The sequence below is a fragment of the Piliocolobus tephrosceles genome, chromosome 14 (assembly GCF_002776525.5).
Source record: "Piliocolobus tephrosceles isolate RC106 chromosome 14, ASM277652v3, whole genome shotgun sequence".
NCBI lineage: Eukaryota > Metazoa > Chordata > Mammalia > Primates > Cercopithecidae > Piliocolobus > Piliocolobus tephrosceles.
This window is the reverse complement of record NC_045447.1, coordinates 1,346,426-1,414,810: the sequence shown is the minus strand read 5'-3', so window position 1 is coordinate 1,414,810 and position 68,385 is coordinate 1,346,426. Positions and strand designations below refer to the sequence as shown.

The 68,385-nt window shown below is 53.7% G+C and overlaps 3 protein-coding genes across 12 annotated transcripts in view; 2 read left to right on the top strand and 1 right to left on the bottom strand.

The window, feature by feature from the left end:
• The window catches only part of MAMDC4 (MAM domain containing 4), an 8,373-nt gene extending 7,995 nt beyond the window's left edge, over positions 1-378 (top strand). The window contains exon 29 of the mRNA XM_023227664.2: positions 140-378. Coding sequence (XP_023083432.1) covers positions 140-181 — 42 coding nt within the window. The 3' untranslated portion in view covers positions 182-378. The remainder of the gene's footprint in view (positions 1-139) is intronic.
• A 1,575-nt stretch (positions 379-1,953) lies between these two features.
• On the bottom strand, positions 1,954-6,996 carry EDF1 (endothelial differentiation related factor 1). Its single transcript, XM_023227576.2, has 5 exons — positions 6,830-6,996; positions 3,671-3,722; positions 3,115-3,275; positions 2,736-2,829; positions 1,954-2,185 (listed from the first exon to the last, which is right to left on the bottom strand). Exons 1-5 carry the CDS (start codon positions 6,905-6,907, stop codon positions 2,124-2,126), a joined length of 447 nt encoding a protein of 148 aa, XP_023083344.1. The 5' UTR covers positions 6,908-6,996; the 3' UTR covers positions 1,954-2,123.
• Positions 6,997-19,739: 12,743 nt separating this feature from the next.
• On the top strand, positions 19,740-66,069 carry TRAF2 (TNF receptor associated factor 2). Of its 10 annotated transcripts, XM_023227567.3 has the most exons (12): positions 19,740-19,879; positions 20,539-20,613; positions 37,297-37,515; positions 38,201-38,279; positions 39,321-39,419; positions 47,142-47,303; positions 49,152-49,226; positions 55,764-55,838; positions 59,380-59,661; positions 60,185-60,362; positions 62,923-63,071; positions 65,141-66,069. In XM_023227567.3, the coding sequence occupies exons 2-12, from the start codon at positions 20,609-20,611 to the stop codon at positions 65,357-65,359; spliced, it is 1,542 nt and encodes a 513-aa protein (XP_023083335.1). In that variant the 5' UTR covers positions 19,740-19,879; positions 20,539-20,608; the 3' UTR covers positions 65,360-66,069. The 10 variants fall into 10 exon arrangements, with proteins under 10 accessions (XP_023083335.1, XP_023083339.1, XP_031789853.1 ...); XM_023227571.3 differs by lacking the exon at positions 39,321-39,419; XM_031933993.1 differs by lacking the exon at positions 19,740-19,879 and having other exon boundaries at positions 20,527-20,613.
• The last annotated feature ends 2,316 nt before the right edge of the window (positions 66,070-68,385 follow it).

The following is a 68,385-nucleotide window of genomic DNA, read 5'->3' as shown; positions in this document are numbered from 1 at the left end:
TCCCAGCTACTCGGGAGGCAGAGGTTACAGTCAGTGAGCCGAGATCATGCCACTGCACTCCATCCTGGGTGACAAGAGCGAAACTCCGTCTCGGGAAAGAAAAACAAAAAAACAAAAAAACTCCTCTTCCTCCTCCTAGGATGGTGTCACCCTCCCAGCATCTGCCACCAGCGATCCGTAGACCACCTCAGACAAGGCCTCGCTTCCTCACGTAACATCCAGCACTTGGTCAGACCCTAGCTGGGGACCGGACACCTGCCCCACCCAGGCTGGGACAGGCTGCAGGTCTCAGGACATGCCGAGGCCTGGGCGTTCCCTGCCCTGTGCTGACTCTGTTGCTCTGTGAATAAACACCCTGGCCCATGAGGGCGGCCCAAGCTCCCAGGCTGAAGTCAGTGCGTCCACACTTCACCAGCCAGTGAGGGTGGGGGCTGCAGTTTGTTAAGTGACATGATAGGAGAACATGCTAGGGGCACCTGCTTGCTTCTGGATGCAGCTCAGGAACCAGAGACAAGGGGACCCTCTCCCACGAGGACACAGACCCACCAGGACAAGGGCCAGGGCAGGGGCTCTGTGTCTATTGAGAACAACAGTGAAACTGACCCACAGCATCAGGAGCATGCAAAGGAGATGACCCTTAGGGGACAGGGTACATGGAGCAGGCCCGGAAGGAAGAAGTGACTCAGCTGGGCCCATTGTCTGTGGTCCAGGCCTGAGCTGCCCCAGGGACTGTGGGTCACAGTGCCCAGGTCACCAGGTGCCCCAGGGCTGCAGCTGAGCCCTTCCCTTTGGCCCCCGCGCCTGAGCAGGAGGGTGACCCTGTGAAGCTGTGACCTGGCCTGGGGCACAAGCAGAGAACTCCCATCCTAACGCAGGGTCAACGTCACTAACCTCAGCTCCCAGAGCTCTGGTCCTCCACGTGGGTGACTCGGGCACAACCCCGTGGTGAAGGCCCAGTCTTGTGGCCTCTGAGGCCTGGCTGTGGGTGGCTATCCCCTGGGAGGGTGGCAATACCCAGACCTGTGCAGCCAAGCCCCCTCCTGCCCACAGGAAAGCCCTACCCTGCCTCATGAACTCACAACTGCCCCCAGGAGCCGTGCGGTGCTGGAGGGCACAGCATGGCACCCTCGCCAGCCACCGGGCTCCTGTCCGCCCTGGGGACTAAGTCCCAGCAGAGGGTGGTGGTGAGGCATGGCTAGTGCCATCCCTTGTCTTCAGGTGCCGTGGGGCTGACCAGTGCCCGCTGTCCACACAGATGGGCGAAAGGAAATGGCCCTGCAGACACCTTCAGAGCCCCCTGGCAGCCCACTCCCGGGCATCAGTCATGAAAATTCACCGGCCTTCCCCACAACTAGGGGCCTGGGAGCTGAGAGCAGGACCGAATACTCCGGCCCCGGCACCAAGGGCAGGAAATTCTCCCAGCTTCTCTTTTTTTTTTTTGAGACGGAGTCTCGCTGTGTCGCCCACGCTGGAGTGCAGTGGCGCGATCTCGGCTCACTGCAGGCTCTGCCTCCCGGGTTCATGCCATTCTCCCACGTCAGCCTCTGAGTAGCTGGGACTACAGGCGCCCGCCACCACGCCCGGCTAGTTTTTTGTATTTTTAGTAGAGACGGGGTTTCACCATGTTAGCCAGAATGGTCTCGATCTCCTGACCTCATGATCCACCCGCCTCGGCCTCCCAAAGTGCTGGGATTACAGGGTTGAGCCACCGCGCCCGGCCCCAGCTTCTCTTTAGAGCTACATCAGAGAAAGCAGCTCCCACTGACACCGCTCCTCCTCCTTCCGCGCCTCTGGCCCCCACCCCTCACCCTTATATAAGGTAGTGCTCAGAACTCCCTGAGGCCTCTGAGCTACAACTGCTACCGGGCAGACACCCCTAGAACAGGAAGGCGGAGTTCTGCATCCTGATCTGAGGAACGCGACGGAGGGAGAAAAACAGTCAGCAGAACCCAACGCTTTGCAAGGTTTTGTTTGTTTGACAGCAGGAATGGGCTGGGGAGGGTTCCCCACGAGCTGGACCCCTTGTTCCGTGTGGCCGTGAGGAGACCCACGGCGGTGCTGGCGGCCAAGGGGAGCCGGCAGAACGAGACCAGCTGGAGCACACTGACTTCGAGGCTTTGTGTTCATTTCGCCCTAGGCCCCTTCTCGATGGGCTTTCCAATGTCCTTTCCCCGGAGCTTGAGGCCTGAAATGAGCCACAGCCACTGGCCACTGCAGCGCCAGCTCCCTCCTGCCCCCCACGCTGCTCCGCTTCACCATCTTCCCAGGGAAGGGGGCCACGCCGCTCCCATTCCTCACTGGGGTCTCAACACACAAGCACTCCTGGACCTCACATCTAATTTTGAAAAGGATGAGTCTGATCATCTTAGACAGCAGAGCACGAATACCCCTCTGGAAGAACTGGAGCTAGGGTCCTCTGCGGAACTGGCTTCCAGCCCCATGCGGATAGGGCCTGGACTGCTGTGCTCAGGCTCAGACCCTGGCCAATAGCACGGGCTGACGGGAACCGGCAAGGGGAAGGGAGTGGGATTCCACTGCTCTTGGGGGTTTCCCGAGGCCTGCAGAGCCCCCACCATCCCTCAGTCTGTACTGCCTGGAGAAGCGAAGCTCCAGAATTCAGAGAACAGGGGACCCTCAGGGCCATCTTCGTCTCCCGAGTCCCACTCTCACCAACCCCAGCCAGGAGTGGTGGCCTCCCTGTCCAGCGGACCCAGCGAAGGTGGAGGGACACTCACCGATGGCCCGCTCGATCTTGCCCAGCACCTGGTTATTGGGTATGGCCCGTCCGCTCTCATAGTCCGCGATCACCTGTGGCTTCTCATTGATTTTCTAAAGAGAACATGTGCTTTATACACATCAGCTCCACCAGCATGGCTGCGAAACCAGGCACGGAGCATTGCCTGAGAACACCAGCTTCTGGGGACCCTGGGGTACGCACCCACACGCAGCTGCGTTTTGTGCAAGAGTGAGAGCTGGGCTGACCTGACTTCCCAAGGCATTCCCTGCAGGGGCACCAGGGGGGTGGAGCCTGCCCTCCCTGTGCTATCTGAACACCGGCCACCCCCCTCCCCAAGCCCACAACCCCAGGAGGAGTGAGAGCCGGCGCAGCCTCACCGTGGCCAGGTCCTTCTGCGTAAGCCCCTTGCTCTGCCGACCCTGCTGGATCACCTTGCCCACCTCCAGGGTCACCCTGTCATGGTGCAGCTCCTCCGTCTCCCGGTCCAGCTTGGCTGTGTTCTTGGTGATAGAATGTTGTTTGTTCTGGCCAGCAGCCCCTGGAATCGGTGTGAGGCAAAAGCAGAGGAGAGGGTTTGGAATTAACCTGACGGAAAACCATTTCAGAGTGGTAACCAGACCCCAGAGGCTGCCTGAGCCCAAGGGGACATGGGAACCCAGGCTGTCCCAGGTTCATACACACACATGTCCCAGGTTCACACACCTCCCAGGACATGGACTTCCAGAGTTTTCTCTCAGTTATGGGGACAGACAGCTGCAGCCATGCCAACCAGAGCTGCTCTGGGAAGATGGCTGCCTCCCAGGGCTCCGGCCAGCACCGGTTCAGGCAGGCACACAGCTGACAACGTCCCTGTGGACACCATCCACACCACACCCACCAGCACATGGACCCACAGCACAGCCTCATTTTGCAAGTGGAAACACAAGTACCTACATTTCTTGGAAGTCTCCACATCTTCTCCTCGTCTCTGTGCCGCTAAGATAGCCTAGAAAATTAGAAAACATCAGATCAAAAGTAGCTTTGGCAATGTCCAGCACACACCAATTCAGGCCTGCTGTTAGCCAGTTAGCACACTGCTAAGGACTAGTGGTGCCCAACAACTGATATGCAGTGCTGGGTTCAATTACCCAAGCTCAACTAGGTACTGCAGCTCATGTCTGTAATCCCAGCACTTTGGGAAACCAAAGTAGCAGAATCACTTGAGGCCACGAGTTTGAGACCAGCCTGGGCAACACAGTGAGATCCTGTCTCTACAAAAAATAAAATAAAATAAAAAATTGTCAGGCATTGTAGTACATGCCTATACAGGGAGGCTAGGGCAGGAGGATCACTTGAGCCCAGGAGTTTGAGGGTGTGGTGGGCTATGATAATGCCACTGCACTCCAGCCTGGGCAACAGAATGAGACACTGTCTAAAAAAACAAAACACAACAAAACCCCAAACTTGTTATACAAAAGCCTCTACGATCAGATGTCTAGGAAATTCATAGTAAACTGCTAAGAGAACACCACTTCCTTTGCTGTTGAGAAAGACACACTAGGGTTTTTTTTTTTTTTGAGTTGGGGTCTTTTTTTTTTTTTTGAGACGGAGTCTGGCTGTGTCGCCCAGGCTGGAGTGCAGTGGCGCAATCTCGGCTCACTGCAAGCTCCGCCTCCCGGGTTCATGCCATTCTCCCGCCTCAGCCTCTGAGTAGCTGGGACTACAGGCACCCGCCACCACGCCCGGCTAATTTTTTTTGTATTTTTAGTAGAGACGGGGTTTCACCGTGTTAGCCAAGATGGTCTCGATCTCCTGACCCCGTGATCCACCCGCCTCGGCCTCCCAAAGCGCTGGGATTACAGGCTTGAGCCACTGCGCCCGGCCTGAGTTGGGGTCTTGCTATGTTGCCCAGGCTGGTCTGGAACTCCTGGGCTCAGCCTCCCTCCTGAATAGCTAGTATGCACTAGTGGATTCTTTTTGAGAAATCATATTTAGCATAGATTTACTTCTCTGCTGGATTCTACTGCAAAAGTAGGAAGGAACACCAAATGCTGGCCTGATGCGGCCTTCCTCCCTGAATCTGGCTCCTAGTAACACAAAGATGACACATCTCACGGAAGCCTGCAGGCTCCCCAGAAACATCACCAATTACAGTGATGCTATCTCATCTACAGTCACTGAATATTAATATAATGTATTTCTTGACTTTTTTTTTTTTTGAAACAATCTCACTCTGTCGCCCAGGCTGAAATGCAGTGGCACGATCTCAGCTCACTGCAACCTTCGCACTCCGAGTTGAAGCGATTCTCCTGCCTCAGCCTCCCCAGTAGCTAGGATTACAGGCACCTGCCACCATGCTTGGCTAATTTTGTATATATATTTAATTTTTTTTTTTTTTTTTTTTTCTTTTTTTTGAGACGGAGTCTTGCTCTGTCGCCCGGGCTGGAGCGCAGTGGCCGGATCTCAGCTCACTGCAAGCTCCGCCTCCCGGGTTTACGCCATTCTCCTGCCTCAGCCTCCAAAGTAGCTGGGACTACAAGCGCCCGCCACCTCGCCCGGCTAGTTTTTTTTGTATTTTTAGTAGAGACGGGGTTTCACCGTGTTAGCCAGGATGGTCTCGATCTCCTGACCTCGTGATCCGCCTGTCTCAGCCTCCCAAAGTGCTGGGATTACAGGCTTGAGCCACCGCGCCCGGTAATTTTGTATATTTTTAGTAGAGACGGGGTTTCACCATCTTGGCCAGGCTGGTCTTGAACTCCTGACCTCATGATCCACCCGCCTTGGCCTCCCAGAGTGCTGGGATGACAGGCTTCAGCCACTGTGCCTGGCTAACATTTCTGCCACTTCAGAGAAGTGACTTGTGGAGCATCCTAAGTGTGATGTACTCAAAGATGCCGCCACACAATTAATTATTCCCGGGACTCCTAGCTTGTGGCCATTAAGATTCCTTTAACAGAAAAGGAAACTTTTCTGTTAAAGGAAAGTTCTGGCCCGGTACAACCATCAAGGGCAGGGCAGACCAATGAATCCCTGTCACCAGAGCCCCAGCACATCCTGGCCCAACTGGCCTCAAAGGCTTCAGCCCTAGGCCACCTGAGAGTACGAATGAGGCAGAGGTGGTGACTAAACTGTCCTCCCTATTACATCAGACTCACAACTGACCCTCAGATCCATCAGCCACACTGGTAATCTCCTTCCACAAGTACTGCTCAGGGCACGCCCATCTTCTACCGGTGCAACAGGGGGAGGCAGGGTCCACCTGCTCATGGGGTTCCCTGATGCAGGCACTCCCTACAGCCTGTGATGGACCCAGGTAGGCTCCTTGGGCAGTATCTGATCAGCGGAGACCAGTAGAACCAAGCAGGCCCCAAGCAAAGAGAAAAGTCTCAGGGAGGAGCCTACCCGCTGTCCCCAACTCCCACTCAGGTCACTAACCTCTGTCCCAGTCACCCGGTCTCCCGCCCCAGGCCCTCAACTGCTGTCCACTGGCCCCCAGCCCTATCCCAACCCCAATTACCCACCCTCATCGCTGGTTCCTGCTGCTTGCCCCAGTCCCCACCCCTGTCCTAAGCCCTGTCCCCGACTCTAGTCCCTGTCCTCCCAAGCCCTGTCCCCAACTCCATCCTTGCCCCCGTTCCCAGTGCCCACCCTGGTCCTCTGTTCCCTATCCTCACACAAGCCCCAGCCTTGTCCCCGCCCCCGTCCCCACCTCCTGCTTCTGTCCTCACACCTGTCCCCACCAACAGTCCCTGCCCCTATCCCCTTCCCGCCCCATCCTGGCACTGATTCCCGGCCCTATCGCCTGCCCCTTGCTCCGTCCCGTTCCCTGCCCCTCCCTTCCCGCAGTCGCCCGCCCCCTGCCTCCTGGGTCCGTCCATCCCCACCTGGGTCCGCCCCTCACCTTCCCACCCGTTCTGGCCCTGACCTCCTACCACTGCGATGCTCCCCGCCTCTCGAACCCCATCCTCCCCCCGGCACCCCAGTCTTGTCCCCGTCCCCCGCGCCCCGTCCCGGGCCCCGCCTGGCCTTCCCCGAGCCCCCTGCCCCATGGCCCGTGGCCCCGGCCCAGCGTCCGCCCCGCCCGGCCCTGCCGCTCCTCCGTCAGCAAAGCACCTGCTTGGACTTGGCCTGGGCGGCCGTGGGGCCCTTCTTGCGCAGCACCGTCACCGTGTCCCAGTCGCTCTCGGCCATGGCGGGCGAAGGCGGGCGTCCGTCCGGCGGCTCAGCGGCAGCTGCTAGAGACCCGGTGCGGCGACGCGACGTCTCTTCGGCACCTCCCCGCTTCCGGCGTCCCATTGGCTGGCGGCACGCGGGGGGCGGGCACTTCCCGTGCTCGGGGCCATTCGGCATTCGGCTCCTCTGAGGGACGCCGCGGCCGCGCGCGGCTGACGTGGGGAGGGCAACGTCGGGGCCTGGCCTGGCGAGGCGCGGCGGCCACTGGGGGCGCAGGTCCGGAGGACCCCTGAACCCGGGCCCCGTGGCCTCCCACCACACGCGGGCGGCGGCTGCGCCTCCCCGGGCCCCGCACTCCGGCCGGGCCACGCGGGCGGAGGGGGCGCGGGGTATCCGCTCTCGCCGCGCGGCCGCCCCCCTTTGTTTTGCCGCCTGGGCGGCTGGGACCTGCGCTCGAGGACCTGAGCTGTGGGGCCTGAAACGCAGCGTGGGGTGGGACTCTTTTTAAGAAAAAGAATGCAGGCCGGGCGCGGTGGTTCACGCCTGCAGTCCCAGCACTTTGGGAGGCCGAGGCGGGAGGATCACCTAAGGTCGGGAGTTCGAGAGCAGCCTGACCAACATGGAGAAACCCCGTTTCTACTAAAAATACAAAATTAGCTGGGCGTGGTGGCGCGCACCTGTAATCCCAGCTACTCGGGAGGCTGAGGCAGGAGAATCGGTTGACCCCGGGAAGCGGAGGTTGCGGTGAGGCGAGATAGCTCTGTTGCACTCCAACTTGGGCAAGAAGAACGAAACTGCATTTCAAAAAAAATAATGGAAAACTATGAAAACATGGGTGGCAAAAATGAATGGTTTTGCATATGTTTATTTTCTGTAATGTATAAAGTGTATATATTGTACGACAATAATTATGTAATACTCTATTTTAGAGTTGTTTTGTATAATGAAAAAGGTCATTATACATTATTACTGAATAAGTTTTTTAGGATTTTTTTTTTTTTAAGACAAGAGTCTCGCTCTGTTGCCCAGGCTGGAGTGCAGTGGCACCATCTCGGCTTCCTGCAAGATCCGCCTCCCGGGTTCACGCCATTCTCCTGCCTCAACCTCCCGAGTAGCTGGGACTACAGGTGCCCGCCACCACGCCCAGATAATTTTTTATATATATATATATTTTAGTAGAGATGGGGTTTCACCGTGTTAGCAAGGATGGTCTCGATCTCCTAACCTCGTGATCCGCCCGCCTCTGCCTCCTAAAGTGCTGGGATTATAGGCGTGAGCCACCACGCCTGGCCAAGATTTTTATTTTTATAGACGGGGTCTCTGTGGCCCACGCTGGAGCACAGCAGCGCCCACTGAAGCCTTGACTTCCTGGGCTCAAGTGATGGGACTATAGGCGCAGCCCCCGCACCTGGGTAATTTTTGTATTTTGTAGGGTAGAGGTGGGGTCCCCATACTGCCCTGGCTCGTTGGTCTGGAACTCCTGAGTTCGTGTGATCCTCCTGCCTCCGCCTCCCAAAGTCTGGGATTACAGGCTTGAGCCACCGCTGGCCCTAATCATAGTATTGACTTCCGGGCTTTGACTGGATGAGTTTCCTGTAGCACTGCTGCAGGTTTTGCTCCACAAACAAGGATCCTGATAAATGCAGTCTCCATCCAAAAAGAAAACATACATAAATGCTGTATTAAATTGGAAATGCTGCATTACCAAATGCATTCCACAGAGGAGACAACTGTAATTCTAACCGGGCAGTGGGAAGTTGAGTCTTCTGCTTACCATTTTTCACACTGGATGACTGGAAGAGTCTTGCGGACCCACTGATGGCTCCATGCATACAAACCTTGCTTCTCTGCTTCCCGCCAACTTCCAGCACCAAGCTCCGTTCAGCTAAGGACTCAACAGCCTCAGACACCCAGCAAGGATGTGACTCAACTGAATTAAAATATCCCTTGTGGCCAGGTGTGGTGGCTCACGCCTGTAATCCCAGCACTTTGGGAGGCCGAGGCAGATGGATCACGAGGTCGAGAGATCAAGATCATCCTGGCCAACACAGTGAAACTTTGTCTCTATTAAAAATACAAAAATTAAGGCCGGGCGCGGTGGCTCAAGCCTGTAATCCCAGCACTTTGGGAGGCCGAGACGGGCGGATCACGAGGTCAGGAGATCGAGACCATCCTGGCTAACACGGTGAAACCCCATCTCTACTAAAAATACAAAAAAAAAACTAGCCGGGCGAGGTGGCGGGCGCCTGTAGTCCCAGCTACACCGGAGGCTGAGGCAGGAGAATGGCGTGGACCCGGGAGGCGGAGCTTGCAGTGAGCTGAGATCCGGCCACTGCGCTCCAGCCCGGGCAACAGAGCAAGACTCCGTCTCAAAAAAAAAAAAAAAAAAAAAATACAAAAATTAGCTGGGTATAGTGGTGTGTGCCTGTAATCCCAGCTACTCGGGAGGCCAAGGCAGGAGAATTGCTTGAACCTGGAGGTGAGGTTGCAGTGAGCCGAGACTGTGCCACTGCACTCCAGCCTAGGGACAGAGCAAGACTCTGCTGTCTCTAAAAAAAGAAAGAAAAAGAAAATATCCCATAAACCCTGACTGGGTGTATCTCCGCTCAAGTCCTCCTTCATTGTGTGCGAAAAATGCTTATAGTCACCCCAGTGCCACCAGCCCCGAGGAAGAGTGTGGTGAAGGTGGAGTTGGCCTGGAAAGAGGCAGCCTTGTTAACACTGCAGGTCAGTCCTCCTATGTGACAAACTTAGCCAACACCTGACCTCGTGAATGCGTTGGGAGGCCCTTCTCAGAGCCTCGGAGACCCATGCAGGTGGGGCTGAGCTAGCTCCATAGTGAGCCTGGGCTGAGAGATAGGGGACAGCTACATCTAGCTGTCCTCTGCAGGTGTCCACCAGGACAGCCGTTGTCCCATCGGGCCCTCCATCAGGAGTCCAGGCCTGACACCACAAGTCACTTGTGCCCTGTCCTTGGCACTCCCTGCACCATGGCACGATAGATACAGATGTCTGTGTGAGGCTGTCCTCACTGCCCACTCCGTCGCACCCTGGGGTCATTTGTACGCACTCCCTCCTATTCTGGGATTCTTCCAACTTAGGGCCCAGAGGCAAGCGGCTGGTATGGAGAAGCAACTTTGGGAGGTTTGGCGAGCCTCTCATACCTCACTGGAGATGTCACACCACTGTGTGTCTACCAGTTATCCATTTAGCTTCGTGCATGGAGAAAAGACAATTCCAAAGCTTTCTGGAGAAAAAAAGTCTCTTCATTTCCATCTGTAGATCTTAGTGTCTCTCTGGCATAATTTTCCTCCAGCCTTTCTTAGGTTCTTTTAGTACCATCTGCTGTAGTTTCATCTTTCATTTAACTGCAGATGTCTCTATTTTGCCCTTGTGTTTGAAGGATACGCTATTGTATAAGCATCATCCCATTGTCTTCCATCATTGCCAATGAGAATCAGTGATCAGTCATTTGTGTCCTGGTTCCCCAGCAGGTTATGTGACAATGTGACATGTCCTCTGGCTCTTTCAAGACTATCCCTTTGTCTTCAGTTTTCTTTTTCTTTTCTTTCTTTTTTTTTTTTTTTTTTTTTGGAGACAAGGCCTCACTCTGTTGCCCAGGCTGGAGTACAAGGCACAATCATGGTTCACTGCAGCCTCAACCTCCTGGGCTCAAGTGATCCTCCCACCTCAGCCTCCCAAAATACTGGCATTACAGGCACGTTCCGACACCCGCAGCCTGATCTTCAGTTTTCTTAGCATGTGCCCAAGCATATTTTCCTTTGTATTTACCTTGCTTGGGTTCACTGAGCTGCTTTTTCATTTTTATTTTTTGAGATAGAATCTTGCTCTGGCACCCAGGCTGAAGTGCAGTGGCACGATCTCGGCTCACTGCAACCTCCGCCTTGTGGGTTCATGCCCAGCTATTTTTTTTTTTGAGACAGAGTCTCACTCTGTCACCCAGGCTGGAGTGCAGTGGCCGGATCTCAGTTCACTGCAAGCTCCACCTCCCGGGTTTACGCCATTCTCCTGCCTCAGGCTCCCGAGTAGCGGTGACTATAGGCGTCTGCCACCTTGCCCGGCTAGTTTTTTGTATTTTTTAGTACAGACGGGGTTTCACCATGTTAGCCAGGATGGTCTCGATCTCCTGATCTCGTGATCCGCCCATCTCGGCCTCCCAAAGTGCTGGGATTACAGGCTTGAGCCACCGTGCCCAGCCTATTTTTTATTATTTTTGCGATGGAGTCTCACTCCGTCTGTTGCCCAAGCTGGAGTGCAGTGGCACAATCTCAGCTCACTGCAACCTCCACCTCCTGGGTTCAAGCGATTCTTCTGCCTCAGCCTCCCGAATAGCTGGGACTACAGGCACCCGCCACCACACCTGGCTAAATTTTGTATTTTTAGTAGAGATGGGGTTTCACCGTGTCGGCCAGGCTGGTCTCGAACTCCTGACCTCAGGTGATCCACCACCTCAGCCTCCCAAAGTGCTGGGATTACAGGTGTGAGCCACTGAGCCCAGCCAATTACTTCTTATACATGAACTTTTCATGTACTTTAAATCTTAATGTTGTTATGTTAAATTAAATAACAGATGTTCTTTAAGTGTGTGGATCATTTCCAAATAACATGTGCTTCTGATGAGAAAAAATATAAGAAAGGCATAAAATGTGATCTTTTTTTGAAGAATGATTTTGTCTAATTTGGAGGTTATTTAAAGGTTATTTCCAGATATGGAATAAGATAGGAATCAGTAAGCAAGAAAGAGAAATGTGAAGTTATAGATATTAAGATACATTTTGGTAAGTCTATAAAAAAGAGAGAGACGGCCAGGCACGGTGGCTTATCCCTGTAATCCCAGCACTTTGGGAGGCCAAGGCGGGTGGATCACAAGGTCAGGAGTTTGAGGCCAGCCTGGCCAATATGGTGAAACCCCATCTCTACTAAAAATACAAAACTTAGCCAGCTGTGGTGGTGGGCGCCTGTAATCCCAGCTACTCAGGAAGCTGAGACAGGAGAATCGCTTGGACCCGGGAGGCAGAGGTTGCAGCAAGCCAAGATCGTGCCACTGCCCTCCAGCATGGGCAACGGAACGCGACTCCATCTCAAACAAAAAGAGAGAGAGATAATAATTTTAAATGAGAAAGAATCACATATGGTAAATGTTTGTCCTAAAGTGACTGGTTATTTAAGAAAAAGAAACTGGCCAGGCGTGGTGGCTCATGCCTGTAATTCCAGTGCATTGTGCTTTGGAAGGCTGAGGCAAGGCGGATCAAGACCAGCCTGGACAACAGGGTGATACCCCATCTCTACAAAAAATACAAAAATTAGCTGCCCATGGTGGTGCACACTTGTAGTTCCAGCTAATTGGGAGGCTGAATTGGGGAGATCACCTGAGCCTGGGAGCTGGAGACTACAGTGAGCCAAGATCGAGCCACTGCACTCCAGCCTGGGCAAGAGAGTCAGGCCTTGTCCGAAAAAAAAAAAAAAAAAAAAAAAAAAGAAAGAAAAAGATATGGAAAGAACACAGAACCATAGCACAAAACAGAAAGTCCAAGCATGTAATCAATAGTCTAAGTTTTTGTTTTTTTGAGACGGAGTCTTGCTCTGTTGCCCAGGTTAGAGTGCAGTGGCACAATCTCGGCTCACTGCAACCTCTGCCTCCCAGATTCAAGCAATTCTCCTGCCTCAGCCTCCTGAGTGGCTTGGATTACAGGTACACGCCACTATTCCTAGCTAGTTTTTGTATTTTTAGTAGGGAGGGGTTTTGCCATGTTGGCCAGGCTGGTCTTGAACTCCTGACCTCAAGTGAGCCTCAGCCTCTCAACGTGCTAGGATTATAGGCGTGAGCCACCATGCCTGGTCTTGTCTGAGTAAGTTTTGATAAGACTTGTGAAAAGGGAATTTATGAAAGGTATTTTGTGTGTAATTAAGTTAGCTATGATTAGAACAAAATTATTTGTCTTTCTAAATATTGATCTTTTCTATTAAAAATACACTAACACAAAACTAAAAAAATTGGTCACCTATGTCATACATTACTTTTGAAGTCTTTTCTTTTTTTTCTTGTTTTTGAGACAGAGTCTGTCTCTGTTGTCCAGGCTGGAGTGCAGTGGCATGACCTTGGCTCACTGCAACCTCCGCCTCCTGGGTTCAAGTGATTCTCCTGCCTCAGCCTCCTGAGTAGCTTGGACTACAGGTGCGCACCACCATGCCCAGATAATTTTTGTATTTTTAGTAGTGACAGGGTTTCACCATGTTGGCAGGGCCAGGCTCGAACTCCTGACCTTGTGATCCACCCACCTCAGCTTCTGAAAGTATTGGGATTACAGGCTTGAGTCCCCACACCCAGCCCGAAGTTTTTTGATTATCACTCTGGTTAGTATGATTCTACTTTTATTAAGTGTTTGGAATCTTTTGACATCTTTGGCTGGCTTCCCAGGATCAATATCCTAAGTTAAGTCTTTTTGACCTAAATTTAACTTTGCGATTTTCCACTTTGGTTCATGAAGAGCCTCAAAATGTAAGTCTCATCTTGTAGAGATATTAAATAAGCCTTATTTGATAAGTCATCAAATGATAACGCTAAATGTTTCAGTTATATTTATTAGTATTTATTGGTATAAATGTTCCACAAATTATAAAAATTCATCAAAATTTAATGTTAGTCATAATTTTGGTTATGTTGAACTTTTCCTAAAGTTGTATTTGTATAGATATGTTTTTGTTTATTACAGACAGGATCTCTGTTGCCCAGGCTGGATGGAGTGTACTGGCATGATTATGGCTCACTGCCACCTGAAAATCTTAGACTCAAGAGATCCTCCCACCTCAGCTTCCCAAGCAGGTAGGACTACAGGCATGTGCCACCACCCAGGTAATTTATTTTATTTTTATTATAGGTGGGGTCTTGCTATGTTACCCAGCCTGGTCTCAAACTCTTGGCCAAAACTGATCCTGTCACCTCAGCCTCCCAGGTCACTGGGATTACAGACATGATCCACCACACCTGGCTCTGGATATGTTATTCATGTATTCTAAAAATTATATGAAATGTATAAAAGTCTGATGGCCCTGATGTGACACCGTTAGTCATCATTCTGGTTGCTATCTTAACATGCTGCATGTAACAGAAGTAATTAAGTTTCCTTGTCACTTGGGAACTTTCATCTTTTTTTTTTTTTTTTTTTTGAAATGGAGTCTCGCTCTGTTGCCCAGGCTGGAGTGCAGTGGTGCGATCTTTGCTCACTGCAAGCTCCGCCTCCTGGGCTCACGCCATTCTCCTGACTCAGCCTCGCAAGTAGCCGGGACTACAGGCACCCGCCACCACGCCTGGCTAATTTTTTGTATTTTTAGTGGAGATGGGGTTTCACCGTGTTAGCCAAGATCGTCTTGATCTCCTGACCTCGTGATCCGCCTGCCTTGGCCTCCCAAAGTACTAGGATTATAGGCTTGAGCCACCGCGCCCCGCCTTCATCTGATTTTTAACTGTGGCTATTTTAAGTTTTTATCATTCACAATGGTTTTCTAGAAGTATTTGGAATAAGGTACAGTCCAAAATTGCTTTTCATGGAAAAGACTCTAACAAGTACTCTTGAACACAGATTTCTGGTAACTTTAAGGTTAATGAACTAAATTAAAACTTCCAGAACTGTAATAAAGAAACTGATGGGGCTGGGCGCAGTGGCTCAAGCCTGTAATCCAAACTGCCTGATGCCAGAGACATTCAAACTACAAATCAGAAGACGTTGACGTTTAAATACTGTAGATGGCTTTCCCAAGACAAAAGGAATGAGACTCCACATCATAACGAAACCTTTATCCCTAATACTACCTTTCCACTTAGCAGGGTAACGCCGTGAAATTTCACCATCAGTGTCTTCTGCTGGTAGCTTAATTGAACCTAAACTAAGCAATCCTTGAGTGGTCATTGGTTAAATAAGAAAATGTCTGTGTCACTGCTGATACTACATGCTGTACCTAGGTAAGTTCCTCTAAGAAAAGTTGAGACCCTGATACACAAAATGAGAAGAACAGGCCACACAACGGCACCACGTTTTGCCTAATTTCCTAGGGCCATTTGACTTACTCAGTTCATGTTCTTCCCCACCATCTGCGTCAGCTGCTGCACCACCTGCAGTGAGAAGCACCATCAGGCTCCAGGACCCTCCCGGGCTCTGCCACAATGAAGACACATGGCCATCACACCCAGGGACAGTGCGGTCCTCTCTCTGGACATCTGTCCTTCCTACTTTTTGGCAGAAAATGTTCCCTCCTCTCTTATTAAATATTGGCACCCAGTCTGATGGTAGCAGGTTCTGTTATTTTTATCTTTTTTTTTAATTACTATTTTTGAGACAATGCTCGCCCTGTTTCCCAAGCTGGAGTGCAGTGGCAATTGTGGCTCACTGCAGCCTTGACCTCCTGGGCTCAAGTGATCCTCCTACCTCAGACTCCAGAGTAGCTGGGACTACAATCACATGCCACCATGCCCAACCAATTTTTTTTTTTTTTTTTTTTTTTTGAGACGGAGTCTCACTCTATCGTCCAGGCTGGAGTGCAGTGTGCAACCTTGGCTCACTGCAACCTCTACCTCCTGGGTTCAAGTGATTCTCCTGCCTCAGCCTCCCAAGTAGCTGGGATTATAGGCAACCACCATCATGCCTGGCTAATTTTTTTGTATTTTTAGTAGAGACAAGGTTTCACCATGTTGGTCGGGCAAATCTCAAACTCCTGACTCAGGTGACCCGCCCAACTCAGCCTCCCAAAGTGCTGGGATTACAGGTGTGAGCCACCATGTCTGGCCAGTCTTCCCTGTTTTTAAACTCATGTTCTTTCTGTTCCAATTTTGGGAGATTTCCTCAATGTATAACCTTTCTACTTAACATTTTTCTTAATTTTGATATCACGTTTGATTTTTAAGGGCTCCCTCTTATATTTTCTTTCTTCTTTCTTTTCTTTTTTTTTTTTTGAGACAGAGTCTCACTCTGTCGCCCAGGCTGGAGTGCAGTGGTGTGATCTCGGCTCACTGCAAACTCAGCCTCCTGGGTTCACACCATTCTCCTGCCTCAGCCTCCTGAGTAGCTGGGACTACAGGCGCCCACCACCGTGCCCGGCTAATTTTCTGTATTTTTAGTAGAGACGGGGTTTCACTGTGTTAGCCAGGATGGTCTCGATCTCCCGACCTCGTGATCCACCCACCTCGGCCTCCCAGTGTTGGGATTACAAGCGTGAGCCACCATGCCCGGCCGTGTTTTTTTTTTTTTTTTTTTTTTTTTTTATATACAGGCTCTGGCTCTGTTGCCCAGTTGGTGTGCAATGGTGTGATCTCAGCTCACTGCAGCCTCCACCCCCTTGGCTCCAGTGATCCTCTTGCCTCAGCCTCCCAGGTAGCTGGGATTATAGGCATGCGCTACCACATCCAACTCCTCTTCTATTCTCTTACTTTTATAGCATTGAATTTTATAGCATTCTATTTCACAAATTCTTCTCTTTTTTCTTCTAAGATTACTAATTTGGTTCTTCTCACATTCTCCTCTGGTGCCTGTATCCTCCCTCTCCGCTCCTTTGTTTGGTTCAGGCTGTTTTTCCCTTGGGTCTGGCAATCTTTGCTGCGGTCAACCCGCAGGCAGAGCAGCCTTCTGTGCCCGGTGGGACGTTCCAGTATTAATTCCACTGCAGGATAATTGGGTGGGGCAGGGCCACTTCTGCTGGGGTCCCAGAGACCAACCTGGTCCCACCCATGCGGAAGTAACCTCCCTGCTGCCGGCCTCCAGCGAACCACAGGCTGAGGAGCTGAGCCTGGTGCCCCTGAGGCTGGAGTGCCCCCAGATCCACTGTCTCCTGCCTGTTGTGGGAGAGAGAATGGGAAAGTCGCCTGGCTGTGCTGGCTGATGCGGGGCAGTTCTGGGGGTCCCAGACAGTTCTGGGGGCTTAAGCCCCGGTGGGCAACCCTGCCGTGCAGCAGCTCCCAAGGCCTCTCTGTCCACTGTTGGCGCAGCTTGGTTTTGTTTTGTTTTTGTTTTTTTTTTTGAGGCAGTCTCCCTCTGTCTCCCAGGCTGGAGTGCAGTGGTGCCATCTCAGCTCGCTGCAACCTCCTCCTCTGCCTCCTGGGTTCAAGTGATTCTCGTGCCTCAGCCTTCCCAGTAGTTCCCTCTGTCACCCAGGGTGGAGTGCAATGTTGCGATCTCGGCCCACTGCAACCCCTGCCTCCTGGGTTCAAGCAGTTCTGCCTCAGCCTCCCAAGTAGCTGGGATTACAGGTGCCCACCACCACACTTGGGTAATTTTTGTATTTTTAGCAGAGATGAGGTTTCGCCACGTTGGCCAGGCTGGTCTTGAACTCCTGACCACAGGTGATCCACCCGCCTTGGCCTCTCAAAGTGCTGGGATAACAGGTGTGAGCCACCGCACCTGGCCTGGCTCCTGTCTTTGACAGCAAAACAGGACATTAGTTGTATAATCATTACTATGTGGGGCCACTTCGGAGTTTTCATTTGAATTTACAATTATTTTGACTGCAGAGAGATCTGAATGTCACTAGGATCACCTTTAAAAAAAAAAAAGACACAGAATCACAGCGTCTAGAATGTCCTGTGAAGTGGAAGTTTTATAAACCAAACATTATGTTCTGTGGTCAAGCTTCTTCCTAACTTTGTGTATCTATGGCTTTACGTGAAAAACAATTTTCAAAATTCAATGGAATAAAAAGTGTTTTCTGATTGACCATGAGGAAAAATAGGTGGATAAACATAGCTGGAGCATCATGACAACAAGAAAAAGATCAATTTTGACAAAGCTGTCAAGCTTGTAGATGTTAAAACTCAAAGCCAGAAACTGGACTACAATGTTATCGTTAATTAATACGAAAAACCAATAGGTTTGGCTCACGCCTATAATCCTGGCACTTTGGGAGGCCGAGGCAGGTGGATCACCTAAGGTCAGGAGTTTGAGACCAGCCTGACCAACATGGTGAAACTCCATCTCTACTAAAAATACAAAATCACTGGGTGTGGTGGCAGGTGCCTGTAATCCCAGCTATTTGGGAGGTTGAGGCAGGAGAGTCGCTTGAACCCAGGAAGCGGAGGTTGCAGCGAGCTGAGATCTCACCATTGCACTCCAGCCTGGGCAACAAGAACGAAACTCCGTCTCAAACAAACAAACAAAAACAAAACAAAAAAAAACAATATGTTGGCCAGGCAGTGGCTCACATTTGTAACCCAGGACTTGGGGAGGCCAAGGCAGAAGGACTGCTTGAGCTCAGGAATTCAAGACCAGCCTGGGCAACACAGTTAAGACTCCATCTCTACTGCAAACTAAAAAAAAAAAATTAGCTGGATGAAGTGGGAGGCCAGGAGTTTGAGACCAGCCTGGCCAACATGGCAAAAACCCATCTCTACTAAAAATACAAAAAATTAGCTAGGCATGATGACTCACACCTGTAGTCTCAGCTACTCAGGAGGCTGAAGCTGGAGAACTGCTTGAACCTGGGAGGCAGAGGTTGCAGCGAGCCGAGGTCATGCCACTACATTCAAGCCTGGGCAACAGAGCAAGACTCTGTCTCAAAAAAAAAAAAAAAAAAAAAAAATCCATTACTTTTTTTTTTTTTTGGTAGGGACAGAATATCGCTCTGTCATACAGACTAGAGTACAGTGGCACAGTAATAGCTCACAATAGCCTTGAACTCCTGGGCTCAAGCCATCCTCCGGCCTTAGCCTTCCAAGTAGTTGGGACTACAGGTGCATACCACTACACGTGGTTAGAAAACATCCATTATAGCAGGACGCGGTGGCTCATGCCTGTAATCCCAGCACTTTGGGAGGCCAAGGTGGGAGGATCACTTGAGGTCAGGCGTTTGAGACCAGTTCGAGATTAGCCGGGTGTGCTGGCATGTGCCTGTAATCCCAGCTACTTGGGAGGCTGAGGCAGGAGAATCACTTAAACCAGGAAGGCAGAGGTTGCAGTGAGCTGAGATTGTGCCATTGCATCATGCCCAGCTATTTTTTTTTTTTTTTTTTTTGAGACAGAGTTTGGCTTTTATTGCCTAGGCTGGAGTGCAATGGTGTAATCTCCACTCACCACAATCTCCGCCTTCCAGGTTCAAGCGATTCTCCTGCCTCAGCCTCCCAAGTAGCTGGGATTACAGGTGTGCACCACCATGTCCAGCTAATTTTTGTATTTTTAGTAGAGATGGGGTTTCTCCATGTTGGTCAGGCTGGTCTCGAACTCCCAACCTAAGGTGATCCACCTACCTCGGTCTCCCAAAGTGCTGGGATTACAGGCATGAACCACCAGACCTGGCCTAATTTGTGCATTTTTTGTAAAGACGGGGCTTTCGCTATATTGCCCAGGCTGGTCTTGAATTCCTGAGCTCAAGTGATCTCCAGCCTCAGCCTCCGAAAGTGCTGGGATTACAGGCATGAATCTTTTATTACTTTCTTGTGTGTCCTTCCCAAGTTCACAGAAAACACAAGCAGACAGAAATCCATTCTTTCCCACGGTTGCTGGCACGGAGTCAGCTGTGTGACAGCACAAGCTCACGTGCTCAAGGGTCTCCTGGCTGCAGCCAGCCCCGGGCCTGCCCTGGACAGGCGGGCTTCAGATTCTCCCCAAGGTTCTACGCCAGTTGGAGGACAAGAGCTTCCCCACTGTCTGGCGTGGAGGCAAAGCTGCCTCCAGGTCCCACCCCTCCCCAGGCCTTTTTCCTTTTATCAAGGGTTGCCCTGGGGGAGGCCCCCTGCGGAGCTGATGAGGAGGGAGCCTCTGTGCCCTGTGCACTGGCCTGAGGGGGTGAGGCCAGGGTTAGGGCTGGCGCTGGTGCAGGGGACTCTAGCCCAGAACTGCAGCTGCCTTCCTGGAAACACTCCTGTCAGGTGACTACAGAGTGAGAGTGAAACCAGCTTCCCTCAGAGGCTGCCGCACAAGGCTGACCTGCAAACGTCTGAAAAAAAGAGGCAAGCTCTCGGTGTGAGCAAGTGGACTGCGGCTATTTGAGGTGGGCACTTCCCCTGGGGACATCACCAGGCACACAAGGGTGTCCCTTGTTCACGGTCTTGTAGGGGGCCCAGCTCGGACATTCTGCCTCCTGGCTCTGTCTGCAAGCTGGGCTCTGTCGTCGCAAGACCTGAGTAAAAGGACATGAGGTGTGAGCCTTCGAGGGCGCCAACCACGCCCAAGGGAAGCCAGGCAGCTGCTGGCATTCAGACGCATCCACAGAGCCCTGCTGGGTGCAGAGGGCAGACGCAGCCACTGGCTTTCAGAAGCATCCACAGAGCCCTGCTGGGCACAGAGGGCAGACGCCAGTGGCACGGTGGCCCCTTACCCCCCGTGCTCTGCAGGCCCAGTGGGCAGCTGTGGGGTCCTCCCTGGCCAGGTCAGTGAGTGCCTGGCGTCCACAGCAGCATCTGCTCTGGTCCATGGTCAGGCCGCCCCTCCAGGGACACTGGTACCCTCCAGTCAGGACACGGAGACCAGGATAGCAGCTGTATGTGTCCATCTCCAGGTTCCAACTGCTGCCCTCCTTCTTGCTCCTGCAACCTCAGCCCTCAGGCAGTGGGAGGACGCTGGGGCCTCTCCTGAGACTGCCCAGGGGCATCTCCACCCCCTGCCCCTGCTGGAGGCCTGGGTGGCTGACTTTTGCTTTCTTTTCCGCAGGAAGGAGCCCACGCGGGAATCCCCTGAGCTGCGCCATGGCCAGAGTGAGTCACCCCTTTCCAGCCAGCAAATGAGGTGAGTCCCCAGGCCAAGGTGTCACAGCTTCCAAGCTGGTGGGGGGTGGGGAGGCACTTCCCAATCAGTGTACCTCCGCCTCTCAGTCAGGCTGGTATCAACTTCCTATGCCTTGCAGGCCTGTCATCACAATCAATATTATTATTATTATTATTTTTGAGACAAAGTCTTGCTGTATTGCCCAGACTGGAGTGTAGTGGCACACTCCTGGCTCACTGCAACCTCCACCTCCCAGGTTCAAGCAATTCTCCTGCCTCAGCCTCCCAAGTAGCTGGGATTACAGGCGTGCCACCATGCCCAGATAGTTTTTGTATTTTAGTCGAGATAGGGTTTCACCATGTTGGCCAGGTTGGTGTTGAACTCCTGACCTCAGGTGATCTGCCCTCCTCAGTCTCCCAAAGTGCTGGGATTACAGGTGTGAGCCACCACACCCAGCCAGTTTTTTTGTTTGTTTGTTTTTGGTTTTTTTAAGTGTGTGTGCCAATCTTCTGGAAACAGAGCAATCTAAAATAAACAAAGGCTTTTTTTTTTTTTTTTTTTTTTCATGAGACGGAGTTTCGCTCTGTCGCCCAGGCTGGAGTGCAGTGGCCAGATCTCAGCTCACTGCAAGCTCCGCCTCCCGGGTTTACGCCATTCTCCTGCCTCAGCCTCCCGAGTAGCTGGGACTACAGGCACCCGCCACCTCGCCCGGCTAGGTTTTTGTATTTTTTAGTAGAGACGGGGTTTCACCGTGTTAGCCAGGATGGTCTCGATCTCCTGACCTCGTGATCCGCCTGTCTCGGCCTCCCAAAGTGCTGGGACTACAGGCTTGAGCCACTGCGCCCGGCTCAACAAAGGCATTTTCATGAGAGCAGCACTGGGACAAGTCCTCTGAGACTGGGCGGCACAGTCATCCTGGTCACTGCCAGCTCTTGAGGGCTGTGGTCATTTGCCAAGCTTGGAAAACCTTTTCTGGACTTGGGGTGGGGCTGAGGTGGTCTCAGACTCAGCCCTTCAACACTGTCATCATCCAGGACCAGTGAGGTGTGTCACCCCAAGTTGGAGGCCACTGTCTGAAAGCTGTTAGAATGACTTTCCCATTATCCTGAAGGAAGTAGAGTGTCCTAAAACAGGTGAACCCCTCCCCAAAACAGATGAACTCCTTTTTTCTTTCAGATGGAGTCTTGCTCTGTCACCCAGGGTGGAGTGTAGTGGCGCGATCTTGGCTCCCTGCAACCTCTGCCTCCCAGGTTCAAGCGATTTTCCTGCCTCAGCCTCCTGAGTAGTTGGGATTACAGGCGCCCACCACCATGCCCAGCTAAGTTTTGTATTTTTAGTAGAGACGGGGTTTCACCATGTTGGCCAGGCTGGTCTTGAACCCTTGACCTCAGGTGATCCACCTGCCTCAGCCTCCCAAAGTGCTGGGATTACAAACATGAGCCACTGTGCTGGGCCTTTTCTGTATTTTTTTTTTTTTTTTTTTGAGATGGAGTCTAGCTCTGTCACCCAGGCTGGAGTGCAATGGCACGATCTCAGCTCACTACAACCTCTGCCTCCCGGGTTCAAACGATTCTCTTGCCTCAGCCTCCTGAGTAGCTGGGATTATAGGCAAGTGCCACCACGCCCAGCTAATTTTTGTATTTTTAGTAGAGATGGGGTTTCACTGTGTTGGCCAGGCTGGTCTCGAACTCCTGACCTCTTAATCCGCCCGCCTCGGCCTCCCAAGTGCTAGGATTACAAGCGTGAGCCACCATGCCTGGCCCCCTTTTAAATTTTTTTTAGTAGAGACGGGAGTTTCACAATGTTCATGCTGGCCTTGAACCCCTGACCTCTGGTGATCCATCTGCCTCAGCCTCCCAAAGTGCTGGGATTACAAAAATGAGCCACTGTGCCGTGCCTTTTTTGTATTTTTTTTAGTAGAGACAGGGTTTCACCATGTTGGCCGGGCTGATCTCAAACTCCTGACCTCAGGCGATCTGCTTGCCTTGGCCTCCCAAAGTGCTAGGATTAAGCGTGAGCCGCTGTGCCTGTTTTTTCTTTTTTTTTTTTTTTTGAGACGGAGTCTCGCTCTGTGGCCCAGGCTGGAGTGCAGTGGCCGGATCTCAGCTCACTGCAAGCTCTGCCTCCCGGGTCCACGCCATTCTCCTGCCTCAGCCTCCGGAGTAGCTGGGACTACAGGCGCCCGCCACCTCGCCCAGCTAGTTTTTTTGTATTTTTAGTAGAGATGGGGTTTCACCGTGTTAGCCAGGATGGTCTCGATCTCCTGACCTCGTGATCCGCCCGTCTCGGCCTCCCAAAGTGCTGGGATTACAGGCTTGAGCCACCGCGCCCGGCCCTGTTTTTTCTTTTTTAAAAGAGACAGGGTCGGCCAGGCGTGGCGGCTGAGGCCTGTAATCCTAGCACTTTGGGAGGCTGAGGCAGGCAGATTGCCTGAGCTCAGTTCGAGACCAGCCTGGGCACCACGGTGAAACCCTGTCTCTGCTAAAACACAAAAAAAATTAGCCGGGCGTGGCGGTGTGCGCCTGTAGTCCCAGCTACTCTGGAGGCTTGCTTAGGCAGGAGAATTGCTTGAACCCGGGAGGAAGAGGTCGCAGTGAGCGAGATTGCGCCACTGCACTCCAACCTGGGGACAGAGCAAGACACCGTCTCAAAAAAAAAAAAAAAAAAATACAGGGTCTCACTCTATCGCGCAGGCTGGAGTGCAGTGGTGCAACCACAGCTCACTGCAACCTCCACCTCCTGGGCTTCTGTCATCTTCCTGTCACGGCCTTCCAAGTAGTTGGGACTACAGGTGTGCAGCACCACAACCAGCTAATTTTTTTTTCCTTTTACTGGTAGAGATGGGGTTCCGCCATGCTGCCCATGCTGGTTTCGAACTCATGGGCTCAAGCAGTGCTCCCACCTCAGCCTCCCAAAGTGCTGGGATTATAGGCATGAGCCACCGCATGAACCCTTTTTCATTCTGATTTGGCTGCTGCAGTCTCAGGACAGCTTTGAGCCTCCCAGGTGCAGCCAGGAGGAGAAGCCTCCTCACATCTCAGAGCTCAGTTACTGGGCTTGAATGCAACCTCACTGAGCCTGCAGGTGCGGACTTGGAAGGTTTCCATGGCTGCCTGCAGCAAACTCAGGGGCGATGACGTTGATGGACTCCAATGGCTTCCTGAGTTCCATCTGAAGGCCTTGCAGTCCCAGGAATGTGGGTTTAGGGGAGGGGAATTCCAACTGCAAACCAAGTAACATGTATGAAATGTGGCATTGGTGCCTGGGGACACAGCGTGGCCTGCGTAAATTATGTAACTTGAGAGCCTGCCCTGTTTTGCAGTGTATTCCATCTTTGAGCAGTCCCGTGGTCTCAGGGTGTGAATGCTTGGAGTAGACTTACCTCTGCGAACGTTTCCTTCTCTGCAAAGCGGGGAGAAACGTCTCCATTTCACCAAAAGCTGGCTGGAGAGGAGGTGGTGTGTACCGCCAGAGAGAACCTGCTGCAGCTCCCGTTCTCCTGAGCAGATGACGGTGCCGCCTCCCCCATGCAGGACACAGGACTCCTAGGGCAGCCCGTTTTGGCCGCCAAGGCCACTGTTTTCGTTTGAGTGTCTGGAGGTCATAGGTTGTGTTTTCACTTGAGGTCAGGAGTTCAAGACCCGCCTGGCCAACATGGTGAAACCTCGTCTCTACCAAAAATACAAAAATTAGCCAGGCTTGGTGGCGGGCGCCTGTTATCCCGGCTACATGGGAGGCTGAGACAGGAGAATCGCTTGAACCTGGGAGGCGGAGGTTGCAGTGGGTCGAGAGCACTCCACTGCACTCCTGCCTGGGCGACAGAGCGAAACTCCGTCTCAAAAAAATAATAATACAGTGCACAACCCAGTGGATTAGCACACCGGCCATGTTGGGCGGCCGTCACCACTGTCTGGTTCCGGAGCATTACCTCAACCCAAAAGGAGACTCATATCCTTAATACCTTACTTAAGCGTGCAGTATTCTTTTGGTCCTGTTTTTCATAAATGTAACCCAAATTGAGGCCCCGCTCTAAGCCCGGCACCAGGGTAGGCAGAGGGACCCGCAGGTGTCCGGCAGGTCGAGGCCGCCCCGCCAGGGCCCCGCGTCCCGCGACGCGCGCCTCGTGGGAACCGGTGCCGCCCGGCCTGGGCTCCCGGCTCACCTCTCGGGTGTGCGGCAGGGGTGTCCGCACGGGGCCCACGGGAGGGGAAGCAAGAACCTCACTGTCTCGCCGCACCTGGGAAAGGGACCCAATTAACAAGGACCCCACGGCGCAGCTCTACAACAGCTCCCCGAACCAGCGCCCGAACCGGCGCCCGAACCAGCGCTCCGGCGCGCTCTGCAAGGAAGCAGAGGGCGACTTAGGTACCCACGCCGTCTCAGCGCCGACCAATCGGCGCCCGCTGCGGCCCGGCGGGCTCGCTGGTTGGCCCCCGCATTAGTCCGTCAGGCACGCTCAGGCGGACCTGGCCAATGGCGCTCGCTACAGCTTCCTGGGGCTCGCTGGTTGGCTTCCGTGTCCGTCCGTCAGGCCCCCCTCGGCGGAGCGGCGGTGGCGGCGGCGTTGGGGGCGGTGGCTGGGCGGGCCCTTAGTTCCGGGCGCGCCGCGACCGTTGGGTGAGGCGATTGCGGGGTCGGGGACGAGGTCGGGCGCGGGCGCGGGCGCGGGCGCGGGGTCGGTTGCGGGATCGGGCGCAGGCGTGGGCACCTCTCAGGGAGACTCCCGGCCGGAGCCGGAGCGGGAGCGGGGGCGGGAGAGGCCGCGGGAGGGGGCGGGGCCAGTCCGAGGGGATTTCTCTGAGCGGCTGGGCCGGAAACCAAGTCGGAGCGGGGCTGGCGCGGGAAAGTTCGGGAACGCGCGCGGCTGTCCTCGGAGCAGCGTCGGGGCACAGTCCCGGGTCTCGCGCGGGGTCGCGGCTCCCAGCCCCCACTGAGGCCCGTGGGCGGCCCACCCGGCCCTGCCTCGCCCCAGGTCCGCCGCTCCCCCGCGCCCTGTCGCCTCCTCCACGCTCAGGTGTGGGCCCCTCGTGTCCCCGAATCCCCGCACCCCCACCCGACTGCGTGCCCGGGCGGGTCAGGGGCGCCTCCGACCCCTGAGGCTGCTCGCGCCCCCAGCCGGGGTTCGGGGAAGACCGGTGAGGCTGGGGGCGGAGCCGACTCTGCTGCTTTCCTGCTGAGTGGCTGGGGAGACCCCGGCTGAGCCTGGGTGAAAAAGTCCCTCTGGCTGCTGGGAGGGAGGGTCGTGGGTAGCAAGGAGCTAGGGCCGGGCCCAGGGCCTGGGCCTGGTCCTGGGATTGGCAGGGGATGTTTGTGGAAGGTAGAGCGGAGAAAAAAGGGTTGGAATGTCTGCAAGAATCTGGCCTGAGCAGCTGAAGGCTGGTGCTTCCTAGGCCGAGATGAAGGAGTCACAGCGCCCATGGCCTCTCGGGAGGCGGCCAGATGTGCAGCCTGGGGTCAGGGGAACGGTCAGGGCCAGAGCTGGGTATTTTGGAGTTGGCATTTTGAGGCCCTGAGGGCTGACAGTTAGTGCAGAAGAGCACCAGACGCACACTCGGTGTAGGGCAGACAGCAGGCAGGGTGTCTGGCAGCCAGTGAAGACGGGGCTCGGAGGAGGAGGGAGTTTTGTCTGGGTCAAGTGAAGGGAAACTAGGACTGAGAACGGACCCTGCTCACATGATTTTGAAGGGACGGAATTACTGCACTGTAACTCAATCTCTCTCCGTGTTAACAGCTCTAGTTTTTAATACGAGAAACTAAATGTATTAATGTGTGAACACTTGTAAGATTCAAGAGCTCCTCTCCTGCAACGCTTGCTTCTGATACTTTCGTATAAACAATTGTTAGGAGTTTAGGCTGTTACCGAGTTTCTATTTGGTATTATGTTGAGCCTGAAAAAGATGGGGTTACATATAAAATTGTAATTTTATTTATTTATTTATTGAGACAGTTTTGGTCTTGTTGCCCAGGCTGGAGTGCAGAGGTGCGATCTCGGCTCACTGCAGCCTCTGCTTTGTGGATTCAAGTGATTCTCCTGCCTCAGCCTCCCGAGTAGGTGGGATTACAGGTGCCCGCCACCACGCCCAGCTAATTTTTGTATTTTTGATAGAGATTAGGTTTCATCATGTTGGCCAGGCTGGTTTCAAACTCTTGACGTGAGGTGATCCACCCTCCTCGGCCTCCCAAAGTGTAGGGATTACAGGCAAGAGCCACCGCACCTGGCCATGAAATTATAATTTTAAAGTGAACTTCGAATATTTGGAGGGCCTCGTATTCATGGCTGCATGCAGATCAGTGTTCCAGATCAATGTTCACATGGGCTTTTATAGAAGTGGGTTAGAATCGGCTGCCACCCAGTGAGCTCTTATGTGAAGTTCAGTATTGTATGAAGCAGTCGTGCACTGTGGGTGGAGACGTGAATCGAGGAAGTTTGAATCTCCAGCATTTGGGGCATCTTGGAGTCTGCCTGTGAGAGGGTAAGATCTGGGTTGAACGTAAGCGTTTGCAGTGACGAGATGACCCCTGCGGCGGCCAGGTTGCACCCATATCTGATTTGGTGTCATGGTTTGGGCGGCGTTTGACTTGTGTAATAATACAGCTTGTCCTTTTGAGAGTCACCGATGCCACCAAACCATGTTCACACACCAGAATCAGGATGTCAGGTGTCAGCTGCCTGATGACTCCAGCTTAGTGAAGGCCTCTGTGATTTCTTGTGAGGGTGCCCCGTTGTGAAGGGAACACACAGCTCAGCCCCATTAGCAACAAGGGTGCCAGATGCCCCCCACTCTCCTGTGGAGGGGAGTCTTGCTCTGTCCCCACGCTGGAGTGCAGTGGCGCGATCTCGGCTCACTGCAGCCTTTGCCTCCTGGGTTCACGCTCTTCTCCTGCCTCAGCCTCCCGAGTAGCTGGAACTATAGGCGCCCGCCACCACGCCCGGCTAATGTTTTGTTTTTTTAGTGGAGACGGGGCTTCACGGTGTTAGGATGGTCTTGATCTCCTGACCTCGTGATCTGCCCACCTCGGCCTCCCAGAGTGCTGTGATTACAGACATGAGCCACCGCGGAGGGGCCTTTTTATATTAAAACGTGTTTTTTTTTTTCTTTTTTTGTTTGTTTGTTTGTTTGAGATGGAGTCTCGCTCTGTCACCTGGTGTGAGCCACTGCGCCCGGCCTTTTTTTTTTCTTTTTTGAGACAGAGTTTCGCTCTTGTTGCCCAGGCTGGAGTGCAGTGGCGTGATCTCTGGCTCACTGCAACCTCTGCCTCCCAGGTTCAAACGATTCTTCTGCCTCAGGCTCCCAAGTAGGTGGAATTATAGGCACCCACCATGCCTGGCTAATTTTTGTGTTTTTAGTAGAGACAGGGTTTCTCCACTTTGTTCAGGTTGGTCTCGAACTCCTGACCTCAGGTGATCCACCCTCCTCTGCACTCCCAAAGTGCTGGGATTACAGGTATGAGCTACCACGCCTGACCTTAAAACCTGTTCTTGACATTTCTTTGTAATTTTAACTTTTTTGTTATTTTATTTTTATACCTGAGGTCTTGTTATGTTTCCCAGGCTGGTCTCGAACTCCTGGCCTCAAGTGATCCTCCAACCTTCGCCTCCCAAGTAGCTGGGATTACAGGTGCAAGCTACCATGTCAGTCGGTCCCTGCATGTGTGAAAGTCCGCCCCCCCGCACACTTGTTCAGTTGGTCACCGCCTATGTGAGAGTCCCCCCTGCACACTCATTCAGTCGGTCACCACGTGTGAGAGAGTCCTCCCTGCACACTCGTTCAGGCAGTCGCCTCGTGTGTGTCCCTCCCCCGCACACTCGTTCAGTCACCGTGTGTGTGGCCCCCCCGCACACTCATTCAGTCGGTCACCGCATGTGTGAGTCCTCCCTGCACACTTGTTCAGTCAGTTGCCACGTGTGTGTGTCCCCCCCACTCGTTCAATCGGTCACCACGCGTGTGAGTCCCCCTGCACGCTCGTTCAGTCAGTCACTGCGTGTGTGAGTCCCCCCCGCATGCTCATTCAGTCGGTCACCTCATGTGTAACCCCCGCACGCTCGTTCAGTCGGTCACCGCGTGTGTGTCCCCCCCGCACGCTCGTTCAGTCGGTCACCGCGTGTGGCCCCCCCACATGCTCGTTCAGTCGCCACATGTATGAGTGTCCCCACCGCATGCTCGTTCAGTAGACCACATGTGTACTCCCCGCATGCTCGTTCAGTCAGTCACCGCGTGTGTGAGAGTCCTCCCCACATGCTCGTTCAGTCAGTCACCGCGTGTGTGTCCCCCCCGCACGCTCGTTCAGTCGGTCACTGCGTGTGTGAGTCCTCCTTGCACACTTGTTCAGTCGGTTGCCGCGTGTGTCCCCCCCACACGCTCGTTAAGTCGGTCACCGCGTGTGTGAATCCCCCCGCACACTTGTTCAGTCAGTCACTGCGTGTGTGGCCCCCCCGCACACTCGTTCAGTCAGTTGCCGCATGTGTGAGTCCCCCCCGCACGCTCCTTCAGTCGGTCACCGCGTGTGTGAGAGTCCTCCCCACACGCTCGTTCAGTTGGTCACCGCGTGTCTGTGTCCCCCCCGCACATTCGTCCGGCACACTCATTCAGTGGGTCACCGCAGGGGTGGCACTTTGGTTTTTAGCCGACTTACATGATAAAATTGGGAGTTTTAAAGTAAAACTGATTTGAAAGCTTGAAAAAACCAGCAGCACATTGTTCCCAGATGGAATCACTCCTATCTGACCCCTCACATCTCTTATGACACGTACAGAAAGCAAGAGCAGCCCAGGCTGTCTGGCCACGCACCAGGTCTCAGTCTATGTGTCTGGTTTAGGTGACCATGGTATTCAGTTCAGTCCCTCCTGCCTCCTGTGTAGGCCACTGAGAGCTCCGAGTCTAAGCCGGAGGAGATTCTGGGACGTGCTAGGCACAGCGGAAGTTGGATTCCAACGTGTGAGCAAATTGGGGCACTGTCAGAGTGCTAAAATCTTGGTGTAGCACTTTTGAGCCTTCGTGGTGCTTTTCATTAGTTCTTAAAATATATTTATGAATGAGATTCAAATAAAATGTTTAAGGAATCGCTAAGCACAAAGAACCCCAGAGCGCAGTGCGGGCATCAGTGGGACCTCAGGAGCCCTCGACCAGGATGCCTGCCGTGGCCTGGCTGTCTGGTGTTGTGTTTTCATTTGGAAACAGGAATAATGATCCCTGACCTTCCAGCTGTGTCGGGACGTCATGATGGCCACGTGAGGCTCTGTGTGTGAGGAGCGTCTGCCGGGGATGGAGGCCATGCTCGGTGTTGTGAATCTCAACTCACTGCAACCTCCTCCTCCCAGGCTCAGGTGATCCTCCCACCTTAGCCTCCTGAGTAGCTGTGACCACACATGCATGCCATCACACCTGGCTCATTTTTTGTATTTTTAGATTTGTTTTTTCGTTTTTTTTTTTTTTTTGAGACAGAGGATCACTCTTGCTCAGACTGGAGTGCAGTGGCACGATCTCAGCTCACTGCAACCTCTGCCTCTCAAGTTCAAGCGATTCTTCTGCCTCAGCCTCTGGAGTAGCTGGGATTACAGGCTTGCACCACCATGCCTGGCTAATTTTTTGTATTTTTAGTGGAGACAGGATCTCACCGTGTTAGCCAGCCTGGTCCTGAACTCCTGACCTCAGGTGATCCACCCACCTCCGCATTCCCAAAGTGCTGTGATTACAAGTATGAGCCACCGCGCCCAGCCATTTTTTTGTGTTTTTGGTAGAGACAGGGTTTCATCATGTTCCCCAGGCTGGTCTTAAACTTCTGAGCTTAAGCTATCTGCCTGCCTCACCTCCCAAAGTGCTGGGATTACAGGTGTGAGCCACCTCGCCTGGCTCATTTTTGTGGTTCTTTTGTGTCTGACAGGCATGCCTAAGGCAGGGAAGGTACACCTCTGTCTCTCCACCTTCAAGAGCACATTTGGGAGGAATGTCGATATGAAAAGAAAAAAAGTCTGAAAGATGGGCCAGGACACTCTTCAGTGACATTGTGAAAAAAGAGAAGGCTCATCCGGAATCTTTTTTTTTTTTTTTTTTTTTTTGAGACGGAGTCTCGCTGTGTCGCCCAGGCTGGAGTGCAGTGGCCAGATCTCAGCTCACTGCAAGCTCCGCCTCCCGGGTTTACGCCATTCTCCCGCCTCAGCCTCCCAAGTAGCCGGGACTACAGGCGCCGCCACCTCGCCCAGCTAGTTTTTTGTATTTTTTAGTAGAGACGGGGTTTCACCGTGTTCGCTAGGATGGTCTCGATCTCCTGACCTCGTGATCCGCCCGTCTTGGCCTCCCAAAGTGCTGGGATTAAAGGCTTGAGCCACTGCGCCCGGCCTCCTGAATCTTTTTTTTTCTGAGATGGAGTCTCGCTCTGTTGCCTAGGCTGGAGTGCAGTGGCAGCGCGATCTCAGCTCACTGCAGGCTCCACCTTCCGGGTTCACGCCATTCTCCTGCCTCAGCCTCCTGAGTAGCTGGGACTACAGGCGCCCACCAGCACACCCAGCTAATTTTTTGTATTTTTAGTAGAGACAGGGTTTCACGGTGGTCTTGATCTCCTGACTGCGTGATCCACCCACCTCGGCCTCCCAAAGTGTTGGGATTATAAGCGTGACCACCGCGCCCGGCCCACTGAATCTGTCTACCTTAGCAAAACGATCCTTTATTTTACCTTGCCCCATTCTACACTAACATGACTGCACTCATAGAGTTCTTCACATTTTATATCCTATTTAACATCTTATAACAAGTATAAAATAGGATTTTGTCCTAAAGAATGTGGCTTAAAGCCGGGCATGGAGGCTCATACCTGTAATCTCAGCACTTTGGGAGGCCGAAGCGAGTGGATCACCTGAGGTCAGGAGACCGAGATCATCCTGGCTAATACGGTGAAACCCAGTCTCTATTAAAAAATACAAAAAATTAGCTGGATGTAGTGGCAGGTGCCTGTAGTCCCAGCTACTCAGGAGGCTGAGGCAGGAGAATGGCATGAATCTGGGAGGCGGAGGTTGCAGTGAGCCAAGATCACGCCACTGCACTCCAGCCTGGGCGACAGAGCGAGACTCTGTCTCAAAAGAAAAAAAAAATGTGGCTTAAAAACTAATGATATTTAAAAATAGAAAATTGCTTTGTCCAAAGTGGGTTAGAAGCCACTTTTAAAACCATTAAACCTTTTTAAACCATTAGTGGCTCAACTGGGCACAGTGGCTCATGCCTGTAATCTCAGCACTTTGGGAGGCTAAGGTGGGCGGATTGTCTGAGGTCAGGAGTTCGAGACCAGCCTGGCCAACATGGTGAAACCCTGTCTCCTAAAATACAAAAATTAGCCAGGCGTGGTGACAGGTGTCTGTAGTCCCAGCTACTCAGGAGGCTGAGGCAGGAGAGTCGCTTGAACCTGGGAGGTGGCAGTTGTACCTTAAATCACGCCATTGCACTCCAGCCTGAGCAACAGAGCGAGACTCTGTCTCAGAAAAAAACAGAAATAAATCAATAAACCATTAGTGGCTCATGAAATCAATGTAATAGCTTCTGATCAGAACAGAAGAAAGAAAATAGAACACTCAGAATGCCTCTCAGAAGACTAAGTATAGTTCTGTGAACCTTTGGTTTTAGTGATATATGTGTATGTAGCACGTCTCCACGTGTCATGATAAACGCCTGCTGAGGGTGCAGTCCTGGTGAGCAGGCTCCCACCTCAGTTTGCCACGGCTGGTGTGCATCTGTGAGCTCTGGAACATCCGCATAAGCTCTGCTGCCCCCAGGAGCAGGTGCACCTACCTTCGAGAAAGAGGGAGAAACAGGTGTGGCCTCCCCACCAAGGGACCTTGAGTACTGGGCAGGCAGAGCCCCAGCATCCCCTCTGTTGGGTGGTTGGAGGAGTAAGTTTAGGTTATAAGCATGTTTTCTGAACTCCGAAGTACCACATGAATGCAAGGTCTCACTAAATTACAGATTCAGAAGCAGGGATTGAAAACACACCACTGCTGGCTTTGCGGGGCAGAGAGGTGACTGACAGTCAGTCTTGTCACAGTTTCTCAAGAGTCAGCCCTATTCAGGCCAGTGAGTGCAGCTCAGGGATGAGGTCGCTGCCTGTGCGTTCCCCTCTCCCATACATGGCGTCAGTTTTGGCAGTCCACGTGTCTCTCCTGTGGAGGATGAGAGGGGCTGGCCCCATGGGTCTGCAGGGTTGGCGCACCATTGGGGGAAGACACTTGGAACGTGCTTCTGTTGGTGAGCTAGGTCAAGGAAGCTTTGGGGAATGTTTGCAGAAGGAGCTGAGGGTGGTTGTCTTAGGGCCTAAGTTTTTCTGAGTTAAAAAGCACCTCCCATTCGGGATCCGTGTGGTAGTGACCCTTTTTCTTTATTACTGTTTGTTTTCTTTTTTTTTTTTTTTTGAGACCGAGTCTCGCTGCAGTGGCCAGGTTGAAGTGTGGTGGTGTGATATCGGCTCACTGCAACCTCTCCTTCTCGGGTTCAAGTGATTCTCCTGCCTCAGTCTCCTGAATAGCTGGAATTACAAGCATGGGCCACCACGTCCGGCTAATTTTTGTATTTTTAGTAGAGATGGGGTTTCACCCTGTTGGTCAGGCTAGTCTCGAACTCCTGACCTCGTGATCCGCCCGCCTTGGCTTCCCAAAGTGCTGGGATTATAGGTGTGAGCCACCGTGCCTGGCCAATTTTTTTTTTTTTTTTTTTTTTTTTAATGGAGTCTTGCTGCATCACCCAGGCTGGAGTGAAGTGGTGTGATCTCAGCTCACTGCAACCTCTGCTTCCTGGGTTCCAGCAATTCTTCTGCTTGAGCCTCCAGAGTAGCTGGGATTACAGGCACACACCACAATGCCCGGCTAATTTTTGTATTTTTAGTAGAGACAGGGTTTCACCATGTTGGCCAGGATGGTCTTGATCTCTTGACCTCATGATCCACCTGCTTTGGCCTCCCAAAGTGCTGGGATTACAGGCATGAGCCACCACGCCCGGCCGGTTGTGGCCCTTTTTCAGGGGTTTACAGGTAAACTGTCCTTCCACTTTTTGAGATCTGGGGACATTACATGGGAGCTGGAGGCAAGTCTCAGAAGGCTGCTGGGCCTTGTCCTGGGCGCAGGCTTCTTAGGCCCACCTCAGGGTTACCAAGGGGCAGGTGTGCAGATGCATAGGGACCAGCACCGGGGGCTCTTCCAAACAGGGCAAAGGCGTTAAGGGAACAGAGGAGAGCAGGGGGATTGGGGGCATCATGAGGATGGTGGGGGACAAGGCCAGATGGGCCTAAACCCAGTGGCTAGGTTTCCTTCTGAGTGCCCAGGATGTTCCTGGGGAGCCCTCAGTGAGGGGTGCCCTATTGGTGTGGGTGTGAAGGAGGAGCAGAGAGCAGGGTCAGGGCCAGAGAAGGGGCTAGTGCTGGCAATGTGGAGGCAGAGCCAGTGGGATTGGCCTGTGATTGGACAAGGAATGGGCTCAGAAAGCATCCTGGATAGCTGGGCATGGAGGTGCGCTCACCTGTAGTCCCAGCCACTCAGGAAACTGACAGGAGGATCACTTGAGCCCAGGACTTCCAACCTGTAGTGTGCAGTGATCACGCCTGTGAATAGTCAGTGTACTCCAGCTAGGGCAACATAGTGAGACGCCTGTTTCTCAAGAAAAATGAAAGCCTCCTGGGTTTGGCTGAGTCCCTGGTGAATGGCAGAGCGGTCCTGAGAGCTGGGAAGACCTCTTTCTGGGACAGCAACTGGGGCAGAGGTGAGAGGAGGAGAGGAGGGCCTCAGCAGTGTTCTGGCCTCTTGGGTCCATCCAAGACTTGCTGGTCCTGGGCCTGCTGGGAGAGGTCAGCCCCGTTCAGGTGAGCAGTACTGGGACTGGGTGACCCACACCGCTGTGTCAGGGGCACACAGTGATGCTTCGTTTTCCTCACTGCTGTGGCCGCAGCCTTCCTGCTGCTGCTCTGCCTTTTGGGTGGGTCCCTGCTGCTTTGAGGTTGCAAGTGACCCAAGGCTTCCAGGACACCCTTTTGGCAACTTGGGCCTTGGAAAGACAGCAGAGCAGGTATGTAGTGTTAGGACCTGTGGCTGAGCTAACAGCCTGCCTAGAGGCATCACTCAGGCTCAAGTAGGACAGCGAGGCCCCCATCTTGGGGCTGTTGTCCAGGCGCAGAGCAGTCAGCATCCACTATCCTTCCTGGAGAAGAAATGGAAAATGCATTTGTTGTTTAAATGTTGGAATGGACCATTCACAGTGGCTCCTACCTGGAATCCCAGCACATTAGGAGGGCGAGGTTGGTGGATCACATGAGGCCAGGAGTTCAAGACCATCCTGGTCAACATGGTGAAACCCCGTCTGAAAAATACAAAAAATTAGCTGGGTGTGGTGGCATGTACCTGTGGTCCCAGTTACTTGGGAGACTGAGGCATGAGAATTGCTTGAACCCAGGAGGTGGAGGTTGCAATGAGCTGAGATTGCTCCACTGCACTCCAGCCTGGGTGACAGCGCGCGAGACTCTAAGGCAAAAAAAAAAGGAATGGTTCTGATAAGTCATTCCTTAAGTAAATAAAATGCCACTCCAGTTTGCCTTCTGGGGAGAGAACTCTGGAGGCTGCCCTCCACCCTCAGGCTGGGGCCTGCCTATCAGTCCCTGCCTCCCTGGGCTGCCTGCTGGATATCTCAGCTGACACCATACCGCTGTCCTTCCTCCACCTCTTTCCCAGGTTGGTCTGCCTGGAGTCGCCCTTCTGGGAGTGAGCCCCCCCCCCCCCCTGGAAGTCCCTCCCTAGCTGTCCCCAGTTCCCTGAATCAAGACTGCTTTCCTGCTAGAGAGATGACCCCAGTTCCCACCCCCTTTCATTGGGCTCTCAGGGGCCTGGACGGAGACGGAGCACACTTAGAGCTAACCCTGGCCCTCAGGCTGCTTTTGAAGGCGGAGCGTGGCAGGCGAGCATCAGGTGACACGTGCCCCCATGGTGACCGCAAGAAAGCACTGGAGGCCATTGTGAAGGGGGGGGGGGTTCGGGTCCTCACGCCTCTCCCTGGTTCCAGGTATGAGGCTGTGGAGACGCATGGGTCTGCCTCTCTAATCCACAGCTTCCTGTTGCTACTTGGGTAGCTCCATGGTTGCCGTCCGGTTGTGTTTCGAGTTTGTTCTCTTGGGCGTCTGTGCCCCGGAAGTTCCCTGTGCTTGATGGGGCCAGCACGTGTGAACAAACTTCACTTCAGCCAGAAGCTTTGAAGTCTTTGGACTCAAGCTTTACCCAAACCGCTTACAGGGTTGGCGGGGACCGAGTGCCTGTCTCCCCCTTTTTTTTGAGATGGAGTCTTGCTCTGTCGCCCAGGCTGGAGTGCAGTGGCGTGATCTCGGCTCACTGCAACCTCTGCCTCCCAGGTTCACGCCATTCTCCTGCCTCAGCCTCCCGAGTAGCTGGGACTACAGGCGCCCGCCCCCATGCCCGGCTAATTTTTGTATTTTTAATAGAGGCGGGGTTTCATCGTGTTAGCCAGGATGGTCTCAATCTCCTGACCTCATGATCTGCCCACCTCAGCCTCCCAAAGTGCTGGGATTACAGGTGTGAGATTTGTAGTTCATTGAGAGAGAGAGAGACTTCCAGGAAACGCTTGGTGTTCCTGGTAACTGCTCACATTGTCTGCTCATTCTGCCCAGTGAATGAGTCTAGGCATCCTCATTGTTCCCTTCCTCTGTCCTCAGCATCAGCCCAACCCTGATCCGGCCCCTTCCTGGGATTCCTGCACCACAGGAGCTCCGTGATGGGAAGGGGAGAGGGAAACCCACCTGGGGGTGCTCTGTAAGGAGAGCAGAGCCCGGTGGAGTCTCTGCCCAGGACACTGAGGGAGGAAGAGCCGCAGTTAATCCAGAAGGAAGGGTGGGGTGCAGGGATTGGCTGGACGATGCCCAGAGAGGCAGGAAAAGTGGGCACGGCACGGAGTGGCTGAGGCCATCTGTGGTGGCTTGGTGCTTAGAGCGGCAGAAGGAGGGCTTGGTGCGGGCACTGAGGCCGGCCGTGGCTGCCTTGGTGGGGCTGACTGAGTTCTAGTGGACAGCAAGGGGCCAGGGCAGGGCTGGCTCATGGAGGGCTCTGAAGGCCACGTGCACCATCTGAAGTGAGGGGAAACCCATGGGTAGCTAAAGGGAATGCACTAGCCAACCCCAGGTGTGCTGCACTCCTGCTCTAGGGGCTGGTCTGGCGGCATGGCTCTCTCCTGAGTGCCTGTAGGGCCTGAGTGCTGGCAGGCAGGCATCTCCTGCCCAGTGGGTTTGGTAAGATATATTTCAGAAGGCATCCACCACTCTAAAACATGCTTATTGTGGGAACCATGGGGGAGACCGAAGAGCCTAGAGCCTTGAGAACCTCTGACCGTTAATGTTAACAGGAAGGCAGCCTGTTCCTCTAGCTGGGGAGGGGGTTGTGCATGACAGGAAGCCCATGCGTCTGTGCCTCTGTGGAGCTGTGGGTTGGGTATGTGGATGCCAGCCATGTGGTCCCCACCCTCACTGAGCCTGAGTTTCCGTACTAGCGGCGGGAGATGGGACTAGAGGGTCTCCAAGGCTCCCCAAAGCTCTGCAATTCTGCTTCTCCGAGTCTTGACTGCAGATCAGTGGGGACCCGGCCCCTCACCATCGCCTGCTACTGATCACCATCGGTTTGGTTTTCTCTCGAGGACTGTTCTGGAATTGAGGTGTAACGTGCTGCATGTTCTTCCTTAGGGCTTGGTCGTTCGCGGGGGTCACAGCTCTCATGGCTGCAGCTAGCGTGACCCCCCCTGGCTCCTTGGAGTTGCTACAGCCTGGCTTCTCCAAGACCCTCCTGGGGACCAAGCTGGAAGCCAAGTACCTGTGCTCCGCCTGCGGAAACGTCCTGCGCAGGCCCTTCCAGGCACAGTGTGGCCACCGGTACTGCTCCTTCTGCCTGGCCAGCATCCTCAGGTGCATGGGGCCCGCAGGCTGGGAGGAGGGGCAGGCAGGCCAGGCTAGCCTTATAGCCACGCTGCCCAGCCTGGTAGCTCCCGGCAGAGCCGGGTCCAGCTTAGATGTGTTCCAGTTATCAATACTCCCTGGATTTTGGAGGTTTACCACAAATAATGTAAAATTAATAATTTTAAAATAACAATTTGAAATACTATTGTGGATACATGGGGTTAAATATGATACATTGTTATAGTTAATTTCACCTTTTTATTATTTTTAACGTGAGTACTGGAAGGTTTAAAGTGCCGCCTACTGCTCACTTTTGGCTGCTCTAGGCAGCTGAGACGGCCGCCTTTCCTGCAGCGAGTTGTGTGAGAGGCGTGGCCTCTGCACGTCAGCAGCAGCTCAGCCTGTGGGGAGAGCCGGCAGCACCTGAGTTACTGCAGTCAGTGTCCTTGGCAGTTCAGGCGTGCCGCCTTCACAATCGGGGAGCGATAGGAACATCGTCCTGTGAATATTGGGGTTTAAAACATGTTCCATTAATATTTGCCTGCTGTTAGTTTCACTAACAATGAGAAAGTTTAAAGAAACTGCGGTGTGGAGGTAGGTTTTTGAACTGAAGCAAATGGTGTTCATTTATTTTTTGCATTAAGTTTCACGGTGGGATTTTTTTTTTTTTTTTTTTGTCTTTTTTCCCCACTAGCTCTGGGCCTCAGAACTGTGCTGCCTGTGTTCACGAGGGCATATATGAAGAAGGCATTTCTATTTTAGAAAGCAGTTCGGTAAGTAAAATGTCTTGAAGCCAAAAATGTCGAACAGAAAATGTCTTAATTTCCTTTTTTTTTGAGACGGAGTCTCGCTCTGTCGCCCAGGCTGGAGTGCAGTGGCCGGATCTCAGCTCACTGCAAGCTCCGCCTCCTGGGTTTACGCCATTCTCCTGCCTCAGCCTCCCGAGTAGCTGGGACTACAGGCGCCGCCACCTCGCCCGGCTAGTTTTTTGTATTTTTTAGTAGAGATGGGGTTTCACCGTGTTAGCCAGGATGGTTTCAATCTCCTGACCTCGTGATCCGCCCGTCTCGGCCTCCCAAAGTGCTGGGATTACAGGCTTGAACCACCGCACCCAGCAGTTTCTTTTAACACCATGGGTGGGGCTGGGCACAGTGTCTTACACCTGTAATCCCAGCATTTTGGGAGGCCCAGGCAGGGGGATTGCTTGAGTCCAGGAGTTTGATTTTGAGACCAGCCTGGGCAACATAGTGAGACCCTGTCTTTACAAAAAACAAAAAACTTAGCAGGGGCCGGGCTCAGTGTCTCACACCTGTAATCCCAGCACTTTGCGGGGCTGAAGTGGGTGGATCACATGAGGTCAGGAGTTCGAGACCAGCCTGGCCCACATGGTGAAACCCCATCTCTACCAGAAATACAAAAAATTAGCTGGGCTTGGTGGCGCACACCTATAGTCCCAGCCACTTGGGAGGCTGAAGTGGGAGGATCGCTTGAGTCTGGGAGACGGAGGTTACATTGAGCCAAGATCATGCCACTGTACTCCAACCTGGGTTGCAAAGTGAGACCCCTCCTTAAAAAAAAAAGGGGGCAGCCAGAAGTTGTCCCTTAGCAGACTTGGGAAGTTTAGGGTCTGGAAACTTTAACATCAAGGTGAGTCTAAAAAAAAAATGGAATCAGGGAGTCATCCTCTGCTCCTGGAGTGGCCTGGGAAGGCGACGTGATGCAGTGTTGGTTGGTTTGGACGCGTGGCCTGTGTTCCTCGGTTGTAGCAGGGAGACTGGGAGGAGGTTTAACCTGAGGGATGTTCCTCTCCCCAGGCTTTCCCAGATAATGCTGCCCGCAGGGAGGTGGAGAGCCTGCCGGCCGTCTGTCCCATTGATGGGTGCACCTGGAAGGGGACCCTGAAAGAATATGAGGTAAAGATGCCTGCGTGTGGCACGGCGACAGAAGCCCAGCAGTCGGGAGTTGCCCACGCTCCCCCAGCGGTCGGGACCTTGTCCTGCACTGCACGTTCTCACTGGGGCTGAAGCCTATCTAATGTCTGTGGAGGAAGAGACGGAGCTGCTCCTTAGAGTATGTCCATTTAGAAACACAAGTAGTGCAGAGCACAGACCTGCACCGTGGAGCTAGGGTTGTGTGACCTCGGGCAAGGTACTCACCCTCTCTGTGCCTCAGGTTTCTTGTCTGTCAATGGGAGTGCAGGATCCTACCATCGTGGGGTAGCTGTGAGGGTTGGAGGTGCCTGTGTGAGTCTTGGGAATGCCGTGGTTATCTAAGGTTATCTAAGTGGTAGCATTTCCTGAGAATGAAGGGGAGATCGCTGTGCACTGGGGCCTGCAGCTTTCAAGTTTGGTGGGGGTTTTTGTTGTGTCTTTTGTATCCACAAAGGATTTCTTATTTTGAATTGTGTCAACACTGGAAATTGCAGAAATAATGGATACCCTTGTCTTGCGGTGACAGCACCATAGGCAGTGGCCTACACTTCAGTTGGCCATGGTTTGTCCCTGTGTACTGGGTGAGCTGTGTGCTGGGCGAGGCGGGCTTGCGTTCCTGCACTGGCGCATTGGGGATTTCAGTGTGATTCTCATGTCACCTTTTAGGCATTTGGAAACTTAACCTGTAGTGTAGAGGCCAGGAGGTGCCGAGAGAGCTAGTCAAAGCCGCTACGGCTTGCCAAGTTACGCAGTCTTCCTTCTTGTCATAATGAGTGCCCTTTAAGAGGTTTCTCTCTGGGATCCTTGTACAGGATTCCTGGAGTAACACTGTCCACAGAGCCCCAAGGTAGAGGCAGCCCAGTGTCCACGGATGATGGATAAACATGGGAAGTGTGATCTGTGAACACGGTGGGATATGATTCAGCCTTAAAAAGGAAGGAGATTCAGACACACACTCCCCAGGGATAAACTCTGAGGCCAGTGTGCTGAGCGACATGAGCCAGTTACCAAAGGACAGACCCTTTGCAATTCCACTTGGGGGATACCCCTAGAGTCATCACATCCGTAGGCACAGGAAGTAGAATGGAGGGCAGGGGTCATTGTTCAGTGAGCACTGAGTCAGATCGGAATCTCAAAGTGAGGTGGTACCTTGATGCCATCCAGTCCAGCCTCAGGTTGGTGAGGCTGTGAGGGCTGTTTACTCGGAACCCTGGCCTTCTGCACTTAAGGGAGCTTCCTGCCCAGGCTGGGTCTGGGATCTCCTGCTTAGCTGGACCCTGGGGTGTTGCCAGCTGGGTTGGAATTGGACCTGCATTACTGTGGGTTTCTCCTCTCCCCCTCCCTGCCCTGTGAGCCTGGCCACGCCTCCCTTGATCTTTTGAGACTCTGCTTTGTGGTCTTTGGGCTCCAAGTTTCGTTTTTTCAGAAGAACCATCCCAGCTATATCTGGGGTGAACGAGATGTGCTTTCCTCCCTAGGCCGGGGATTGTGTCCTGGACATGGAGCGAGACTCCTACCTCTGTGGACAGAGATGCCAGACCTGCAGCCACGACGTGCGATGCAAAGCTTTCTGGGCTCCTGTGTGGCTCTGCTGCACGAGCGGCTGTGGTGCATGGCATTGTACACCCCACTCCCTGCTCCTCTAAAGAGGCGCAGCTTGGTCATTGCCCAGTGCTGTCTGCAAGGGAGACGGCTCCCTGGGGAGGTGGCCCAGGGTCAGGGTCTCCCTGGTAGGGTCAGGGTACCAGCTGGCTGCAGGGAGTAGGGGTGCTATGCTACCCCTTTGAGAGGACTGAGAGGTGCCTGAGGGACAGGTGGGATAATAGTTCCCAGCTCTGCACTAGACCCTGAGTCCTCTGGGGTCTCTGCCATCTCCAGGCTCATGGGATGCAACAGTGACAATTATGAGGGCCTCCGGCTGAGGGCCAGGGACTATAGCCAGCCCCTGGGCTGGGGTGCCACGCGGTCCTGCAGTCATGCAGGGTGGAAAGTCCCTGGCTGCACCTTTGAGAGCTCTGGAAAGTCCCTGAGAGGAGCCGGGTTTGGTCATGTGGGAGGGGCGGGCACTGCTCTGGAATAGCTTGGCTGTGGCCTTTGATTTTATTGATAAAACCTCTCACTGGCTGTAAATGTCACACATGGGGACGGAAATCAAACCCTCTCTGTGCAGTTGGGAGCCAGCTCTGCAGGTGTAGCTGTGCCTCAGAGTCGCCTCTCTTTGCGCTCAGGTGGTTCAGAGTGTGCTGCTAGTTGGGGCCTTATTGTGAACACAGTACTGAGGCTAAGGCTGCTTTTCTTTCTTGATGGTCTGAACTTTGTTGGAAAAGGGAAAATCCTGCTTAGCTTTTGAATATGTTTGTCTTTTGCAGTGATGCCTTTCTAGGAACTGAATGATTTTATTTATTTATTTATTTTTATTTATTTTTTTTGAGACAGGGTCTTGCTCTGTTGTCCAGGCTAGAGCGCAGTGGTGCGATCTCGGCTCACTGCAACCTCCGCCTCCCAGGTTCAAGCAGTTCTTCTGCCTCAGCCTACAGGTGCCTGCCACCACACCTGGCTAAGTTTTTGTATTTCTTGTAGAGATGGGGTTTTTTACCATGTTGGCCAGGCTGGTCTTGAATTCCTGACCTCAAGTGATCCATCTGCCTTGGCCTCCCAAAGTGCTGAGATTACTGGCATAAGCCACTGCACCTGGCCAAATCGAATGATTTTTAAAACTTTAGGTAAACGTTGATGGAGTGCTTGCCGAGTGCTAAAAGCGGAGCTGAATTCCCCAGCAGGCCCCTGGAGCTACTCGTTCTGGCAGCTGGGTGGTGGGGGTGCAGGGAGACTTTCCAGAGAGGACACAGACTGGCTGCATGAGCAGCGGAAAGGCCAGGAAAAGCCAAGTATGCTCAGCCTCATGGACATTCTAGTGACATTCAGAGGGATGACGACTGTATTTGCATCAAATGTTTGGTTTGAATTCTGGCTGAATAAATAATGATTTTTTTTAACTGTGCCCGCTGTGAGTGGGGAGAAGACGGAGACAGATGGTGCTGGTGTAGATGTATCTGCTGCAGGACATCCCTGGTCCCACTGGGGATTTCAAGTACCAAGTCCCAAGAGAAAGGTGTTTTTTTTTTCTTTTTTTTTGAGACGCAGTCTTGCTGTGTCACCCAGGCTGGAGTGCAGTGGCCCAATCTCGGTTCACTGCAAGCTCCCCCTCCTGGGTTCACGCCATTCTCCTGGCTCCGCCTCCCAAGTAGCTGGGACTACAGGCACCTGCCACAACGCCCAGCTAATTTTTTTGTATTTTTAGTAGAGACGGGGGTTTCACCATGTTAGCCAGGATGGTCTCGATCTCCTGACTTTGTGATCCGCCCGCCTCGGTCTCCCAAAGTGCTGGAATTACAGGTGTGAGCCACCATGCCCAGTCAAGAAAGATTTTATTTTTGACATTTCAAGCATGCAGCGCATCTGAGCAGTGAGGCTGAGAATAGAGGCATGCTGCTGCCCCACAGGCCTGCACGCTGCCCCACAGCACCAGTCAGCCTTCGCCAGCCTTCTTCCAGCCCTTCAACCCCGACACATATTTTTTTCTTTTCTGGCTTATTTTAAAGCAAACGAAGATATCATATCATTTCATCTATGAGCATTTTATTATTATTATTATTTTTAGAGATAGAGTCTTGCTCTGTTGCCCAGGCTAGCATGTAGTGATGGAATCCTAGCTCGCTGCAGCCTCGAACTCCTGGGCTCAAGTGATCCTCCCACTTTGGCCTCCTAAAGTGCTGGGATTACAGGTGGGAACCCACTGTGCCCAGCCATTTTATTATGTTTTAAAGAACAGTCTTTTTTATTTTTACTTTTTGTTTATTTATTTTTTTGAGATGGAGTCTCGCTCTGTTACCCAGGCTGGAGTGCAGTGGCTCAATCTTGGCTCACTGCAAGCTCCGCCTCCTGGGTTCACATCATTCTCCTGCCTCAGCCTCCTGAGTAACTGGGACTACAGGCGCTCGCCACCACGCCTGGCTGATTTTTTGTATTTTTAGTAGAAGCGGGGTTTCACTTTACTGGCCAGGATGGTCTCACATCTCCTGACCTCATGATCAACCTGCCTCGGCCTCCCAGAGTGCTGGGATCACAGGCGTGAGCCACCGTGCCTGGCCTAAAGAACAGTCTTTTAATTAAATCTAAGAACACTGACTATTTGTGCATTCGTTTTTATGTTTCGTAAGCCATAATAGTTGTTTCGTAAGCCATAATAGTTGTTGAGACTCCTCTTTGACTCAGCTTGATGGTGGCGTGTTACACACTAGTGCGGCCGAGGCCGGGTCTTGTCCCGTCAGTGGGTAGCAGAGTGCAAGGCCCTGTCGGGTTCAGGGAGTTGGTTCCTTTAGCAGGCTTAGCTTGGACCAGTGCTACAGGAGGTCTTGGAGGGCTGGGCCCATGTACCCCGGGGCGCCTCTGAGGAGCAGTTTCAGCATCTGTGTGAAGGTTTGGGAGGAACACTCCCCAGGAAGGTTGAAGGGAAGCCAGCCCAAGTGCCTGTGCTGTCCAGAGCAGGGTCTCCCCGCTCCGGGGAGGTGTCATTAACCCTTTCCTGATTCATGTGGGGCTTCTGAGCTGTAGCCAGCTTTCCATGGAGCTGCTGACCCCCACTCCCCACCCCATGAAGGGCCCTGCAGCCAGGTCCTCTGCTGTCCTGGCCTCTTGGGAACCCTCCTCTCAGCACGTTGTCCTCCTCTCTCCGGGCTGCGCCCATCGGTACAGAATGTGCTGTAGTCTCTCCTGTCCCAAAACTTAGGGTTGTGCTCAGTGAGCTAAGCCAGGCACAGGAAGATAAATACTGCATGAATTCACTGACAGAGTCCCCGGAGTGGTCAAATTCAGAGCCAGGGGATGGTGCTGGGGGCTGGAGGAGGGGAATGGGGAGTTAGGGTTTACCAGGGATAGGGTTTCAGGTTTCTACAATGGAAAGGGTTGTGGAGGTAGATGGTGGTGATGGTTACGTAACATCAGTGAAATGTACTTAATACTACAGAACTGTGCACTTAAAAATGGTTAAGATGATGCATTTTATGTTTATCATGATTCAAGAAACTTAGCAGATTTTCAACTCCATGTTCCTTTGACTTCCATTCCCTTTCTCTATTCCTAGTCATAGCAGACTTCTCTCAAAAGATGTGTTTAAATCTGACTGGGCACAGTGGTTCATGCCTATAATCCCAGTACTTTGGGAGGCTTAGGTGGGCAGATTGCTTGAGCTCAGGTGTTCAAGACCAGCCTGGGCAAGACGGCTCTACCGCTGGGTGCGGTGGCTCACGCCTGTAATCCCAGCACTTTGGGAGGCTGCGGCAGGTGGATCACAAGGTCAGGACATTGAGAACATCCTGGCTAACACAGTGAAACCCTGTCTCGACTAAAAATACAAAAAAATGGCTGGGCACGGTGGCTCAAGCCTGTAATCCCAGCACTTTGGGAGGCCAAGACGGGCGGATCACGAAGTCAGGAGATCGAGACCATTCTGGCTAACATGGTGAAACCCCGTCTCTACTAAAAAAAATGCAAAAAACTAGCTGGGCGTGGTGGCAGGTACCTGTAGTCCCAGCTACTCAGGAGGCTGAGGCCAGAGAATGGCGTGGACCCGGGAGGCGGAGCTTGCAGTGAGCTGAGATTTGGCCACTGCACTCCAGCCTGGGCGACAGAGCAAGACTCCATTTCAAAAAAAAAAAAAAAAAACACACAAGATGGCTCTACCAAAAATACAAAGAAATTTCGCTGGGTGTGGTGGTGTGTACCTGTAGTCCTAGCTATGTGGGGGCTGTGGTCAAGGCTGCAGTGACCTATATTCTCACCCCTGCACTCCAGCCTAGTTGACCGTATCAGTCCATTTTTCATACTACTATGAAGATATACCCGAGACTGGGTAGTTTATAAAGAAAAAGAGGTTGAATGGACTTACAGTTCCACATGACTAGGGAGGCCTCACAATCATGGAAGAAGGCAAAGGGGGGGAAAGGCACGTCTCACATGGCGGCAGGCAAGAGAGCATGTGCAGGGGAACTGCCCTTTATAAAACCATCAGATGCCATGAGACTTACTCACGGTCATGAGAGCAGCACAGGAAAAACCCGTCCCATGATTCAGTGACCTCCCAGCGGGCCCCTCGTACAACACGGGGGCATTATGGGCACTGCAGTTCAAGATGAGATTTGAGTGGGGACACAGCCACACCATATCAGTGACAAAGTGAGACCCTGTCTCAAAAAAACAAAACAAAAAGCCTTGTTTAGTTTTATTTCCACACCTCACCGGCCCCTTATGGAGGCAGGCGGGACCTCCTGTGGCTTGGGCCAGAGGCCTGAGAGTCCTTCTTGACTTCTCTGTGTCCCTGTGAGCAGCACATTGAGTCTGCCAGCAGGTCCACGTGGCTCCCCAGACACGTCCTGCGTCTGGCCCTCTCTCCCCTTCCCCTAGCACCTTGGTGGTGCCTGCCACCCCGGGCGTTCTTCCTCCTGTGACCACGCGGCTTCCCAACCTTAGAGTCTGTGAGAAGCGCGGCTGCCAGGCAGTCCTGGGAGGGTTCAGCCACGTCCCGTCACCTTGCTGTCCCGACCCCTCACATCCGGGCAGAGCCCTCAAAATGGTCCAGGAAGCCCTGCCTGGGGCAGCAGTGGGCCAGAGAGGTGGCTGGGTTCTGCATCCTACATTCTAGATTCTTCTTGGCTTGGGTGTGGCAAGGAGCTGGCGCGGCCTCCTTTCCCTCTGTGTCCTTTTCCCTTGCCGCCCTGGCCATCTGTGGACGTCCACAGTCCTCTGCCTCGCCTGACACTTAGCCTGCAGCACCGGCTCCTGCCTCCCTAGACTGCATCTTGTGGTGTCTTCCCGGCCCTGCCTCCACTGCCTGCCTTCCCTGGTGTTCTGGCTCCAGAGGTCACTCTATCAGGTTGTCAGCTCCAGGAGGGCAGGGCCTCTGCCCAGCTCATGGGTGGCTCAGTGTGTGGGAACGTGTGGGCTCCTGAGTGACCTTCCTGTGTGTCACTGGCCCTCGCCTGTCTTCCTTGTAGCTTAGGCCCTTTCCAATGCACGTGCTGTGCAGCTAGAACCAGCCTGTCCCAGGCCTAGCTCCTGGCACCTTGGCCTGGTGGGCTTGTGCCTCAGGCCTTTGCTGGCTTCCTGGTGCTGGAGGCAGAGGCCACCTGCCCTCATGCTATCTCCCGTGCGTGTTCCCTGCCCCTTCACACCTCCCACCTACAGTGAGAATGGGGCTGCGACTGGCAAGACTCAGCCTGGACCGTGTTCTGCTTGGTTATCAGAGCAAGAGCGTGGCCTCCTTTCTCGGTTAGGAGCTGGTGTGTGTGGCAGGGACCTGCTGGTGCAGAGCAGGGATTGTGCACTTGGCTGTTTGAGGGGGCAGATAGGGGAGCCTGGCGGTGACAAGGCATCCACACACAGACCCCCGTGGCAGAGCATCTCCTCAGCTCAGGGTGGGGCGGAGAGAGTGGAGACGAGGACACCAATCTCCTCCTGCCCTGCCACCTGTGGGAGCCCTGAGAGCTACCTGCAGAGGGCGCCCCCAGGACAGGCAGGGAGGATGGCACCCAGGACCCGCATGCAGACACCAAACCGGCACTGTATCGCCTGGTGTCCTCCGGTGAAGCTGTGGCTCTCTGAATGTCCCACGCGAATTCTACTGACACTTTCTCCTTTTGTTGCCAGAGCTGCCACGAAGGCCGCTGCCCGCTCATGCTGACCGAATGTCCTGCATGCAAAGGCCTGGTCCGCCTGGGTGAAAAGGAGCACCACCTGGAGCACGAGTGCCCAGAGAGAAGCCTGAGCTGCCGGCATTGCCGGGCGCCCTGCTGCGGGGCAGACGGGAAGGTGCGTGCGGTAGAGCAGCAACCTGTGTGACTGCAGCCGTGCGGGGCTGAGCTGGGGAGCTGCGTGCTGGCCACTAGGGCTGCGTTGGCCCCTTTGCATTCGTTCCCCACCTCGGCCCTTTCCCTGGAGACATGCAGGTGGATGTTTCTTGGCAGAACTGGGAATGGGTGTAAAGTTAATGCCGAGGCCTTTCAAAAACATTTTTGTAAGCTAGGCACGGTGGCTCATGCCTGTCATCCCAGTGCTTTGGGAGGCTGAGGTGGGTGGATCACGAGGTCAGGAGTTTGAGACCAGCCTGGCCAACATGGTGAAACCCTTTCTTTACTAGGCCGGGCGCGGTGGCTCAAGCCTGTAATCCCAGCACTTTGGGAGGCCGAGACGGGTGGATCACGAGGTCAGGAGATCGAGACCATCCTGGCTAACACGGTGAAACCCCGTCTCTACTAAAAAATACAAAAAATTAGCCGGGCGAGATGGCGGGCGCCTGTAGTCCCAGCTACTTGGGAGGCTGAGGCAGGAGAATGGCGTGAACCCGGGAGGCGGAGCCTGCAGTGAGCCGAGATCGCGCCACTGCACTCCAGCCTGGGCGACAGAGCGAGACTCCGTCTCAAAAAAAAAAAAAAAGAAACCCTTTCTTTACTAAAAATACCAAAAATTAGCCAGGCATGGCCAGGCGCGGTGTCTCGCGCCTGTGATCCCAGCACTTTGGGAGCCCGAGGCAGGCAGATCACGAGGTCAGGAGATCGAGACCATCCTAGCTAACACGGTGAAACCCCGTCTCTGCTAAAAATACAAAAAAAATTAGCCAGGCGTGGTGGTGGGCACTTATAGTCCCAGCTACTCAGGAGGCTGAGGCAGGAGAATTGCTTGAACCCAGGAGAGAGGTTGCAGTGAGCAGAGACTGCGCCACTGTACACTAACCTGGGCAACAGAGTGAGACTCCGTCTCAAAAAAAAAGAAAAAAAGTTTAAAAGAAAAAGCATTTTTGTCTTAGAAAAGTCTACATGCATCAGGTAGAGAGTGCAGCGGTGGGTATGTGTCCGTCCTCGCCAGGCCTGGGCGTTGCCCACGAGACAGTTGCTCAAGTGTGACTTCGTGTTTACCCGAAGCATTGGTGAGAACGCACTTCTGCGGTGCACAGAGCTACAGTCGCTAGCGCCGTGTCTGAGCTGTAGCTGTGACTGTCCACATGGCCTGCAGCCTGTGTCTGCATCCCTGTTGTCTGTCTTTGCCTTGGTGTATTTGGATCACGATCCACACAGGGTTCTTGCCTTTGGTGGAAATGTCTTCAGGTCTCTCCCTGCCTCTGGGGCCCTGGCATCTTTTTTCCTGGGCTCTTGTACTTCAGGAGCCCCACTTCGCTGACCTGTCCCCACTTCGTGTAAACTGTCAGATGGACGGGCCTGACCAGAACACATCTGGGGCGCCAGGCCCTCCGCAGTGGCACATCAGGGTCTATCTTGGAGATGTCCCGCACGCAGCCAGCCCAGTCCATCCGCCAGACCCTCCCACCGGCCTCCCCTCCTGGCGGGAGCAGCGTTTCCCCATCTTCACGGGGGCCTTTGTTTCACGTGGCTTCCGACTCTCCTCTGGTGGCTTGGGTCTCCCTCGCATTGCCCTGGAGCTGTCAGAACAAAGAAAACGTTAAGATCTCCGAGGCTCCTGGGTGGTGTTGGCAGGATCATGCCTGGGAGGAGCGCCGTCCTGTGAGGCTCGAGGGTGACCACGTGCTCCTGCAGCCCCTCAGCGCTACTCAGCCCAAGCACTGTGTGCCACCCTCCACCCCCACTTGCCACCCATGCCTGGCGTTGACGTCCACCCTCATGCTCCTGATCGCTTCTTTTGAAGGCGCACCACGAGGTCTGCCCCAAGTTCCCCTTGACTTGTGATGGCTGCGGCAAGAAAAAGATCCCCCGGGAGAAGGTGAGTGTCCTTCATGTCCTCTGAGGACCGCGGGGCGGGGCCCATGTGTTGGCCGTGAGGGTCCCGTGGGGTGGGGGGGCAGGTTATGACCTTTGTGCCCAAAGGAACCGCAGTGCAAAGCCCCTGTAACGTTGGGTCATGGATGCGTTCACGGTGGCGGCTGATCTCCTGAGTGGACTGGGGGCTGCTCTCCTGAGTGGACTAGGGGCCAGGTGGCTGAGTCCCGAGCCCTCTTCTTCATCCTCCAGTGTACACAGCTGCTTACTTTTGGGCAAGTCACTTCCCAGTTATCCTGAAAATGGAACATTAAAGTTCTCATAGCCCTCCATGTGCTGCTTACAAGAAATGTTGGTACTGACTTTGATGCTGAGTGTTTACAGCAAGCAGCCAGGGTGGAGACTGGGCGCCCTAGTCTGGTCTGCCGCCACAGCAGTGAAATGTTGGTGCGTCGCCTGGCAGAACCTCGTCCCTGGCATCCTTACTTTGTCAGGAAAATGGCTTCTCGCCCAGTTAAGAGTTAACTGCTGCAGATGACACCTTTAGGAAAGGAAGCTGGGAAATAATACACATGGAGACGTTTTCCCAGACTGCCTCCCTTATTGGAGGTGAGGGTAGCTTGTCCAGAGAGGCTGAAGCTCTGGAAGGGGAGGTGGCACCTGCTCTGTGTGTCAGAGGTCGGATGTGGAGGCCTCACAGGTGGCAGTCCCCATCTGGGCAGCTACAGGAGGGGTCAGGCTGGCCGGGCCCGCCCGCAAGCTCAGCCCGACAGGTGTGTGCCTGTCTTTCTGGTTTGCTTCTGTTTAAATACGGGTCACAGCCCAAGTCCTGAACCGGGTGGGGCTGGGGGATGGGACGGGGCTATCTCCTCACCTTTGTCCACTTGTCTGTGAAATGTCCCACGCTGTGAGCTTGGCCAAGCGCTGTCTGAAAGCTCCTTTGCCTTCGCCTGGAGACTGAAGCTCACACTCGAAGCTTGATGGGGGGTTTGTCTCGTCGGAGCGCCATAGAGGCTGTGGCTGCTGCCATGCCCCCTTCAGAGGCCAGGACGCCTGCCTGGGGCCCGTGTCTGCAAGGCTGTGTCTCCTGCTGGTAGGGCCTGGAGGTGCCTCTGAGAGGCGCCCTCTGTGCGTGCCCTGGTCTGCGTCAGCCCTTGTCTGTCCTGAGGGGATTTACGGAGGAGTCAGGAGGTGATTCTTTCCTTGAGACTTTGTTTCCAGAGTAAAAGACAAAGACAGTCGCCCATGGCCGGGCGCGGTGGCTCAAACCTGTAATCCCAGCACTTTGGGAGGCCGAGACGGGCGGATCACAAGGTCAGGAGATCCAGACCATCCTGGCTAACACAGTGAAACCCCGTCTCCACTAAAAAATACAAAAAACTAGCCGGGCGAGGTGGCAGGCGCCTGTAGTCCCAGCTACTCGGGAGGCTGAGGCAGGAGAACGGCATAAACCCGGGAGGCGGAGCTTGCAGTGAGCTGAGATCTGGCCACTGCACTCCAGCCTGGGCGACAGAGCCAGACTCCATCTCAAAAAAAAAAAAAAAAAAAAAGGACGGTCGCCCAGGCAGCACAGTGGTGTCTGGTGGACTTTGTCCCCATCACTGTGAACACCTGGCTTTCTGCGCGCATGGTGCGTTTTCATCCCGTCTTTTTTTTTTTTTTTGCCTCCCGAGTAGTTTGGACTATAAATGCCCACCACCAAGCCCAGCTAATTTTGTTTTTGTATTTTTTTTTTTTTTTTTTTGAGACGGAGTCTCGCTCTGTCGCCCGGGCTGTAGTGCAGTGGCCGGATCTCAGCTCACTGCAAGCTCCGCCTCCTGGGTTTACGCCATTCTCCTGCCTCAGCCTCCCGAGTAGCTGGGACTACAGGCGCCCGCCACCTCGCCTGGCTAGCTTTTTGTGTTTTTTTTTTAGTAGAGACGGGGTTGCACCGTGTTAGCCAGGATGGTCTCGAACTCCTGACCTCGTGATCCGCCCGTCTTGGCCTCCCAAAGTGCTGGGATTACAGGCTTGAGCCACCGCGCCCGGCCTGTTTTTGTATTTTTAATACAGATGGGGTTTCACCTTTTTGGCCAGGATGGTCTCAATCTCCTGACCTTGTGATCCACCCACCTCAGCCTCCCAAACTGCTGGGATTACAGGTGTGAGCCACTGTGCCCCGCCTCTCTTATCTTTTTTTCATGTTGCAAATCTTGGTTCCTAACACTGGTAACATATTTACTTTATGTTATATATACAGTAGGTTTAAAATTTAAAAACACCTGCTGAGCGTGGTGGCTCACGCCTATAAGCTCCTTTCCCTTCACCTGGAGACTGAAGCTCACACTGGGAGACTGAGGCGGGAGGATCACTTGAGGCCAGTTCGAGACCAGCCCGGCCAACATGGTGAAACTCCGTCTCTACTGAAAATACAAAAATTAGTTGGGCATTGTGTTGCACACCTCTAGTCCCAGCTCCTTGGGAGGCTGAGGTGCGAAAATTGCTTGAACCCAGGAGGTGGAGGTTGCAGTGAGCTGAGATCGCACCACTGCACTCCAGCCTGGGTGACAGAGTGAACGCCTGTCTAAAAGAAGAAGGCAAGGCCGGGTGTGGTAGCTCATGCCTGCAATCCCAGCACTTTGGGAGGCCAAGGCCGGTGGATCACCTGAGGTCAGGAGATCAAAACCAGCCTGGCCAACATGGCAAAACCACTTCTCTATTAAAAATACAGAAATTAGCCAGGTGTGGTGGCGCAGGCACTCCTGTAATCCCAGCTACTTGGGAAGCTGAGACAGGAGAATCACTTGAACCCGGGAGGCACAGGTTGCTATAAGCCAAGATCGCACCAGTGCACTCCAGCCTGGGCCACAGAGTGAGACTCCATCTCAAAAAAACAGTAAACAAAAACCAGCAACGTGACTTCTGGTGATGAGGCCACCTGTTTCTTCACAGCTCTTTTTGTTCTTAGAAGTACATCTTACCAAGACATAGGGTCTACATACCATGTTCTGAGGTCAATTGGAATACATTTTTTCTTTGAGTTTATGGTAGATGTGGTATGTAGTTCATTTGCTTCGGGTTCTTTTAAAATGTGAGGTTTTTTTAAAGATTTGCTTTTGTTCTTTGACGATGTAAACTATTGGCCTGCTGTCTATCAGTCAGAGCTGTGCAGAGGCACCAGAGCTGCCTCCCTTCAGGCTGTGACTCGTCCTCCCAGCCCCTCCTCTCCATCTTTGCTGGTTTTGCTGGAGCCTCTCTTGGTGGCCACGCTCTCAGGGCTTGGTTGGGTTCCTCACCGCTGCCTGGGACATGTGCAGGGCTGAGCCAAGCATGGGGCGGTGTGTGTTGGGACCTGGTCCTTTGGAGGCTGGCCTGTGGGGCTCGCTGGACAGAAGTGGGCCTGGGCCTCATGGCCGAACAGCCCAGAAGCCTCGGCAGTCACGGACACCTTTTGTTTGATGAGGTGTTTGCCCCTTCATGATGACACTGGCAGGAACCATGGGCGGGCGGTGTTTAGCGTTTCCTGGGGGCCTGGGGGTTGCCGTCTCGCCTTCACAGGAACCTAGGGCACCCTTTATCAGATGAGGAAATTGAGGCTTACAGAGGCCAGGCACCCAGCTGGCTTTCAGCTCCATGGATGGCCCAGGTGGGCAGTCTGGGGGGACTTGTCTCTCCTCGTTTCCAGCAGTGCCTTCTCTCACACCTACCCTCCCTGGGCGCTCCCACCCCCATTCCCAGCATGCTGCACACACGCCAGATTCCTGGCCTCTTCTCCGTCAGCTTCCTGTGGTGGAAATTTCTGAGCCTGGACAGAGGAAAGAGAGTGTGTTAGAACTTGGGGCCCTGCTGCAGCTCAAGATGGGGGGTGTCCAGTGCCAGTTCTGTTTCATTCCTGCCTCCACTTCTTCCTGCAGCCCAGCGTTTCATCCGAAAATACTTCAGTGACAGCACAGGGATCCTTGCTTTATTTTAAGAGAAAATATATTGTGGGTTCACACTGATGTTTGCATTTCAGATTCTTACCCAACTTCCATGTTGCTGTCTCCTTTCTACAGAAAGTCATGGTTCCTGTTGACATTGCTGTACATAAGAACAGTGTCAGTAGCACTGACTGTGATCCATGGCGAATTATATGATGACGAAGTTCTCTTTCTAGTTCTCTTTGCTTTTAGAGTCTGTATTGAGTTGCTGTGTGATAAGTCATTCGAAGCAGCATCTCTGGGCAGGCGGCTGTCTCAGTATGCCACGGAGGCACATTTGTTTCATTTTGCTTTGAGTTTTAAAGATTGCTCTTAAAAAAGAAAAAAAGGGCCGGGCGCGGTGGCTCACGCCTGTTATCCCAGCCCTTTGAGAGGCGGAGGTGAGCAGATCACCTGAGCTCAGGAGTTTGAGACCAGCCTGACCAAAATGCAGAAACCCCGTCTCTACTAAAAATACCGAATTAGTCGGGTGTGGTGGCGCACACCTGTCATCCCAGCTACTCGGGAGGCTGAAGCAGGAGAATCGCTTGAACCTCGGAGGCGGAGGTTGTGGTGAGCTGAGATCAAGCCACTGCACTCCAGCCTGGGCAACAAGAGCGGAAACTCTGTCCCCGCCTCCCCCCGCAAAAAAAGGGCTGGGCGCAGCAGCTCACACCTGTAATCCTAGCACTTTGGGAGACCGAGGTGGGAGAATCACCTGAGGTCAGGAATTCGAGACCAGCCTGACCAACATTGTGAAACCCCGTCTCTACTAAAAATACAAAAATTAACCAGGCATGGTGGCACATGCCTGTAATCCCAGCTACTCGGGAGGCTGAGGCAGGAGAATCACTTGAACCTGGCAGGCAGAGGTTGCAGTGAGCTGAAATTGTGCCATTATACTCCAGACTGGGCAACAAGAGAGAAACTGTGTCTCAAAAAAAAAAAAAAAAAAAAACTTTTGTAATTTTGTAAAATGGTTACATGGCACTAAAGCGAAAACTGCAAAAAAAAAAGTGCATTCTGAGACCTCACAGGGAAATATGTCAGGCTTCCCGTGCGCAACACTGTGCGGTAGTTCAGAAATTTGCATTTCCATAAGCATTGTGGGAGCACCATTGCCACTGTGACGTGTGAGAAACACATCAGTCCTCTATGTCACGGGTCCACACCATGGATCCAGCCAACTGTAGACTGGAAATGTTCAGGGAAAAATGCATGGAATAGGCGTGGATGTTTTTTATTTTTATTTATTTTTTATTTTTTATTTTTTTTCGAGATGGAGTCTCGCTGTCACCCAGGCTGGAGTGCAGTGGCGCGATCTCGGCTCACTGCAAGCTCTGCCTCCCAGGTTTACACCATTCTCCTGCCTCAGGCTCCTGAGTAGCTGGGACTACAGGTGCCTGCCACCTCGCCCAGCTAGTTTTTTTTTGTATTTTTTAGTAGAGACAGGGTTTTACCATGTTAGCCAGGATGGTCTCGATCTCCTGACCTTGTGATCCACCCGTCTCGGCCTCCCAAAGTGCTGGGATTATAGGCTTGAGCCACCGCGCCCGGCTGGATGTTTTTTATTGACACAGCGTTCACGTTGTATTGGTCGTGAATCACCGAGAGCTGATTTAAGGTGTAAGGGAGGGTGTGCTTAGGCTCTGTGCAAACACTCTGCCGTCTTCCATCAGGGACGAGCATCCTTGGGTTTCAGGGACCCTGAGACCAACCTCCTATGGGTGGCAAGAAACAGCAGAGTCTCCAGGGGCTTCTGACGGGCACTTCCCAAGCTGTGGTGTGACCGAGCACATCTGTGCTTCTCTTGCTGTTTATGACTCCTACCCACTTAATGGTGTTTTTGGTTTTTTGTTTGTTTTGGGGGGAATTGTGCAAGGTTCTTATGTTATTGTTTCTGGAAACTGATTCACAGTTAGGGCCGTTTCCCTCGTCCTGGGTATGTGGGAATCCTGTGCTGCGTCTGGTGTTTGTGGGTTTGATTCTCTCACACCCAGGGCTGCGACACACCTGCCATGTCACCTGGGCAATGGAGGAGGGACTTGGGTTTCATGTTTTTCCTCGGGCTGTTCCCACATCCTTAGACCAGTGTCAGATACCACAGTGTTGGGCTCTGTTTCTTCCCTGGTTCGATGCTCGTGTCATATGTGAGTGTCTGTGTGCACTTGGCCCCTTTCTGGATTTTACGTTTTGCTTCATGTTGTGTCCGTGTCATCCTGCACCACCGCGCACCAGGTGAGCAGTGGGTGTTTGTCTCTGGGTTTTGAACCTAGGCCCTGGGGCCTCAGCACTGCATGTCCTGTGGACTGTGATAGAAGGACAGGCGTGCCATGTGACACACAAGCTGGGGTCTCCACAGGTGTCCCGAAACGCTTGCCCATCTCAGTTACTGGCACAGTGTGCATGTTCACACAGGTGTGTGCACGGGTGTGTGCACATGTTGCTTTGGAAATGGGCTGTTGGGTTTCATTCGGTGTGAGAGTGAAGAGGCCAATGGGGCAGGTCATGTAACCCTCTGTGTAAATCACTGTGGTCTGTGTGGAAGTGCTGAAATGCATCAGAACAGAGAAAGGTGGCAGTGTGACGCCATTCCCTTGTAGTTTCAGGACCACGTCAAGACTTGTGGCAAGTGTCGAGTCCCTTGCAGATTCCACGCCATCGGCTGCCTCGAGACGGTGAGTCTGGGGGTCTGAGGTTGGGCGTAGTCTTCACTGCCTCCAGCCCAGCGCTTCCTGGGTTCCTTCCGGCTGCTCCTCAGCCTCCTCTGCAGCACTGCCTCCCACCCCGGCTGAGTGTCCCCAGCTTGGTCTCTGGGCTGGCAGCCCTGTCCACTCCCATCCTCCTGGTGGCATTGTAGTGCCTGGCTTTGACTGCCACCTGTCTCTGAGGATGCCCAATGCGTGTGCCCACCTGTCGCCTTGAGCCTCCCTGGGTGTTGAGTGCACATCTCAGATGTACCCGGCCAGCTCGCCACGACCACTTCTTGGCTGCCGTCTCCCTGCCCCCATCTCACACAGAAAAGGGCAGCACTCTAACCCAGCGGCTCTCGCCAAGCCCTCCGCCACCAGCAGGCACTCGGGCCCCTCCTCTCGCCTCACACTTCACATTCAGGCTGACAGAGATCTCGTCTGCCCTCAAATGGTTCCTGCACACCTGGACCCCCCATCCCCCCAGCCGTCACTGCCCTGTCCACGTCGTCCTCATCTCTCACTGGGACCCAGGCTCAGGCGCTTATGGGGCCCCCGTTCTTTTCCGCTCTGGCGTGTTCACAATTGGAAATCAATCACAACTCTTCCTCACAGCTTCTCATTCAGAGCGGCCTGCTCCTGTGATCTTTCCTCCCCTCGGCTATCGCCTCTGCCCTGCTCGCTGGCCTGAGCTTCCTTGGGCATGCCCACTTGTGCCCACCCCAGGCACTTGGACACTGGCACAATGGCCAGGCGCCTGGGTTTCTCCGGGTGGACCCCCCTGCTCCACCCCTGCAGACTCTGCCCCTCTGTCGCCAGCACCTCATGTCTCTGTCTCTTGTCCGTCTTGCCCTGTACAACAGGAGCCCCTTGAGATCAGGACCCTCGAGGAGTACTGGGCCCAGAGGTGGCCCCCAGCTGAGGTGTGTGCCTGATGGATGGAGGGGGCAGGCCGTGGGTGCAGACCCTCCCCTGGCCAGCTCGCTGGGCGGGCACCTTCCTTGCTTGGAGACAGGGATGCCTTGACGGTATTTGTAGTAGAGTCAGTTGCTGACTTGATTCTGTGTGGCCTTAGGTCTTGTGTTTTCTTCCTAATAACGGTGAAAAGGACTGTTTTCTTTGTCTGCGTTGGATAGTCTTCTCCTCTCCGTGTTCTTGTCTGTTTCCCGCTCCGACCTGGCATCTGCCATCTCCAGGAAGCCTGGGCTTCCCATGCGGGAGGTTGTTTAGAGACCACCTGGGCCTCAGTGGTGCTCGCTGCCGCCACCGTGCTCCTTGTTTCTGGGCCTTTTGGTGTTGAGGAATGAGAGCGAACACAGCAAGAGTGTGTGGCGACGCTCGCTTCCCGTTTGCACAAAGGGTCTCCCCATGCTGGTGCCCACCCCAGGCTCAGCCGGGACCTGCTTTTTCCATGCTGCACACGGCGTGGTCCCAGCAGCACCCGTCTCTGAGCAGATGCGAGGCAAGCTCTCGTCCAGCTGTTTGTCTTTTGAATGCCCTTCTGCTCTCTGGGTGGCTGTGCCTCTAGCTGGGTACACGTGTAAGTCCATTTGTTTCTTTCACTGTGGTTTTTTTTAAGAGTGTCTTTCTTATTTATTTATTTATTTATTTATTATTTATTATTATTATTATATTTGTGGCTGAGTCTTGCTTTCTCGCCCAGGCTGGAGTGCAGTGGCATGGTCTCAGCTCACTGCAGCCTCTGCCTCCTGGGTTCAAACAATTCTTGTGCCTCAGCCTCCCAAGTAGGTAATGAAAGGCCCAAGTAGCTGTGATCACAGCTGTGCACCACCACGCCCAGCTAAGTTTTGTACTTTTAGTAGAGACGAGGTTTCACCATGTTGCCCAGGCTGGTCTCGAACTCCTGACCTCAAGTGATCCTACTGCCTCAGCCTCCTAAAGTGCTGGTATTAAAGGCATGACCACGCCTGGCTCATTTTTAAATTTTGTTGCGGAAATTTGAAAATAATTTAATTGCAAAGTCAGGTCTATAAAATGAGGTATGTTTAAGGCGGCCTAATTTCCACCCCTTCACCTTCCCCCTGTGGGTAGTTTTTTATTTTTATTTTATTTTATTTTATTTTATTTTATTTTATTTTATTTTAGAGACAGAGTCTCACTCTGTCACTCAGGCTGAAGTGCAGTGGCGCCATCTCGGCTCACTGTAACCTCTACCTCCTGGGTTCAAGTATTCTCCTGCCTCAGCCTCCCAGGAAGCTGGGATTACAAGCACACACCCCCAGGCCCAGCTAATTTTTGTATTTTTAGTAGAGATGGGGTTTCACTATGTTGGCCAGGCTGGTCTCAAACTCCTGATCTCAGGTGATCTGACCACCTCAGCCTCCCAAAGTACTGGAATTACAGGTGTGAGCCACTGCGCCTGGCCTATTTCTATATTTATTAGTCGCCCAGGCTGGAAGTGCAGTGGCACCATCTCGGCTCACTGCAGCCTCCCTCTCCTGGGTTCAAGCAGTTCTCCTGACTCAGGCTCCCGAGTAGCTGGGATTACAGACATGTGCCACCACGCCTGGCTGATTTTTGTATCTTTAGTAGAGACGGGGTTTCACCATGTTGGCCAGGCTTGTCTGGAACTTGTGGGTAGGTTTTTTGTGTTTTTTTTTTTTTTTTTTTCAGACAGAGTTTCGCTCTTGTTGCCCAGGCTAGAGTGCAGTGGCGCCATCTCAGCTCACTGCAGCCTCCACCTCCCGGGTTCAAGCAATTCTCCTGCCTCAGCCTCCTGAGTAGCTGGGATTACAGGCGTGCACCACCACGCACGGCTAATTTTGTATTTTTATTAGAGACAGGGTTTCTCCATGTTGATCAGGTTGGTCTCGAACTCCCATCCTCAGGTGATCCTCCCACCTTGGCCTCCCAAAGTGCTGGGATTACAGGCATGAGCTACCGTGCCCGGTCGTGAGTCGCTTTTTAAAAAATCGTGTGCTGCTTTTATTTTTCTTTTATTTTCCTTTCTGTCCCTCCCCCTCTCCCTTCCCCTCGCCTTCTTCCCTTCGTCCCGTCCCGTCCCTTTTTTCTTTTCTTCCAAACAGGGTTTCACTGTGTCAGCCAGGCAGAGATGCAGTAGTATGATCTCGGCTTACTGCAGCTTCACCCTTCTGGGCTCAAGCGATCCTCCCACCTCAGCCTCCGGAGTAGCTGGAACCACTGGCACACACCACCATGCTCGGCTCATTTTAAAAAAATTTTTGTAGACGTGGGTTTTCGCCATGTTGCCCCAGCTAGTCTCCAACTCCTGGGCCCAAATGATTCTCCCGCTTCGGCCTTCTGAAGTGCTAGAATCACAGTTGCTAGCTACGGTGCCTGGCTGCAACTAAGGTCTCTAGCAAGCTTCATATTCTTTAAACATACCTGACTTTCAGTCTGTCATGCACAAGAAGGATCAGCCATGGCCAGGCCACCCAGGCATCCCTATCTCTGGCTCTGGCCTGTCTCCTCAGCTCTGAGGCCCGCGTCCCCGGGTGGCAGCTGAATGGTGGGTGGAGCCAGCAGCCTCCCTGCCCTGTGTCTGCAGGTGGAGGGTGAGAAACAGCAAGAGCACGAGGCACAGTGGCTGCGGGAGCACCTGGCCATGCTCCTGAGCTCGGTGCTGGAGGCAAAGCCTCTCTTGGGAGACCAGAGCCATGCGGGGTCAGAGCTGCTACAGAGGTGTGAGAACCTGGAGAAGAAGACGGCCACTTTTGAGAACATTGTCTGCGTCCTAAACCGGGAGGTGGAGAGGGTGGCCATGACTGCCGAGGCCTGCAGCCGGCAGCACCGGCTGGACCAAGACAAGATTGAAGCCCTGAGTAACAAGGTCTGTGCCTGCTGGGCGGCCAGCCATGAGGAGGACAGTGTAAAGGGGGATAGTGTCTGCACCTCAGCAGGTTCTACCAGGTCCTGAAGCTTTAGAGCCTGGACAGTGTAGAACTCCATCTGCAAACCCCAGTCCAGTCCAGCGTGGTTTCTGTGGAAGGCTCTGGCCCCCTTTGTTTCTGAGTCCTGTTCTCTGAGGGACCCAAACGCTGGAAGGTCATAGAGACCAGGCCGTGGGCGGGAGCCTCCTTTCTCTGATGGGAGGGCAGAGTCAGCCATGGGGATGTGCAAGGCCTGGTGTGGCTTCTGAGCACGCTTGCTGGCCAGGAGCTTCTGTGTGGACTTGGAGCCCCCCACTCTTGGCCAGGGTGGGGTTGGGTTCTTTTGTGCAGGGAGTGGACGTGAGAAACACAGAGCCCAGGGGTGCCCAGGACCACTGTCCTGCTGGAGATCGGTGGGTGTGGGAGGCGGACTCGTGCCCACACCCCTCCGGTAAGAGGGAAGGTGGTTTTGGCACCCGGCAGGTGCAGCAGCTGGAGAGGAGCATTGGCCTCAAGGACCTGGCGATGGCTGACCTGGAGCAGAAGGTCTTGGAGATGGAGGCATCCACCTACGATGGGGTCTTCATCTGGAAGATCTCAGACTTCGCCAGGAAGCGCCAGGAAGCTGTAGCCGGCCGCACACCTGCCATCTTCTCCCCAGGTGTGGTTCTAGGACCCCCACCTCACTGCGGCTGCTGTTTACATGGCATCTGGGTCCCCTCACCCCTGTGACCACATGGGACGGCTCCCAAGGGAGGCTGAGATACGACCCCCAGTGATTCCGAGAGCGGCTGTGCCTCCCTGAGCGGCGAGTGGGGCAGCCGAATATGGGCTGGGCCGTGGGTGCCGTTGGGTAGGGATCGGGGGTGGGGGGTTGGGCTGGCTGCCCTCCTGCTTTGCCTGCCCTCGGGGTGTGCCCCTCGTCACCCACAGCCTGGTCCTCCGGCACATGGCTCTAAAGCAGACATTACATCAACAGGCTCTCCTGCCTGATCGCAGCTCCCAGGAAGACAGGACGGGTGGGGGTAGCCGTGGGGGTGGGACATGGCTCCCAGGGCCTTGGGGCCGAGCTAGTCTGACCCCTCCCAGGTTCAGTTTCCACACGGAGCTCAGGGAGGGTGTTTCTCACACTCCCTTTTTTTTTTTCCCCCCCAACTACGAGTTCTCTTGGGAGGCTGCTCGTGGGGTCTCCCCTGGAGGGCGCTGCTGGAGAGGGGCTGTGTGGTGGCCGCCCAGCCACAGGCTCCTGCCAGGACTGTGCTTCCGGGCACTGCAGTACACTGGTGGCCCCCCTGCTGTCCCTTGAGGCCCTGGCTGACCTCGTGGCAGCCCCAGCCATCATCTCATCCCCGACTCAGGCACTCCCTTTGTGGTCTTTGTTGACATGGCTCAGAAAACACCCTTGTGTGGGCTTTATTTTTACACTGACTTGGTGAACCTGCTGATAGAATCTTAGGTTCTAGGATCAAGACTGAGACATTGTAGGCACCTTTCCTGTTTGAATTTAGCCTAGCGCTCCTGGCGAAACTCCCTGAGCAGCGGGGGCCATGGCTCCTGTGCTCCGGCAGAAAGAGACCCAAGTGTCATCTGGAGGGGCCGCCATGTTCTGTGTGGTGCATCTTGACAAGGCCTTCAGCAGGGACCGGAAACAAAACTCACACTCTTTCTTCTCGGAGTTGAGACTGGAAAAATGACAGATTGTTTTGGGGGAAACTTGAGGGAACAGTCTGGGCAACCTGCAGGGCGTGGCCCTGTTCCTCCAGGGCTGTGAAAGTCAGCACTGCTTTCTGGTGGCGACCTTTCCTCTGCAGCTGCTTGGCTCAGCTGACTGTATATGCTGGGAGCTCTGTACTAAGCGTGAGGTGAAGGGTCAGCATTGTGGAGGCCCTGCCACGGAGGTGGTACTCGGGCAGGAGGACCTGTTTGTGTGGAACATCTGCTTTAAGCAGTGCTGGTGAACACAGTTTGTGTGCGGCACGTGTGGAGGACGAGGACAGGGAGGATGGGCCAGGGCGTGCGGTGGAGGACAAGGACGGGGAGGGTTGGTCCTGGTGCTGCCACAGTGGGGTCCCTGTGTTCAAACGTGTGCACGCGGGGTTCTGTCATGTGGCTTGGAAAGCAGCCTCTGCCGCATTCTGGCTATCATTCACGTCTGTGTCTCGTTGGGTGAGAAGGAAGTGGACTCTGCTTGTTTCGGGGTTCACTCTAGCAAGCGCCTCTTCTGAGGCAGGCTTGGGGCCCACCCTAAGCCCTGGGCCAGTCAGGGGTCCCCTCTGCAGCTCTGCCGAGGCCCCAACCACTGCATTTGGTGGATCTTGCCGTGTTGCTCTACTCATCTTCTTTTTTTTTTTTTTGAGACGGAGTCTCGCTCTGTCGCCCAGGCTGGAGTGCGGTGGCGCAATCTCGGCTCACTGCAAGCTCCGCCTCCCAGGTTCACGCCATTCTCCTGCCTCAGCCTCCCGAGTAGCTGGGACTACAGGCGTTCGCCACCACGCCCGGCTAATTTTTTGTATTTTTAGTAGAGACGGGGTTTCACCATGTTAGCCAGGATGGTCTCAATCTCTTGACCTCGTGATCCACCCGCCTCGGCCTCCCAAAGTGCTGGGATTACAGGCGTGAGCTACCGCGTCCGGCCCTCTCCTCATCTTCTTAAGTTTTAGGGGTTACATTTGGGATTCTTAAAAATGCTTTTTCTGGGCCAGGCGTGGTGGCTCACACCTGTAATCCCAGCACTTTGGAAGGCCAACATGCGTGGATCACCTGAGGTCAGGAGTTGGAGACCAGCCTGACCAACATGGTGAAATCCCATCTCTGCTAAAAATACAAAAATTAGCCGGGTGTGGTGGTGGGCGCCTATAATCTCAGCTACTCAGAAGGCTGAGGCGGGAGAATCGCTTGATCCCAGGAGGTGGAGGTTGCAGTGAGCTGAGATTGTGCCTCTACACTTAGCCTGGGCAACAGGAGAGAGACTCTGTCTCAAAAAAAAAAAAAAAACTTTTTCTAATTTTTGTAATTACTACTTTTTTTTTTTTTTTTAAATGAAATTTGTTTTCATTGGAAACTTAACTGCATAGTTTGAGAAGAAAACTTTCTTTGCACCCCAGAACCTGAATGTTTCTTTGTGAGTGTTTTTGTTCCTGGGGGAGGGCAGCCAGGCAGGAAGAGCCCTGCCCCACCCTTGCTGAGTGTCAGCTCACCAGGCGTCCCTCCTGCCTCCACAGCCTTCTACACCAGCAGGTACGGCTACAAGATGTGTCTGCGTATCTACCTGAACGGCGACGGCACCGGGCGAGGAACACACCTGTCCCTCTTCTTTGTGGTGATGAAGGGCCCGAATGACGCCCTGCTGCGGTGGCCCTTCAACCAGAAGGTGTGAGGCCGTCCCCACAGGCTTTGCTGAGGGCCGTACCTGAGATTCCCTCTGGGCAGTGCAGCTTCTGTGGTACAGGGTTGTGCAGGACAGGGTGGCTTGGGCTCGTCAGACCAGGTGTCTGCAGCAGGCACGTCACCCTGTGGTGCTGTGTCACGCGGTGGAGAGCTCTGGCAGTTTCTGTCCTTTCCATGATTTCTGAGCACTGGTCCGTGACACAAGCAACTGGCTTCCTGACCTGTGAGATAAACATAAATATGACTTAAAAAAAAGCACAAGGCCGGCCGGGCGCGGTGGCTCAAGCCTATAATCCCAGCACTTTGGGAGGCCGAGACGGGCAGATCACGAGGTCAGGAGATCAAGACCATCCTGGCCAACACAGTGAAACCCCGTCTCTGCTAAAAAATACCAAAAAAACTAGCCGGGCAAGGTGGCGGGCGCCTGTAGTCCCAGCTACTCGGGAGGCTGAGGCAGGAGAATGGCGTAAACCCGGGAGGCGGAGCTTGCAGTGAGCTGAGATCCGGCCACTGCACTCCAGCCTGGGCGACAGAGCGAGACGCTGTCTCAAAAAAAAAAAAAAAGAAAAAACACAAGGCCAAGTGTGGGGGAGTATCCCTGTGATCCCAGCACTTTGGGAGGCTGAGGTGGGAGGATTGCTTGAACCCAGGAGTTTGAGATCAGCCTGGGCAACACAGTGAGACCCCATCTCTACAAAAAAAATAGAAAAATTAGCCGTGCATGGTGGTGTGCACCTGTATTCCCAGCTATTTGGAGGCTGAGGCAGGAGGATTGCTTGAGCCCAGTAGGTTGAGGCTGCAGTGAGCTGAGATCACGCTGCTGCACTGCAGCCTGTGCAACAGAGCAAGACCGGGCTCTAAAAAATAAATGAACAAAGGGACAAAGCACAAAATAATGCAGGGTCAGGGGTGCCCAGCTCTAGCCCAGGACTCTAGATGTTGATGGGCATCTAGACCAGTAGTTTGAAAACCCTGCCCTGGAGCGACTGTGCAGAGGAAGGTACACGGCTTCAGAGCCCTCTTCATCGGAGGTGTCATTTATTTATTTATTTTTAAGACGGCGGCTTGCTCTGTCGCCCAGGCTGGAGTGCAGTGGTATGAGCTCAGCTTACTGCAACCTCTGCCTCCCGGGTTCAAGCGGTTTTCCTGCCTCAGCCTCCTGAGTAACTGGGACTACAGGCGCCCACCACCATGCCAAGCTAATTTTTGTATTTTTAGTAGAGACGAGGGTTTCACCATGTTGTCATGCTGGTCTCGAACTCCTGATCTCATGATCCACCCGCCTCGGTCTCCCAAAGTGCTGGGATTGTAGGCGTGAGCCACTGCCCCTGGCCTATTTTGAAAATCAGAATCTATTTTTGGTTGCAGAACTGAAGATCCAGAGACTAGGCTGGAATGAGAAGGTCCCTTCCTTTTGCCACACTTGGCCCAGGCTTGCTACTTCCCCCACCCCCTATAGCTATGGAGCAGGCAGATCAGAGCTGGGCGGGGTGAGGGTGTGGAGGGCCCTCGTCTGTCCAGGCTCACAGCCCACAGAGGCAGATCAGAGCTGGGCGGGGTGAGGGGTGTGGAGGGCCCATAGGCCCTTGTCTGTCCCGGGGCATCCAGGTTCACGGCCCGACAGAGGCTCAGGTTCTCCCTGGAAAGTGTTCCTCATGGGTGGGCAGTGGCTGCTTCCTGATCTCTTTGGCAAGAAAATGTCTTTGCCAGATATATTATTTTTTGTATTTTCCTCATAGTAATTCAAGTTCAGGAGTGATAAGCTTTATCCTAGGACTCCAGATGTCAGTGGACAGGAAAAGCCAGAATGGACACAGGTTCCCCAGAGAGCAGCGGAATGCTGGGGGCTGGGGAGGGCTGGGGAGCCTGGGCGCTGCGGCAGGAGCAAGGCCGCCCACCACGTGGTCTCAGCTGGGCCTCAGCCTCTGGTCTGGGTCCTGGGATGGGCACCTGTGGCTTCCTGCTAGTGGCCCTGCAGGTGTCCAGACCTTCGGGAGCCAGAGCGAGGTGGCCCACAGACCTGTGGCCCCTCCCTGGGGCTCTCTCCTCCAGGTGACCTTAATGCTGCTCGACCAGAATAACCGGGAGCACGTGATTGATGCCTTCAGGCCCGACGTGACCTCGTCCTCTTTTCAGAGGCCAGTCAATGACATGAACATCGCAAGTGGCTGCCCCCTCTTCTGCCCTGTCTCCAAGATGGAGGCCAAGAATTCCTACGTGCGGGACGATGCCATCTTCATCAAGGCCATTGTGGACCTGACAGGGCTCTAACTGCCCCCGACTGGTGTCTGGGGGTTGGGGGCAGCCAGGCACAGCCGGCTCACTGAGGGGCCACCACACTGGGCCAGGGCCTCACTGTACAAGTGGGCAGGGGCCGTGCTTGGGCACTTGGGAGGGTGTCGGCCTGCAGCCAAGTTCACTGTAATGGGGGAAGGAGCCACCAGCCAGTCCTCAGATTTCAGAGACTGTGTGGAGGGGCCTGGGAGACGGGCTTAGCCCAGGGCTGTGGTGGGATTGGCTGAGGGTTTTCAGGTGCTTCCCAGCACAAGCTGCCCTTGCTGTCCTGTGCAGTGAAGGGAGAGGCCCTGGGTGGGAACACTCGGTGTGGGAGCACATCCCAGCAGTGCCCATGTAGCAGGAGCACAGTGGATGACCTTGTGTCCCTCGGGCATGACAGAAAGGAGGAGGGCTGCTCCAGGAGAAGGGCCTCCTGCGGGCCAGAGTGAGGAGGGCCGAGCAGCTTGGTTCTCCCCTCTGGCCCCTGGAGAGAGGGAGTGTTCTTAGACCCCTGGGTGCTTGTCTGCACAGAGCTCTGGTCTGTGCCACCTTGGCCAGGCTGGCTGTGGGAGAGGGTCTGGTCCCACGCTGCCTCTGCTCAGACCACTGTGTGGGGGGTGCACAGCACAGCCTGCGGGTGGAATGTGAGAGCTCATCATCCAGCTCACGAGACAGTTATTAAACCATTCACATCTCTGTGGTCAGTGGTATCCATTTGATTCCAGGTTGCCTGTGGCTTCCAGCCTTGGCAGTGGTGACCCTCTGCGGGTCCTCCTGGCCTCCTCTCCTCTCACAGACCCCTCCCCACAGGGTGCCTGGCCCCTGCCTGCTTCTCTAGCTAGCCAAGCTGTTCTCTCTGTTCCTTACCTGCTGTAAGCTCTCTCTCCTGGAGCCTTGGTGAAGCCCAGTGTTCCCTCTTCTGGAATGTTCTTCCCTGTCCAGCTCCTCTCCTGGGCCTCCCCAGGGACTCCTGTGAGAGCAGGACGAGGATGAGCCAGCCCTGGTCCTGCCTCTCTGTGTACAGGCTCCACCGAGCATCCTGGCTGTACCAGGGGGCCTGGCTGCATTGAGCATCCTGGCTGCACCGGGGGGCCTGGCTGCACTGCCCCTGTGGTGTGTTCTGGGGACAGCACAGGCAGGTGTAGGCACAGCTTCGCACTCAGTATCAGGGCAACTGTGCTGGGACCTATTGGGCATCTGTATCGGGGTCCCGGATAAAGTGTCGTCTCTTGACATCTTCATGCACTGCTGTAGTTTGAGAAGTTAAGACCATAGAAAAATACAGAAAATAACTCAGGCACAGAACTGACCGACAGGCATTGTCTGTGTTCTGTGAGTGTGTACTGGGCCTAAAAAGCGGGCGTCACAGAGCCTTGCTGTTCCCTTTCCCAGCCTCACCTCAGCTCCCCAGGCCACGTGGCAGGAATTGTGGCGTTTCAGTTCTCCTTGGGCCTTGGAATTTTGCATCTGTATGTTTCTGTATTCACAAATAAGAGTATTGCATTGAAAATGCAGAAACCATCCACTGGGACAGCTGCAGGTAGCTGGGCTGTTTACTCAGCCTGACTACTTTTAAAAACGCCTGTTGTGCTGGGCACTCTGCATGGTGGACTCTGACTGCTGTGTGTGAGTTCCCAGAGAGCACCTCCCAGTCTCTTCCCGTGTCTTCAGGGTTTGGTGACTGGAGACAGCCAGACCTGCTCTCTTGGGTCTGCTGTCAACCTGGAAGGAGGGTTGGTGGTTTCTAGGCCTCCCCTTTTTAGCAGTTGCCAGCTTGCTTTGCAGAGGGGCTGCATCTAGTCCTTCCACCAACACCAGGGGAGGGTTCCCATCGCTCCCATCCCTGCCCACGCTTCGTGGTGTTGGAATTGAGAAGATGCTGCAGCCTGCTGTGTTTGAAGTGGCATCGCTGTCGCATGCATTTCTCTGGTGACTCGGCGGAGTTGGGCATCTTTACCACGCTTACCTCTCCGTCGGATTATCTCCCGTGTGAAGTGCGTGTTGATGTCTTTCTCATTTTTCTTCTGGTTGTTGGTCTGGGTCTTATTCTACTGGTTGGTAGGAGTTCCTCATCCTGATTACAGATTCTCAGTTGTCTTTGAACTGTTTCTGTTCCTGATATGCAGAAGCTTAAACCCTACACGTGATCAGTTGATCTTATCCTTTGTGAATGGTGCTATTTTCCGACTGACTCAGAACATCCGGACCTTCCCTGAGGCTGAAAACCACTGTCATGTTTTCTTCTAATGATTCTGAAGTTTTGCCTTTAACATACTGGGCTTCTTTCTCTATTTGGGGATTTATTTTATATGACAGGTTTTGCTGGGTCACTGCAGTTTGTTAAAGCAGATAGAAGAGGTCATCTCTTCTCACTTAAAGCGAAATGGTACTGTGAAATGAGAGGAATGGGACAAAAAGAAATCCTCCCACAGGGACAAAGACGGGGAAGAAGCCAGCATCTCAGAGGATGTGAACCCATTTTGGAAGGTGGGAGGTGGGTTGGTGGGTGGCTGTTGAGCAGAAGAGGGCTGAGGGGGAAGCTGGCCACCCCGGGAGACCCTGGCACAGAGCAGAATCTGAGCTAAAAGTGGATCAGCTGAAAGACCTTGCAGGTCCTTTGCCAGCCAGAGCAGCCAGATGGTCCTCCTGGCCCTCACCTCCCTGCAGTGGAGATGGAGGTCCGGAGAACCTGGGGGAAGAGCTGAGGACCACACCCGCGACTCAGTGAGAGCAGCATCGGGCTCCAGGCTGAAGAAGGGGCAGAGGTCTGCACTCGGAACAAATCTCTAGGCTCTGGCTGCTGCATGAAAAGGCTCCCACAAAGCAGACCGAGCCCCCGGAGGGACAAAATGCTCTGGAGCGGCGCCGTGGGCAGGCCTGGGCAGCCGCCTCGTGGCCTTCTGGGGAAGTGACAGGCTCTGTGCAAACCCACAGAGGTACCATCGTCACTATCTAATTTTGGGACATTTCATCAGCCTGCAGAGAAACCTTCCCTTAGCAGTCACTCTGTTCCCCTCCCC

Bases quoted from the DNA above. Each gene is read 5' to 3' on its own strand.
- EDF1 (XM_023227576.2), bottom strand. From the start codon at position 6,907: ATGGCCGAGAGCGACTGGGACACGGTGACGGTGCTGCGCAAGAAGGGC. The intron at 3,723-6,829 runs GTGCTTTGCTGA...CTAATTTTCTAG, and splicing joins CCCAGGCCAAGTCCAAGCAG to GCTATCTTAGCGGCACAGAG. The intron at 2,186-2,735 runs GTGAGTGTCCCT...GGCTCATTTCAG, and splicing joins CAAGATCGAGCGGGCCATCG to GCCTCAAGCTCCGGGGAAAG.
- TRAF2 (XM_023227567.3), top strand. The intron at 38,280-39,320 runs GTAAGTAAAATG...TCCTCTCCCCAG, and splicing joins CTATTTTAGAAAGCAGTTCG to GCTTTCCCAGATAATGCTGC. The intron at 60,363-62,922 runs GTGTGGTTCTAG...CTGCCTCCACAG, and splicing joins ACCTGCCATCTTCTCCCCAG to CCTTCTACACCAGCAGGTAC.